At 40.2% G+C, this 66,213-nt stretch overlaps 1 protein-coding gene and 2 long non-coding RNA genes across 3 annotated transcripts; all 3 read right to left on the bottom strand.

The window, feature by feature from the left end:
* Positions 1–3,188: 3,188 nt before the first annotated feature.
* Positions 3,189–4,495, bottom strand: LOC142601073 (uncharacterized). Its single transcript, XR_012834654.1, has 2 exons — positions 4,199–4,495; positions 3,189–3,538 (listed from the first exon to the last, which is right to left on the bottom strand). It is a non-coding gene; the product is annotated as an uncharacterized LOC142601073 (long non-coding RNA).
* A 1,197-nt stretch (positions 4,496–5,692) lies between these two features.
* Positions 5,693–14,733, bottom strand: LOC142601074 (uncharacterized). Its single transcript, XR_012834655.1, has 3 exons — positions 14,204–14,733; positions 11,776–12,991; positions 5,693–9,480 (listed from the first exon to the last, which is right to left on the bottom strand). It is a non-coding gene; the product is annotated as an uncharacterized LOC142601074 (long non-coding RNA).
* A 21,324-nt stretch (positions 14,734–36,057) lies between these two features.
* Positions 36,058–65,585, bottom strand: PPP1CB (protein phosphatase 1 catalytic subunit beta). The gene is made up of 8 exons (XM_075749052.1): positions 65,227–65,585; positions 53,064–53,195; positions 49,274–49,504; positions 48,820–48,924; positions 43,734–43,805; positions 40,093–40,244; positions 38,417–38,551; positions 36,058–37,822 (listed from the first exon to the last, which is right to left on the bottom strand). Exons 1-8 carry the CDS (start codon positions 65,276–65,278, stop codon positions 37,718–37,720), a joined length of 984 nt encoding a protein of 327 aa, XP_075605167.1. The 5' UTR covers positions 65,279–65,585; the 3' UTR covers positions 36,058–37,717.
* Positions 65,586–66,213: the final 628 nt, after the last annotated feature.

Genomic DNA, 66,213 nt, shown 5'->3' with positions numbered 1-66,213 from the left:
ATTTCTGCAATTAAACTTGAGGAAAAACATATTTTGGTGGTTTTTAAATCATTCAACGTGCAATTTTTAAAGTTGCACTCAGTGGAATTGTTTTGAGAGAAATTTTATTAACTCAAAGCGTTACTGCTTTGCAGCACAAGGTGTATGGTGTAGTCAGTCAAAATGAAACTATTACCTCCTACCATGCAGACAAATGGAAGTTATAAATAAACAGTACTTTTAAATAAACTTGCAAAGAAGAATTGGTCAGTGGCCGACTAAGAAATACTTCAGTGTGCGGTATCAGCATCAAATGTTTGAGTTTTGTGGTGGGTTTTTTCTGTAAAATGCAACATTTTGTATTCTCATGGGAATTTATAATTGGCAACTTGAAGGTGCTCAATACTTCTGAACAAGACAAATTTAACACAGTGCACACAGTGAGCTGGATTTTAAAAAATCACACTGTTGAGCAAATACCCTCCTGAGGTTATATGTCTGTGGCTTGTTTATGCAGGAGATAACACCTTTGTAAGCGTGGTTCAGGATATGTGATACCAACAGGTGAAGAACAAATTCTTCTTTATACGTCCAATCTAATCCAACTGGAATGGTATCAGTATAAAATGAGTTGAAAAATTTACAGTTTCGGACCCTAAAATGCTATATTTACTATCTTTCAGAGGAAACACGTTAAGTAGAGTACTGTCAGCAGATGAGGCGCGGGGAAGAAGCAGGAATGGACAGGCAACGTGACTTCCTCAGGATCACATAACAGATTCGTTGAGGAATTCACAGCAGAGCCCCTGACCTGTGTTCCACGCATTGCTAACCACTTCTCAGGTCCAAACTGCTTGCAGTATGCCTTTCTGCAGAAATATTCCAACACTGCACTACCACAGGAGCAGCAGAGCACATGTTCATTGAACATTTGTTAAACAGATCTGGTTTAAGGATCTCAACACAAAAGTTGCTTGGAAGGGTGTGCTCTATCCAAGTGCATTCAGCACAACTTTATGGCTTAAATGCTAATAGAAAGATTGATTAAGAAAAGCACTTTCAAATGGAATCTATTTTATATGACCAGAGGGAACCTTCAAAACACAAAATTAAATAATTTATGTCAGTACCTTTTGGGTGAAGTCCGGCTGTGAATTCAGAGGTAGAAATGTGCAGGCAGCATGTCGTGTCCTGGAAAGAGGAGCAATCCCACTTCTACCTTTACCAGAGAACAGAGGATCCCAGCACTAACATGGAAAAAAGTAAGTTAAATGCATAAGGAATCCTTCAGATGGTGTGGGCAGATATTTCTGAACAGCCACAAAGAAGTTAGTGCTAAGTGTATTTATTAGTTAGCAGAATTACCTAGGTGTAACTAAAACTCTGATTCCTTGAAGCCAGTCAATCATTCTTAAAATATGGTACATATGTGAAACCATTACCTCTTCCAAAACAGACAAGTGCCTTGGCACAGCAGAGTAAGTAATACCTCAGGGTAAACAGTGGGATTTGGTCACAGGTTCGAAGGAGCGTCATAAGGAGAACCACCAACCCCATGCCCTTAAATTCCTTCAATGCTCTTCCTTTAATCCCTCATACTAATGTTATTTATACAGTGTTTATTAAGGCCTCAATTTAAAAGTGGTTTCTAATTTCAGGTGGCTCGCTTAAGTCACCCAACCGCTAGAGGTCTGCAAGGCGAACTCCAGCTGCAATAATGGAAGCAATGGGCAATACGTACCCAATCCCACCTCGTTCCTTATGATCGCAGTAATACATTCCAACTCTTCCAAACACCACTGCTCAGCGCACATGGCTACTCAAGCTGTGTTTCCTTAAAATGGTGGGAGTTGGGGAAGCATTGGCTATTTGGGGAACTTGCATGCAAAATATGTTTTTTAAGTAAGAAGATACCAGCAGATGGATTTCATGAAGGAAAAATATTGAGCAAAATGCCACATTCAGTCCAAATAGTTACAGCGAATAGGAAATATGAAAGTGAAACCCAACTTGTAACCACATCTTGGCAGCATGTGGTTGCAGGTAATAATTGTCTTCGCAGTCCAAATTCTCATGTAGTTCCCTGCCCATGAAACAGAAAGTTGAGAACATGATCCTCTTGACTGGCAGACAGAGCAGGTGGATGGCAGCTTTGAACTGCTTGGAAACTACAAGAGAGGCTCAGCCTTTGGAAGAGTAGGCGCTGGTCAGGCTCTTCCATGATGACCCTCCAAAGCACTTGATCCTCAGGATATTTCCTGCTAGTCTCTGCACAACAACAGGAGAAGAGGTAGTATGTCCTCCTCATCAACAAGAATGACAACAAAGCAACTCTTTTAAGGACAAGGAGAAGGTGATAGTAAACTTTTACCTGCAGCATTGTCTAAGAGTACTGCAAATGTTTCTTTCCCCCATGGCAAAGGTAGGTAGATGTGGAGATAGGTCCTCAGGACTTTCTACCCTCAGTCATATCCTGAATTTTCTAGAATGCATGGCTGTTGGCTTAGACCTAGACCCAGTTTAGAGTACCCGCTCATTTGGCACATGCAGGTGAGAAACTGGTCTGTTAGAGATTCACAGAGCTTAAGGCAAGAAAGGACCATTACAATCACCCGTTCTATTCTCCTATGTATTACCACCCTTTAAATTTCACTCAGTAACCCCATATAGAACCAAATAACCATCTATTTAACTAAATATCTGGCTAAAATGTGTCTTCTGAAAAAGTTATTCAGTCTTGTCTTAAAGAGGATATGAAGAGTCACTCCTTTGGAGGTTTTTCTTAGCAATATACCACCCATTCAAAGTATAAGCCAAATTTATGGTTTGAGTTTGCTTACCCTCAGGTTCCAGATGGCTGAGACATTCTTCACCAATCTCCACACATTCTCTGGAGCCATTCAATCATTTTTTGGTAACCAGTACAGTCTTACCATTAGGGTGCTTTACACTAAGCAAATCAGCTCTGAACCTTCTTCCTGTTAAAGCTAAGTAGGTGGAGCTCTAAGGCTTGCCTCAAACCTATTTGTGGTTTTCTGTACAATTTTTAATCAGTTTCTAGGAAACTAATGCATCTGTCATAAATGTTGGACACTGCATGTCAAAAAAAAAAAAGAAAAAAGCTATTGGGACAAAAAAGGGACATAGGAGGAAAGAGTGTGAGCCCTAAGCAGCAAGTCTACAAAACATTACAGAAGGCAGCGTTCAGGTCTAGTCTTCATCTGTTTTACCTTGTTTCCTTAAGTTCAAACCTTACCTTTAGGTCTCCTAGACACATAGAAACAAAAAAAAAAAAAAAAAAGGGAAATCATTGTATTTCCATAGCTGAAGAAAAATCCTAGACCCCCCCAGATTGTGCACAGAACTGCTTAGCCCCTGGGCAGGACGGTATTGAGGCAAAGGCTGTGACTGAAGGGGTGTGGAGCCGGGGCAGCGGTGCGGCTGGGGGCTCCCCTGTCGGACCATCCCAGGGGCGCTCGCGGCAGCACTCTGCACCCTGCTGCGAAGTGCAAGCCGGGACTGCTTCCACTCAGCCCTTCTGTAGGTCATCTGCTTTGACCTGGAACAGAGCACTGATATTTGGGCTCCAGGCCGCGGCTATTCAAGGACTGAGTTCATATTTGCTAAGCTGTTAATTACTGTGTAGGACTTAGTTTAATACCAATGACACAGCAGGAAGTATCCCAAAGTCTCTACTTTGCCATTTTCCACCAGTACCAAGGGGACTGTATACCACTTCTTACTTCACATTATTATGTCTTTAAAAATGATCAGATCACAGTTTCAAGAAGGAGCCATCCTAGGAATGGCATATATTTAAAAGAAAGGCAATTTCCAATTACTACAGTCTGTAAAAGCCAGAGATCAGATTCAATTACACTGCACTTTGCAATTTTCAATCTGTTGGTGCTCATTCCAGCAGAGGCTCGTTAAATGCTCTCTTGCTGCAGACCTTAAAAATGTGCTTACCTACTGAAAAAGAAGAGGTTCTCAGTCCAGAGCTTCACCATAACTTAAGCCATCAAAACCTAGGCCAGACCCCAGGCTCCGCTCAGAAACTCCACTTAGGCAAGGATGGCGCATGGCTGGGTTTCGGACCGATAGAGGAACTCATGGGCTACTGAGCAATGTTAACGTGAGCCCAATTTAAAATGTGGATTCACCAGCATACACAAATATGCTGTTCAGATTCTGACGGGCACACTGACCTATTACTTACATGCTTCTACATCCAGAATTTGAATGTCCTCCTTCAATTTTCCTTTTTTGAGAATCAGGCCCTTCTGGCTTCACAGTTTGATTACTATTGCTGCGACACATCAAATCTCCAGAGGTAACAATGCGCATGTGTTGAAGGTGCTTGCCCTCATGTTTCCTAATGAACATTCAGGCAGATTGTTAATGGGAATACTCATAACCAAGGCAGGTTGCAAAATCCAGACAACCACAAAGGCGGTGAGATTCCCAGGCAGGTGGTCTCTTCTCATAAGTACAATGCAAATTATCCCTTGGGTATGCTACTATTAAAAAAAAAAATAAAAAAAAATTAAACCCAACCAAGCAGCAATGCTAAAGCCAGATCAAAATTTGCTTCACACCAGATCAAAATTTGGCGCTCTCTAGGAAACTATGTAACAGTGGTTCTATATGATGAATCTATATGATTTGTTACAACAAAGCAGATTCAAAATATACCATTAAGGGTGATAGGAAAAATATTTGCAAAGATGGAAAACAGTTACATTTCTAAGCTCGACCCAGAACTGAGTTCAACCCAGTGACAGATTTACTCCTTCCCCCTTTTCTGCACATGCACTTGTATGCACCTTGTCAAACATGAAACTAAAGCAGAGGAGGAGAACACCAACAGGAATAACAGCACACATCTCCGTATTTAAAGATGAGACTAATTTTCCAACAAGAAAATTGCCAGAAGCAATGAACTGATCCTCTAACAAGGCAGATCAAAATGATCTAAAATTTGTTTAGGAGACTAGATACCAACAAGGGTAATTTCCATTAAATCTTGCCTATTAACAGTGGCATAGTGTGAAATTAGCACATGCCTGAGTGGGCCATTGACCTTACACTGTGGTTATTTAACCTACCGTGTAATGGTGCAGTGCACCATGAAAAAGCACAGTTCAAAGTGGGCAGCTGCCATTGCAGATTTAGCTTTCATCTTCAGATGCGTTTGTTTTGCATGTTCAATTTACATTTCTTTTAAATATTGTGACCTCCTTGCTCCCCTTCCTGCATTTCCTTTTTTAAGCTTGCCTTACCAGGTGTGAGTAAGTTTTCATTTTTGTTTTGGTTTTGGGTGTGGTGAAAGCCAAAGATCCTTATCTGCTATTGTTCCCACTAATGATGAACTGCATTACCAGTGATATGGGGCAAGGTGGTTTTGTATAATAAGGGCAAATCAGAGTAATTTCAGAGAAAAGCATGGAGTCAAGCTCAGATTGCATAAATTACTCCAAAGTCACAGGAGGAACCAGGTCATATAGCAGACGGCAATCTAAAACCTAGATTTGAACAGGTGTCAGTTGACCCTCCTGCCATGAAGAACGATTAGAAAAAGCACTGGGGCGGCGGGGCGGGGGGGACGACAGACGGACAGACACGAACGGGAACGAATCCTGAAGGAGCCGCAAGCGTGAGAGCCCCGGTTCTCTCCCAAGTCCGGGGCACACAGGGCCACGGGCGCTTACCGCTCCAGCCCTCAGGGGAGCGCAGCCGGAGCAGCACTTGGGCAGCATCCAAGAAGAAAGAGGTTTTTGTCCCTAAACGGTGGGGCTAAGGAGGTTCCAAGGAAGAGGTGAAGTTGACTTTGGCAGCCTTGAGGAAAATCCCAAGGCAGTTTTTGAGGCGAAGTGAGGGGAAAGCTAGGAGACGGGCAAACTTAGAAATGCGGCAGCTGCAATACCCATCAAAATGGAAGTCACATACAGATTAAATATGAAGACATAACTTCTGAGCTGCGAGTATCATTGGGAAAAGGAGCTAGGCAATTTGGTACAAAGGGAGCTTCAAAGCTGCGTGGTTTTAGCTAAACAAACGAAATGTTAACAGGAGGCACTGACATGAAGTTGGCTTTTATAAGGAAGAACTTTCCCTTCCTCCTCCCAGCAAGGCAGCAAGCCAAGCTGAAAGCCGATGATCAAAGGTCAGTCACCGCTCCTGAATCTCACTAGTTATCAGGATCTCCGCTGGAAACAAATGCTTTCACACTACGGTCGAGCACGTTTATAAGGGCTGCTGAAAGCTACATTTCAATTAATGCAGAGGTAATACACTTTGGGTTCTGGGCAACATCAGTATGTGAGATATTTCGAGTGGCAGTGAGTCAATACTCTATTACTAGCAGCTCGGCAGGCAAAGCGCCCGCCGGGAGCAGGGACGCAGCTATGCTGTCCCCTCCTGGGAGGGGCCAGGGTGGGGAACCATCCACTTCTGCTGCTTGCCCTGTGCTCGTTTTTTTGGGTAAGCTGAGAGCTGTGTTTCCAGGATTATCAGCTCAGCACCACCGTTAGAGCCCTACACTTACTGTAATGATATGTTTCAAAGCCTGCTTCAGAAAAAAACAAGCCTCTGCAGATGAAAAGGCTGCTAACGTGAATTTTGGAAGCCAGCTTTTGTCAGCGTTACTCAAGTGTCCCTCCTGTCGGTCTTAGAGGCCTGCCTACCTCCATTCCCCAGAAAGTTAGCATCTCGTCACTTCTGTTGGGAAGTACTATTTATATCACTGACACGGGATCACGCCACTGGGGTCACAGAGATAATTATTTATACTTAGGGAAGGAAACACACGGCATTTTCATTTTCCTGCAGAGAAGACCCTTTGGTTTCTCTCAGTTTGGGTCTTGCCTACAAACTGCATTCCACTTTTTTGGCCTTGAGCTGTTGGGGAGTAGCTTCTGGACTAGAGAATTAGGAAGAAACAGAAACAATATTTGAGTATTGATGTGGGGTTGTGTACTTTTCAGCAGAGTGTCCTCAGGCCATTGATGGCAGATAGTCCCCCATGCCTACCTGGAATTTTCTGCCTCTCAGAATTGATCCTTTCTTCACTGACTTTTCTTCGCTGCCTATAAAAGTTACTCAAGGAAAAATTTAGAAAAAATACTTAAAGATCTGTCTGAAAGACATCATACTGGTTAACAGAAAGGCAGGGATTTTTTTTTTTTTTTCCCCATGAGACTGTGCCTGGCAACTCCATCCTGCTATGTCACATGCATACACCACAGTGCTCATTAGAAAACAAGAACTTAACAAGGGAAATGGCAAAATCACGCATCTAATATGGGCGAGCTAAAATGAAGCTGAAGGGGAAATAAAAGATGATATATCCACAAACACTGATTGAGTTGTGTGCATTAATGACAAACAAAACTTTTCTTCATTGAGCTAAACAGTAGTAGATGGGACTGAACATTACCTGAACTTAATATGCAAATGGAGAAATAAAGCTGTGTTTTTTTTAATGAATGAAATTTGCTTGGGGGATGGTTGGCAAAAATCTAAGCAGAAATAAAGACCCACTTCAATCCACAAAATAGGACTTAAAGCCATAGACTTCTCTTTTCACCAGGGCTCATTTCATCCTTCAACAGGCAGAGAAAAGAATGGAAGAGTAGAAACCAATGCAATAGCTTCAGGAAAAAAAAAAAAAAATCTAACTCACAAGTTGGAAAATAGCAACTCAGCATGCTTTGTGGGTTTTCTTCCCCCTTTTAAATTATTGTAGCATTTATTCCTCCACAGTGTATTCAAGTTCCTTGTATGTTCATCACTTCAGAAAGGAATTTGAGTGGAGTGGGAGTTCATAGCCAAGTACATGATTTGGATTACCTACAGCTTTCGCCAAAAATGCAGATTTATCTCTCTATCAGCTGATTTTGGAGGTGTGCCAACTAAGTAGGTAACACACAAGAAAAGCAGTAGTCCCATTCTTTTCTTCTTAGCAATTACCTTTTCAATTAAAGTTGGGAGCAATTTTTTTTTAAGTCTTTGTCATATTGTTGAAACACGTTCAAACACAAAACTGCTTGTTGTGCAGCAAATAATCCTTATGTCATGCAGTGACTAAAAGCCTACAGTGACAGAGATCTCTGCATAGGACACTTCCACACTTGTATAGAGCTTCCTGACTTTACTGTGGTTCTGGAAAGATGTGGAGCTTGCTGCGCAGAGAGTCCACATCAGCAAAAACCATCAATAAAACTTTGCATGTTACCAATAAAACCCAGCAGATTTCTATGTACCTTCCTCGCCAAAGCTGTAACACTGTGGAAAAACTGAAGAGGACAAAGTTTGCTTTCCTGCTCTGTACCAGAGCAAGGAAAAACTGCCTTCTCACTTGCTGCTTCTCCTAGGTCCACCTATTCCAGCTGACCTTTGAGCAGGGCACGGCACAGAAAGCAGCACTGTAGTTCAGCTTCCTTGAATCACCTGGTTTCCATGTGAAGTTTAACCTCGTTATCAACAACTCTCACTGTCCCACTGGAAAAATGGCCCTTGAAATCCACAGGCTGTAACTTAATCAGTGCTGCAACTCCCACAGAGCACTTAGTACTGAAACAAGGATGACTGCGTTTCTTTGGAAGTTTGTCACATTTTATTCTGCAGATTGAAAAATTAAGCCATCATACATACCAAATTCACCCACTTCGATTATTTTGCATATAAGTCTTGATTTCACTAGTTGTTCTGTACGCTGTATTCATTTTGTGCACAAAGATGAAAACCCTAGCCAGATTCAGGTCCTGCTGAAAGCTCTGACTCATTCTCATACATCTCTTTGCTCTAGTGCCTGTCTTTCTTCCTAACCTTTATATTCTTTCTCTGTAAGAAAGACTAAGAAAAAAAAATCTTTTACCCCCATTTACTGATGCTAGTGAGAGTAATGGCTTTTGTTCACAGTCTTAATATAGCATCATCACCGTTCTCCTCCAAGTTTTCCATGAAACAGCCTACTTCATCTTATCAGTAGTCACCAAAATCAGTTGAAACGTTTCTATGGATTCTAACGGGCACTGAAATAACCCCTTACAAAACCCAGCTTGTGCAATTTTACTAAAATCTACTTTATACTAGGTGGGGTTTTTTTTTCAGGAAATATTTTAATACTTGGGTCTATTAAATAAGTTACAGAACAACCCGTAGGCCCACAGCTGCCAAAGTGAGAATAAATGGAAACATTCATTGAAATCATGCCTGCAGCTCACACAAGAGCTCTCTATCTTTCAGTCTTCTACAACCAGGATGGGAAAATACTTGTCAGGTTCAACAAAGTAGTGACCAGGACCAAAAATCTTTAAGCATATTCAGTTAACCCAGTGGGCAATCAGCTAGAAGGCAAAGAAGACAGTCCTCTTACCAGTCTACTCTGTGGCCTTTGCTGTCGTAGAGTCTAATACTCACTAACCTCTGACAGATGCACCAACAGTCTTCTCACAAGTTAATGTGATAGCTCACCTTTGTTGTTCTTCACCCATTAATCTGTTATAAGGACAATTGCAGCATTTCAGTGCCAACACGCAAGAAGTGCTGGGCTTACATAAAGAAGTTGGTATCAGGTGAAAGCTCATGGAAAAGTGGGTTTAATTATCTCTTTCTTTTTTTTTAATACCCATTGAATTTCATCCTGTAATCTCAGGCAACACTTCTCACTCGTGGTGTACCCATGAGATGAGAACACTAACATTCAGTGTCTGGCACAGCCCTTCCTGCAAGTCTTCTTCTGGTGCTGAACTTCCTTCTCCCGGTTTTGAAAACGCAGTTGTGATTTGCAATGCACAAAATGCTTCAGCAGAGGATCAGCATTTCAAAATGGCTCACATTTTTTTAAATGTTGTTTCCTCACCACATCATAAAAGTACTTTTGTTCCCACTTAGCTTATCGTAACTTCGGATATGTTACATGGTGGGATCGCTCACGTGGCAGTGAGCACAGAGCAAGGTGACTACATCTACTCAACTTAGTAAAACATGGCCTACTACTACACCACCGAATAGAGACAAGTTTTCCTCAAGCAGAGGATTATTTAGTTTAGCCATAGGTTCATTCATATCAGATTATCTCATCACAAGGTCATGACCCAGCTGAGGTGACAATGTTGATCTACAGCTTCCAGAACAAAAGTCCAAGCAAGAGAAAAAAAACCCAGTCAGTCTTCAATTTCAAACTTCAGTTTTCCTTCCTTCCTTCATCCTTTTTCCTCCGTCGTGGCAAGAAAACCAGCATCAGCTTCTTTGGGTGGAGCATTATGCAACCCCCGCCCATAGCAGACCCAGGAGCCATAATTTCTAAAGCATCAAGCTCTGCACCTCCCAACTTCCCGCTGTTCCTCCAGTGTCTCTTTCCAGAGCTTCTACCTACAAGCCCAGCCTAAGGCTTTCGGGCCCTTTTAAAAGAGCCATGCTTCATTAACAGCGCCCTCATTTAGATCTTCAGTCCTAATCCCTGTGATGTCCTGTATCTCCCAGCAAGCCCGTTTCCCTTCTCATGTGAGTTTGTGTCTGCCCCGCTTCATCTAGGGTAAATAAAAGAGAATTAAGGTTGAGTCCCATTCCTCTGAAGGGTCCAGCACACCATATGACAGGATGCTGAGCGTAGATCTGCACATAGGGTGGTTTGGCCCATCAGCATGGAAATGCTCATTTCACCCAAGTTTCTGGGACATTGGCTGCAGCTCAGCAAAGCAGATAGATATGTTTCAAGTTAAACATGAGAACAGCCCCCAGGAATCAAAGTAGTGACCTTGCCTACTCATCTACCTAAATGCTTAACTGCATCAGAGCTGATGTGACCTAACTTTGGCCCTGGACTTACATGCCAGAGGCTGGTTTTTTCCACTTGCTGCTCTAAAGAACACAGCAAGCCTCCTTTTTCAGATGTTGAACTCCAGCAGTTTTAGCTAATGTCAGGGGAAATCATGAGTCCTCTGGAAATCTCTGAAATTTAGGCACATAATGTGTAAAGGAAGATCGTACAAATAATGCAGCCAAATAAGTAAATTTTGGCAATAAACCAGTCATTTACTGAGGAAACAGCATACAGAGAAGAGGAATTAACTGGGAAGTACTCTTTTGTAAAATTATTTGCCCAATTTCTGTGTAAGCTATCAGCGAATCTTGGAAATTACCTTGGAGATTTCCAGTCACTGAAGCACTGTTGCCAGCTCTGTATTTCCATGCCACAGAGATAACAAAGACCCACTGAAAATCCGCCTCTGCTTCCATGCTGCTTTTAGGCACTTTTTCCACTGTTTTCTATGTGGTGACATTTTTAAACAATAAGAAGATTCTACCTGGCACGGCACGGCATGGCATGCTGTCCCTCTCCCTCCATTCCAGCAGTGCTGTGGGACCCGTGATTCACTATTGCTACACGCACGGCACGCAGGGGCTGCGGGCTGGCTCCAGAAAAAACCCTACACACACACACGAGTCCACTACTTCGAGACGTAAAACCAGCTCCACCAGCTCTGCGCTGCCACTGCAGCACACAGTTCTCCACGCGGGGAGAGTCATGAAGGCTTGAAGAGAGACCCTAGAAAGTTGCATTTCTGCCAGTCCTCCTGAGATTCACTGGAGCAAGATCATAAAGTTAGGTCACTATTTATTTCCGCATTAACCCCACTGAATAGGAGTGGGCCAGGTACAAGCACTAAAACAAGAATGAGCCCGGCCTTTAATCCAAACCCTGAGACTTGACACAAATGTGAAAAATGTAATAGTAAATATCTTTTTTTAAAAAGGTTCCATTTCCTTCAAATATATGGATGCACTTACCTCCAGGGTTGCAGCTGCCAGCCAAAATCTATCCATCTTCGGAGATGAATAGTTAGTGAGATTATGAGATCACATCCTCTGAAATTAATTCCCTGGTATTCAGCTTGTCCAGCTTCGATTCATGAATTCTGCACAAAATGTTTCAGGAAAACAGAGTGCATCTCAGCTAAAGATGACTTGTTAATAAACAAGATTATTTTACGAAGACAGAAATTAGAGAAGGTCAATAAACAAACTCTATTTTAATAACATATTTTGCATTTTTCCCCAAGAGAACCAGAGCAGCAAGTGAATTTGTGTTTGTATGAAAACTCCAGCTCCACATACTCTGCTGCTGTTAATCAGTGCTCTTAATTGCTCTGGGGCAAGCCTGTTTGCATCAGCTGAGGATGAGGCCTCCCCTGGATTTGATTCGCCATTGGATATCAAAGATAACTATGCTAAAATGAGCAATAGTAATACTGATACCAGCCAGAAATAAGGTGCAGGAGAACATGGCCCTCTCCAAGAAGTGCAGAGTGCATCTTAGCCAGATTTTGTGGTTTTAGAAGTAGGTCCTAATTAAATCATCCACCAGTAAATGGGTGAATAGTCATTTTTTTGGCTGAGCAATAAGCAGGAGAGCTTAACAGTCTGGTAAAACATTTTATCTCCTGCATGGCCATTTTCAGCCTATCTACGGTCTGCCTTTTGAGGTATCACCATATTAAAAATGTTCTTCCCTGAAGGTATTTCCACACTGCAGCAGATGTCACTGACTTGGCACTATTTGAAGGGTCTATTAAAAGTAATGCAATTAATTACTTGGGTTGTCATCGCAGCACTGCTTTTGAGATATTTAAAATGGTTTATTATTGATAGCCTAATCCTGGAACGTGCTGAGCACCTTCATGCTCAACCATGAACCCCAGGACAAGGGCCAGTGCAGGCTCCCCAGTCACTGGGCATCCTCGGGTCTCCTCCTGATGCCTCTGCTCTGCGTGGCACCCAGTGCGGGGTGCAGCGCCGCCGCTTCTAGGAGACTCAACCCACGGTGTTTGGAGTACTGAATCCTGGATTAGCCGATGATTTGGGAAAGCGATATTCACCACAGCCTGGGGAGGACCCGCACCAGAGCGGAGGAGCATGACAAGAAGGAAGCAGCAGAGAGGAGCTGCGAGGTACTGATGGTAAGACCACTCCCCGTTCCCTCGCTGAAGGGATGGGTTGTATGTACCTGTGGTGATAACAAGGGGAGGAAGAGAGGAGTTGAGAGTTAAGGGGTAAAATTGAGCATGGGAAAGGGGGAAGGAAAGGTCTTTTCTCTAAGTGTTTTTGTCTTTTTGCTTTCCAATACCCGAATCAGTAATTAAATACATATATAGCAACTAGCAATATATTAAGTTAATTTCCCTCAAGTCTAGCCTGTTTTGCCTGTGATGATAACTGGAAGTGATCTCCCTGTCTTCATCTCAACACATAAGCTTTCTTATTCCTATTCTTCCTATTCTCTCTCCCCTTCCTGCTGAGGGGAGGGAGCAGCTGGTGGGAGTTTGGCAGCCATGGCCATCCCACTGCACTTAGATACCAAACATCTCACATTGACAAATGCCGAATCACGTGCAGGGTGCTGGGAGCTACAGCACCTATGGAAACCTCAAGGAAAGGCAGTGGGTCCTGGTGCCCACTGAGCACTGAACTCAGCCAGAGCTAGACCACCACCTTTGCTAAACTGTCTGGCTGCATCTTATTTCTTCAGGAGGAAGCGTCTCTTGGGTTCTGCTAAATTTCTGCCAACACATTTGACTTCCATCGTGGGACAGAAAATGCAATATAGTAAAGCATCCTTGAAAAATTGCTGAGCTCTGCTCTGTGGCAGTAATGACAGCATCTATTGCCAATAAAATGAAAAGGAACAAATTCTGAGAGGTGAAAAATAAAAAAAATCTATAGGCATACAGAGGATAACAGAAGTAAGAGTAATCTACTGCCTGGGTCTCTAAAGCACAAATCTTTGGTTAATTTCAGTAGCTGATATTGCTGCTGTTTGTTTCATTTTAGACATACCACCAGCAAACAAAAAGGAAGCATCAGATAAAGGGTTGGATTATAGAAGATATTTTACACACAGATCCCTCTCAAAATTGATTCAAATGGTCTCAGATATGGGCCAGGTCATGCAAACTAAGATCCCCCTAAACACTGTAAACAGAGTAAGAATAAATATGAATTTGAAATACGAAAAGAGGGGAACATCTCCATGCATCTTTCTCAGCATCCTCAGTGATATGGAAGACAGAGCCATTGGCACATTAATGACAGCCATGTACAGTACTAAAGCAGAACTTTTCTCAAGTGCTACCGAGGGCCAAGAAATGTTACAAGGGAAGTAATGGAAGCGTGGTTAAAGTAGAAAGAAAATACAACATAAGCAGATTTAGGACCCCACCTGAAGTCTACTGCATTCAGGGTAGAAAACTCTTGACTCAGTGATGCTTTAGATCTTTCTTTAGTGAGAAGAATTCAAACTAGCATCTTCTCTGCAGGAAATAAAGCTGCAGATACTCCTCTAAGACCAGAGACAAATCTGAAAAGCGACAATAACAACTGTGAACTAAAAGTGAAAGCAGGGAACTAGCTAGGTTTGACTATGTCATGCAGTTTGGCAGCTATGCAAGCGAATACATTTTGGGCTGCAAACACATACATACATGATGTGGCGCTGTGCCAAGGGACCCGGGCTAGCTCTGAAAGAGGTAGTTGTGGTACCAAAACCTCTATGGCCGTGTTTGCTTGGCACCTCATTTGATCTCAGAGGAGTAGGGTGTTTTACCTCAGTAGCAGGCAGCGTCAGAGCAGCACGCGAGCGCAGCCAGCAGAACTGCATGCTGGCAAAACCCAGGCTGACTAATTTTGAGCTAAAATGCAGGTCTCAAATCCATGGAAGTTTTCCCAGCTGTTGAAAGAAGGGCTGTAGGGAAAAAAAAACCCCAGCACCCAGGAATCATCTCTACAGACTGTCATGGCTGGCTGCACTCACTTGAAGAGCTGAAGTGTTCCTGGTAGCTGCTAGAAGATCTGCCAGAGGCTGCCTGCTGGCTACAGTAGTGTTCCCAATGAGGTGAACTCTCTCCTTTGGGATCAAGTACAGCCTTTTCCTATTCCAAAGGAGAGACTGCGGATGAACAGGCTAACCTTACCTCCATTTGAACTCTGTAAAATTACATGAGAAGTTCACCATTTGAGTATCATTCTGTTCTGCACCGATTTCTTCCCACTCCCACCCCCCCCCCTTTCTGTGAGTGGAAGGAAATGGATTAACTAGAATTCACTTGACCCGTTGTTTAAGACTGAGTCTTACTTGTTATGCTCATACAAGGTGGCACAGAACAAAGCAGACATCTAACCTAGACAGGCAGGCTTTTATGTTATGTAAAGCATAAGCAGATTTCAGAGTAAAGCTACTATTAACCTCTGCCTAATTTCTTCTAAAAGGATTTTTTAAGAATTTGAAAGCAGGGCAAAGTGAAACCTGTATTTCAGAGTCAGGCCTGTTAAGCAAAGGCCAATGAGATCCTATATGACTCAAGCATACTGCAATGCTTCCGTTCATCTGTCTTTCCATTTAGGATGAATCTCTTACTGTCTGGTGGTTCCTCTTGCTCTATATACTGCACACCTTGAAACAATGAACCCTTGATCCCTGGCATACCTATGTATTTATGTAATAGTAATAATCGTAACTATTCTGAGATAGCAGAGGATGTTACTCCAGGGAAGATTAGCTCATGGTGCATTAAGAATTTACTACTGAGTTTAGGAAACATCTGTTGAATATAAAGAACCAATTGTACTGCTACTTTCTTCTTTCTTAATCATGTGCTAGAAGCTTCTTATTAAGGATATTCAAGTGACCTGTGTGACAAATTACTGCCTCAATGCTTTCCCTTATGGGCATTGCCACAATCATGCCGTCACAATCCAGCTAGTAACATTACAGTCGGATCTCTGTAGGGGCGTTTCGGCACCCTGCCAGAAGCAGACCAGAGAATGAACTAGACACACCTCTTAGCAGTTTACAATGACACAGCCAGATACAGAGCCCAAATTCCGCTGAATTTGTGCCCAATAGGAGGAACCGGGTAACCACTCCTGCTTTTCCCTTCCTATTTTGTCACCTACCACTCTGAAGAGGGCTGACTATGGATCTCGGACGCTGGAAACCAGAAGACCTAACGGGTAACGTAGCACTTCTCTCCTCCTATAAGGATAGGATTATTTCCTCTAGGTTACTGTATTCTAAGCATATATAATGAAGCTAACACCATTATATTATCTGGTCCTCAACAGCTGGGTGTTCTACTGTTGTCAAGATCTTTTCCCTATGTTTGGATCAATCCTGTCTTTTCTGAACCCTCTTTGAATCTTTCCTCAAATTTCCATATCAGTGACAGCTGATCAAACCACAAAACTTCCATAACATGGGGAAGTCCAATGATGATGGAGTCCCAAGACCTTACGCTAGGAGTTTTAACATTTCTAACAGTCCTCTGGTTCAGATTCAGCTACAGGTAGGCACGTTAAAGCAGCCATCCATTAAGTCTGACCAAGGTTAAAACGGGCACGCTGTGCAGCTTCAGTGTGAATATTTGTTTCTTTATTTTCTCTTAACTCCTGCAATCCTCCACCCAACTAAGATACTGACTGACCTCAGGCAGTACTGACTTCGAAATAGACTTTCCATCCTCTCTGGAAGATGTCAAAATGTTCAAATTTGCTTTATAATTAAAAATACAAAAAATGGCAAAATGAAATACTGAAATTGCCTTTCAAAGTGCTTTTTACCGACTCACATTGTATGCAACATCTAAAATTATAATTGGGATGAGATGCTTTTGGCTTGTCAAATTAAAAAAAGGTTCAAAACCTTTCCTTGAAATTTTAAACAGAATGTGTCTGCGTATGTGAAATGCTTCTATTTTACTTAATCAGCAATTTCCAACACCAAACCTGTTTGCTTGAAAATTTTCAACTGTTTTGCTTTAGTAATTTCGTTCTTGTCCTCTGAACTGCTGATCATTTTCAGCATTTTCTGTTAATAAGCAGCACATAAACATAAGCAAGGTACCACTGCAGCACGGCTTGATAGGAGAAGTGTTACCTCACTGGTACCACACAGCATATGCAGGGCTCTGAATTAGATGACAATAATGTGGTTTAGCTTTTCCCCCAGAGTTTCAGTGATTCTGGTCTCCCCTACAAAGACATGAACAGAGCCAGTACAACTCTTCACACCAAAAATCTACACTGACAAAATAGCAAGGTCAAATTTAAATGCAAAACTTCCCTTTAATCAGTTATGCTTTTTGTATTTGTAATCCTAGTACATTTTACATGACGAATCATTCAGTCCTCTGATGCCCACAGAAGAAAACAGCCTTTTGACACCCTTCTGCCCAAGAGGCTGGGCTGAGAACAGAGGTTCATTTCAAACTGCATTCTTCACATTTCATGGTGAAACTGTGATAATATACCACACAACGCCTATTTAAGGATTTCTTAAAACTGCGCAGGTCTGTTTTATGCCCTTTGCTGTTCCTTCAGGTATAAGTATTGAAATTCTGACTTAAATATATTTTCAATACACATTTTTCAGTCCATGTGGTTATATTTTAGGGGAACAAGCATTAACTACCTACCTATGTTACAATCATCTCACTGATTTTTTGCGTGGTCAATTTTGAGTGCTTTTTTTTTAATTTTTAAACATGTAGTTTTGTAAAAGCAATCTTTATAGCTATGCATAGTGAAACCAGTTTCTAAATGGAATTTTGCAGGGATATTTAGCTTTGAAAGCGTAGATGGCCTGGAGAGGTGTGCGTTCTCCACCTGGTACCTAGTAGACATTTCCTGTATCAGAGCATCCTGCACAGAACTTTCAGAGTATTCCCTGATCCCCTGGCACAAAGGGGTCATCTGAACATAGAGCTGCAGCAATGCCACACTAGGGTTGTGCAACGCTATAACGTGACAAGTTGCAGACACTACTAAAGCAAAAAACTTTAATAACTCATTTCCGTGACTCCCCTCCTGCTGCTTGTCCTACAAGACAGTTGTCTGCCCAAAATGGGACTTCACCTGGCATGGACTTAATCTGAGTAATAGGGAAACAAGAGCATCAGAGCAAGATAGAGAGGATATTTGGAAGTTGCAGGTCACCTCTTATTTCTTGCATTTTCCATCCTTGAGTAGCTGTGAACAACCATGCAGTGAGCTGCCTTTGCAGATGGGACTGGTCCGGCCTAAGAAGCAACCCGTTTTGTGAACTGCTCTGCTACGTGAGTCCTGACTTCAACCTATCTTTTGCAAGCATATAGGCAAACAAAGGAAGAAAACAAAGACAAAAAGAGAAACGAAACTATCTAGTAATGTCTCAGTTTAAAAAAATATGAGTGACTCCAAGAGCTAGGAACTTCTACAGCCAGCCACGTTCCTAGTATCCCTATGCACAGTCTGTGTAATTCATAGTATGTTTTATCTATCTTTCAGAGAGTCCATCTGTACGGATGCTATAGTTACCAGAGAAAAGTTAAAAATACATCCTAGGTGTAGCAATACATAAGGCAGATCCTCACCAGTAAACTAGGAAATGAGTAAATCCCCCACTCTCCTGAACAATTCTTCACAATGACAACTCCCTCCTTCCCACACGCGTACACTCTCACACGCCTGGAGAAGCCGGGGGCGGGGGAAAGCTGAGCTTTGCAATGTTGTCTGGAAGCTCATCAGACCCAGGCTACTTCCAATTAAAGGAGGGAGCAAGTTCAAAGCCTCTGCTGATCTTGGCTGCGAACTGGCACTACGCTCAGAGACGACTGCGCTTGCTGCCGAGACACGAGTCCGCTGAGCCAGAGAAGAGGGTGTACAAGCATGTCCCCCTTCGAGAAACAAAAACAGGATGGAAGCCCCAAACCTGCTGAGGTGGCTTGCAGTACTGGAACACTGACTTCAACTGGCAGGAGGCAATGGCAACCAAACCCAAGTGAGCTGCAGTGGCTCCCCAGCACTGGCAGAAGACACTGAGGGTGAGCAAAGACTAAAGGGAGGAGATGCACAGAGGGGAGGTAATCCTGGCACTGTTGACATCATCGTGCTGTATGGATCTGAAAGGTTCCCAGCTGAAGCTGCTTTGTGGCATTGACTTTTTCCTTCCCCAAATGCATGCACTTTTAAAGTCTCTGGTTTTTAGATCCTGGATATTGTACTGGGAAATTCTAAGAAACAGCCTTCCGGGAGAAGATTAAGATGCTTCAGCAACAAGCAGGAAAACATGCTTGAGGATGAGCTGTAGAGTTTGTCACATCATTTCCCTTCTACCAACTGTTAGAGGATTCTGAATAGAGACAAAAATTGCCCAGTTTCTGCCATCAGCTTGGGCCTGGATTCTTTGCAGAATACATCAAAACTAGAGAATCAGTTCACTGACTAAAAATGGATCTACAAAGATAGACCTTGCACTTGCTGTGACAAGTACAGCGACAACAGTTGTGGCAGCTCCCCTCTATAAGCTTTATCTGGCCCTTGAATATCATTATAGCAGGGAAGAGGAGTGGGGGGAAAACACGTACTTGCATGCTACTGATACAAAACAACTTTACGCAGAGGTAGGTTCCTACTGCCCTCTGCTGTAACATGTATATAAAATGTCTGAGAAAGAAGTACCAAGCAAGATAGCCTAATGTGTACACTTGGCATTACGTTCAGACTATATTTAAACTGTGGTAAGTGGAACAAGACAGGTAGAAACGATAGGCTTTGATTTCTTGCTGCTTCTTTTAATTCTTGAAGTGGATACACACTTCCTGCACACGCATAGAAAATAGACTACAGGCAGATCACTTCTTGTTATATTTTTGCTTATGAGGCTATGTATTTTGGATTATTGTGTGCCCATAGTTTGCAGTTCCAATGGATAGACCATCGCAGCCTGGACTGTACCATCTTTTGTTCTGAGTTCTACTTTAGGACTTAGCAGATGTTGACCCAGACTGTACCAAATTACTGGTAAGTCTCCCCAGCAACCTGCCCCAGTGAAGCTGCCTGGAGCCTCTTTCGCACTGCACAATCACTGCAGCACCAGAAACGTACCAGGCTTACCTAGCAGTATAGCAGTTAGGTTGTCCAGACAAAACATCCTACTAAGTAGTTTCCACACGTTTAAAAAGGAATACAAGGTCTAATTCATCATCTTAAAATAAGAGCAATATCACTTAGGTTCAGGATAAGGAAGGATGCTGGTCACTATGTAATAGTGATGTCTATTTGCAAGTTGATCCCCACATAGAGAATTCCTGTCAGCTTTTTTTCCAGTAGTTCTTTGTGTGCCTTTAAAGCTTTGTAACTTACGGAGATTTCTACAGAGCTACAGGCTTATATAGCAAAACTTGACTAACATTTTCTTCTGTGTTCTTTTTCCCTTTCCTACTCACACACCAACAAGACTAAATTTACTGAAGCTGGCTAAGATACATTTTTGTTTCTTCTCTTGCCTCTACTGTTCAGGCAAACAAAATCACTCCCTATAGAAGATATATTTAGGGTCAGTAAATAAGATGCAGCTATTCAGTTTGATCCTCCCCAAAATAAAACAGGCAGCACAATGATGGGAGCACTACTGTAATGTGGCAATTTTAGCTTGACAACATGCACGTGTGAAAGACTAAGTCACACATATAGAGGCTACACATAAATATAAGCAGAGGCTGAGATTCTCAATGCCATTTGGATATGAGTACTTCCCATTAGAAGGAAGAGGAATTGGACACTCAAATCACTCTAGCAGGTTTGAAATCCTTTTCTGTATACAGTTTGGGACATCAGGATTTACTCTTGCTTGTAATGTCATTCTTAAAGTCTTTTCAATACCTCTGCAAGCAGCTATATTTAAGGGGGAGTAGAATTCTATGGTCAATGCTGCAACACACGGACACTGGATGGGCAAGGTGACTGACCCATAGATAATCCACATCTGCACATATCTACACCCTCATACAAGGCTAACGAGATTCCTTGCATTTCTACCATCCTCCCTGAACTTTGGATCAAGTTTCCTGTATGAGCTGCTATACCTTCAAAGAAAGGAGGACGCAAATGGCTCTCAAATAGCTTGAGGCATTCACTTTTTTTTTTTTTTTTTTAAAGGCTGCATTCATTTTCATATAAAGGACAAACAGTAACTAATGAGGCATTTGAGTTATGGGAAATCCTGGGAACAAACTGCAGAACAGAGCCTGCAGGCAACTACACAAATGTTAGTGAGATCAATAATGTATAGAATGTATTGGAAAGGGCTGGGGACACTCATCTATAGGACACAAGCATCATAAGCGTTGGAGAACATCCAGTTTCTGTTTGATGTTGATTCTTAACTAGCAGCGCACAAGATGGAAGAGCCTATCATTCCTCTGTCACAGGATATACATGATCTTCAAACCAATAGCAAAACTTGGGGGATGAAATAGTAGGTCAAAAGCCACATTCTGCTTCCGAGTGCAACCACATAATTTTGCTGAGATCAAAGGACATTAGAAAAAAAGCCAGTTATTTATTTATTTTAAATAAGCAGAGATGGATGGAATGCTTTGCTAAACCCTAAGGGACCAGGAAGCTTCTCAAGAAAGGATCAGAGAGGTACAGGCTGAAGTTACTGACTGGAGAAAGCGTGCACAAACGGGATAAAGATGTAAAGGAAAGATTAGAGCACAAAGCCTCCTCTTTTGTAACATCTATTTTACCCACTAGAAAAGAATACATACACAGCAAGACATTTCAAATCTTAAATTATATACTATTCTTCTGGGCATACAAAATATTTCACAGAGGTTGATTACCCAAGTGGAAGGAAAGACTTGTCTTCTCCCTACCACAAGCTAGTCTGATTGATTAAACAAATTCATCTTAACAACTGATAGCTACTGCTGTCTGCAGACTCTGCAAAAGCAAAGTTCATAATGTGACAAAGGCTACAAATACTTCTTCACCAGCAATTATAAAGTCCCAAAATTGTGATGAGTGAAAGCCAGATGAAGCAGATCTGCACTCTACTGGAAGCATCATTGGGAGGAAGGAAGCAGTATCACATTATGTCATCTTCAGCATGAGACAGCTCAGCAACTTGAAGGTAGTCAGGTTTATCTCAAGGCTTTTTCCTCTTCCTTAGAGAAGAGTCTCACAAGAGAGTAGCCAGTTGCCTGCTTGAGTAAGAATACAATTTCTTAAGGCTGTGTTGGGGCTAGGGCCACATGGGCATAATCTTCCCAACCTTTAGATTGGATTTTAAGAAAAATTTCACCTAAGGGGTTGTCAGGCATTGGAACAGGAATGTGATTGAGTCACCATCCCTAAGAGGTACTTAAAACACACATAGATGTGGTGCTTAGGGACATAGTTTAGTGGTGGACTTGGCAGTACTAGGTTAGTGGTTGGACTTGATGATCTTAAAGGTCTTTTACAACCTAAACAGTTCTATGATTCCTTTTCCTCCACCACCACCTTCCACAGGTTCCAGCAACTAATACAGTCCCTGGGGATGTCAGCAGCTTATCTCAGATGCTTCCAAGCCACTTTATTGAAGGGTAAGGAGACAGAGATTACTCTTCCCATGTCAGCAGAGGGTTACAGAACACCATATGCACCATATCGAAGTGTAGTTCCTACTTCTACTAGCTCAACTCTACTAGGCCAGCTCTATTGCATGTCACCTGTCCAAAGCCACTTCCCCTTCAAAGGAGACACTTTATTCTCAGGAGGCAGCTGGCTGCTTTCTTGTAAGGCAGTTCTCTGTCTTCCTTAGTAAGTCTTGAGATGAACCTAGATGAAACTTCAGGTTGCTGAGGTTCCCAGGTCACCTTTTTTTCCATAAATATAGGATTAGGTTTTGGGGCAACTTTCTTAGAATTCATCTTGTACAGCCATTAGATTCAGAACAGGATGACTACAATGAGAGGAACTCCTGGCAAGGGCTTCCTTGAAGTTGCAACTTAAGAGCAATTTATGACTAAACAGGTTGCATAGGTCACATAATGCACCTTCCTTCTAGATGCATTTACTGGTCTTGCAGGACTCAGACACATCCATATGAGTAGACTAGAGAGGGCCGGATAATGGGACCAAGCACTATCATACAGCTGCTGTACTATTTATTTTTTAGCACAAACCTTGACATGCTCTTTCACCCATGTCAAAAAGCCATTTACAATGACTATATGTATCCTTTCCACACTGCACAGGAAAGATCTTGCAACGCACAAAAAGTTATACTAAGAGTGAGAGGGCAGAGGATTTCTGTTATCTGGACGTCCTATGTCTTGCTACAGACAATTCTTTTGTGAATGCTTCACAAAATATCTAAGACAACAGAAACAGACTGAGGTGAGTGCTTGATCTGAAGAAACTTACTACATACTAGGGATGTCTATTTTACAGGAACCAACTAGTAAGGTTAGTTTCTTAATTCATGGTTATGTAGTAAGTGTTAAGTGCTTCTCTTGGGTATGTCTTCTCACCGGAATCAATGGGAGGTGAATATATGCAAGAGGACAATCACCTTTTCACTAGTAAGGTTACACCTAACCTACTCCTGGTTTGCATCAGTGGAAACCTAGACAGAAAGGTTATAAGAGCAAAGAAGTAGCTGCAGCCCTGGGGTATGCAACAGTATCTGTGGCAGAGAACCAGCTCAGAAAGGAAAATGCTGTTGCCAGGGCAACAGAAGAGTGCAAAGGTTCTGGGCATCCTCTCCTGGATTCCCACAGAGAGTTGGGTTTTACTCTGGCACAGCCAGGAGGAGGACAGGAGGCACTGCCACCATGCGTCCTCCCATAGGGTGGAACTCTTCCTCTGGGAAAGAGGGCTCAGCTGGCACAGGCAGTGCGACACACATCGCAGCTGAGGTCAACCAGACCCCGTTTGTCTTTAGCAGAAGTTCCAGCTGCTTTCAGAAATCCCGATGATAAAGTACAAGCCAAAAGAAAGGAATCCAGATCCTATCTTTTAGTTTCATTCCAAATTAGCAACTGTAGCCCTTGAAATTGTTGCTTTTTTGCCATCATCCATGAGAAAAAAAGTTTTTTGTCATGCTTCTATTAATACATGACCTGACAGGCTTTTCGTTGGGATCCAACAAAAGACAGTATGCAGATATTAATCAGACAGGCTTCAAATGAGACTTTTATGTTCAATAAAAGGTTGATTCCATACAGTAGTAGATAAACCATGAGCCTAAATAGATGGCTTTTCTACAGTGTGAGAAGGAGCCTTTTGCCCTCCTGGTGTTTTTGGATACTACTTGTTAATGATCCATGCAGGATTCTGGCCAGAAAGCTGACTCACTAGGCTGGCCTGCCTCAAAATATGACCATCACTGCACTGAAAGCTTCACACTGGGAACGGTTAATATTGAAAATCAGCATTTTTCAGTGCCCAGGGCACCTTGTGCAGCATGCATTTCTATTTAGCTACTTCTTCATGGGTTTCTATGTCCCTTCAACAGTACACTTGCTGTGTGGCAGGGATCAAAAGAGTTCACAACTTATCTTTGCTGCCATTCCTTTTCATGGAAGTGAGACTGAGTCCTTATAACTGCAAGACTGCTGTGCCTGGGGCTTCTGAAAGGAGCTGGACATGTATGTTCCATCTGCTTAAAAAGTAATTACAGGGATCAGCATGAGCTCCTTGCTTTTTATGGAACATTTGCTCTTATTAGTGAAATAGCATTTCAAGAGAGTCAATAACTACAGAAATATATTGGTTGTGGATACAGATATATTCCGTAACTATGTGAAAGTTCTATGAATTTGAAATCAATGAACATTTAATATGCCTGACAAATTGCAATATTTTTTCCTCTGAAATATCTGTTGGTTTCAGTTAAAGTAGCATGTGATACAGGGAAATCTTCAAATGCAAGATACCACTTGCTTAAAAATAAATACGCTGATGCTTCATCAACAAATAGTTAAATCTCTTTGCCTATCATATATGGAATATTGACACAGGGGATATTAGGAACATGCTTGTATGTCCAAGAAGCAACAACAGATAATGCATGACTGCAGCTAATGTTCTAATCTACCACTTCTTAAAAAAGTCTTGCATTACCCCCCATCATAAATAGGGTGCAAACTGTTACAATAGAAGCATACGGCGGTAACATCTTCGAGTTCAACTCTTTGAAGAGGAAGTCAAGGAGGTTTAGAAATATGCTTGGTTCAGGGTACATAGACTGAACTATTTAGGTGTTTAGGCTTGTGGCTCAATCCTCTGTTCTCAATGCAGCATCACCAAAGTTCTTAAGAACATCGCCCTAGGAGGACAAGAGTGTTTGATATATGTATGACCTGGCACTGAAAACAGCCTTTTTTTTTTTCCTGTTTCCAGATATTCTTATACAAGTGACTATTTCTGAAGGACACTGAATTCTTGGGAAATACTAGTTGTTAATAAAATCTAGTAAAATGCCGACCATTTAAGTCTTTCTTGGTGAAGAATGGAGAAAGAGACCTGGTATAAATTCTATTAATATCTTTGCTACAGATTACAGAACTCAACTGAAGAATTCCTTTTAGGCAGCAACAGAAACTTCTATATGCTATTTTCCTAAATTATTACAGCTCAAATTGAAGTGAGTAAAGGCATATCTCTAACTCTTTGTATGAAAGGCCACTTTGTGTCTACTCTTTCGAAAAGCAGCATCACTCATTTCAAAGATGTATTTGTTCTTGGGGTTGTTCACACCCAGTTGTACTGTTTATAAAGCACTATTACCAATCATAACCACCTCCAGCTGAATATCTTTAAAATAGGTAGCCTGGATACCGGTAAAACACTTGCTAAAGCAGCACAGAACATGCAAACACCTCAGCGGGTGTTTGTAAAGTTACCTTTACTTTATGCTACTGCAATTAAACTGCTTCTTTTAACTTTGTTTAATGAGCTTATGTGTCTACTGGGATTCAGGGGTGATCAACTCTCAAACTGGTCACCCCAATTTTCTACTCCAAAGAAAGGAGTCAGAAGATATATTTGAAAATGTTTATATGCACATGTACACACACACCCACCTATGAAGAAGGGATGTCATCAGAAGCCACAAATTAGTAAACATGGAACAGAGGTAATAGAAAATAAAAGCAGATTTTCAGGCCGGAGAAAGTGGGATACGTAAAAATAATAGAAAAACCCCACCACAAGTAGGTAAGGAACTACACAAGCAGCTTATTTCCCACCAGGCCTACAATGCTTAGTACTCCCAGAATGGAAATAATAAAGCTGGTTGAAGTCATATGCAGACAATTTTCTTGAAAAAATATATCTCAGTCTTACTGAAACAAAAGGTAAGCATCAACTGCAGCACACCACTTTTGGTTTTCCTATAGGGAAATTTATAAAAAAAAATTGACTTTCAAATGTTATTTCAGAGTGGAATATTGAGTGGTTTCCAGTAAAAGCTAGCAGTAGGCTCAGATGCCTGTTTCAAAGCATTTGTACCATTCCAATGCTCTCCGCTGTGAAGTTCTTGTTTCCTCTTCTAAGTTGTACAGGGCAAAGTGTGCTATCTCCTACATGGACAGATGTACAATGACTTAATATCACAGGTTAATGCCATGTAAATTCAAGTATAGATGCTGCTTTTCTAAGAAATGGGGACATATGCAAAACAAATGCAAAACTGGGTTGTACAGAATTACAGTCAATTGAAGTTTGTTGACAGGAACAGCAAAAAGCATCTTGTGAAGTTTCAGAAGTCCAACTCCTACCTCATGGACAACATGTTGACATGGGATCTTCCACAGCTGCTAGCAGGCACAGGATACTAACAAATGGCTCCAACGAGAAGAATGCAGACAGATGCTTTCATCCCCAGTCTTCGTAGAAATCATCTATCAAAGCCACATACAAGATCACTGCAGCATACCAATCATCCCAGTGTAGCACAGGTCATCCTCCGCTATGTGCTAGTAATAAAGCTGAACGAGGATTATGATTTTTTTTTTTCTTGTCTTACAATGGTACTGCTTCTTCCTCTGGTGAACTGATGCTAAGAATTTCAGGCATCAGTTCAAAGTACGAACAGAAGATGTTAATGTCTAGCAGCAATCAGTATAGGAAGATGAGCAGCCAACAACCTAGGGCAATTAGACCACCACACATAAACCCTGCAGTAGGTCAGTGCTACTGTCAATACAACACTGTTGTGAAGGAGGGATTGCAGTGTTTTCTTCAGCTACTGCTTAGAAGCGTTATTTGTGGGTCAGCAAAAACACAAAAACAAAGCAGTGTCTCTGATATGGGTAGAGAAAATGTTTTTTCTTATTGCTTGTTCTTTTGAAAGGTTAAAATGAAAGATGAAATAAAAAAAAGAAGAAATCTGGATAAAGCAAAGACTGAGGAAGAACCAAAGTTTTGGAAGAGTTCCAAGCAAAAAATAGAACCCTTTATTAGGAAATGGTGGCCAGCACTGCCAGTATTTTACACAGGGCAGCTAATTACTGTCTTTAAGTACGAATGTAACCCTGACTGCAGGCCTGAGTCCAGAACTCTCACATTTTCCCTCTAGTCCTCACAAGCACTCTGTCAGAAAGTCCTTTGATATTTGTTTTCTACCATCATCCATCATACTTATCTACCTTAAAAGATCAAGGAAGATTTATTACTTGGATATTTGTGGATTATAGACTACTTTAACATGAAAGGGGAATAGGAATGCATTATATTTGCAGCATAGAGCAAGCATTTCTTGCTCAGAAAGCATTAAGATTATGAACTTCAGCCACCCAAGTTTTCTTCGGTTTGAAGACTAGGACACTAAAACCAGTGACCTATAAAAATCCTACATGCATAAACTGGTAACCCCACAAGTAGAGTTTGAGTAATTGTGTACAAAAACTACCACATCCAATCACCTTAAACCCTATCTGACCATAACTGCCTGCAAATAATTAGTTCTTGATTTAAATAAAAGTTACATAAAAATACTGCACTTCACCTACCTAACAAAGTCTACTTGTACAGACATGGGTGGCTAAGCAAGCACAGAAAAAATGTTCACAGTGAACTTGTCTCCTTTAAGTGCCACGTTGAGGCGCAAATGCTTATTTGTGGTACGCTGATGCCACCTCCTGGCCATTTTGAGAACTCAAGCACAAACAACTACCTAGTACTGAATTTAATTTTTTTAAAAAGGAGAGATAGCAGTTCATCTGAATGCAAAAATACTTAGCGCCATTAAAATGTCTCTGTTACCAGCTAAAAACAGAATGGGCAGCACTGTACAGAAACAAACTCATGCCTTACAAGTATGTGACAGTCAAGCTCTTGGTTCACAGAGGTGCTCAACAAGGTATGCTCAATCCCATCTCCGCAAGCTGGCCACAAGCTTCACAACAACTGCATTTCCTCCCAGCCTGCTTCATAGCCTCAGGTCAACATCACAGAGCCCTGAGGGCATAAGCTACTATTTGTTCTCAACTACCAGATACTATTGTAAGAGCTGAACATGTATTTTATAACCAAAACAGATACATGCTACTCAACCCATGTGGATGTGTGAGCCAATAATTCAGAAGGCTGAAGGCATCCATTTATTCTGAGCCTAGTCCTTGCTGAAGAACCCTTTCCAGTTATCACACCCTTCCAGCTTTACACATGGCTCAAGTCTGTACCCTAGAAAACCACAGGTCAGGAAGTCAGGTAATCTGAGGTGGAAATCCAAAAATGAGAGAGGCTGGAACACCTGACTTGAACTGGAATGGCTCAGCAAAAGTGTCCAAATTGTATTCCCTGGCAAGTGGCCCATAATGCCTATGTGGATGAAGACAGGCAGGCACCTGGGGGAGCCAGCGGGGCCCAGAACTTCAGGAACAAGGAAAGAGATAGGAATAAGTGGGCCAGTACAAGCTTCTCCTTGGGGTTCAACATAGCCCACTAGGGACCAACAGCCCAACCTTAACAGTGCGGCCTAATGGAAGGGGCAAGTATCACACTCAGTTTTGAGGAAGGCTAGAGGACCAGTAAGCACTCTGTATAGAGTCTGCTTCCATACCACATACCGCCTCCACTGGTGTAGGTGAGCATGAGGTAATCTGATGACCAAAAGGTGTATAAAAGCTGCTAGAAGAATCAAGCTGACCTTCACCTTCCTGTCTTCCTGCAGTTGACCCATGACTCACTACCAAAGAGCATGCCATGGGAACTCTGGAGGGAAGTCAAATGCCTCTTGAAGGTATTGGTCTTCCCAGCACCTTTCCAGAGCCTCCTACCCCTGAGCTTTAACAAATCAGGTATGCAGGCTGTGCAAGAACTGCTGCCAGGCCTGCTATTAGTTCTAGGTAACTCTGACCATGGCTGTCTCCCAAGTTCCTCCTCCTCAATTCCCCTTCACTTTTGCCTTAGATCACTGTTGTGAACAGCACAGCCTCCCCTTAGTAACCAGCCACCTGAAATTCTTGTGACACAAGCTTGTCTACCTCCCACTGGACTGCTATATATTTGGAACAAAATCATGTCAGCAAGGAGGCCAATACATCCTTTTTCTCCCACCACTCTGGGGACACTTGACCCACAACCAATCCATGACTGCAAGTTGCCTACTGAAATAGCAGCTCTGTACCTGACCTCCAAGTCTTTGATCCTGAAGTGACTACACAGTGCTATGAGTCATTTCTAGGGCAAACTTCATGCTGCTGCTCCCCAGGCCTGACTAAGGGAGGGCAGCCATGAAACCTTTCAGGCTTGCTGGAATGTGGAGGGGAAAAAGTATTACTGCAATGTCAGCCTTGCCTTTCATTCCAAGTAAACCGATACCTCAACCAATATTTCCCATCGCTACTGTTCAGAGTTGTGTGTAGTGTCATTAGCTCATACCCTACAACATTTATAGAGGGGAAGAGGCTGTATTGCCTCTTGAAGAAGGCTACAGAAGCATGTTATCCTCGTGTGCAGTTTGCTTAATTCCTTGGACAGACCTCACATGGCAGGAAATCAGCACTTTGAGACAAAATTGTTTCACAGTAATTTTTCTCTACAGCTCACAGCTGTATGGAATTGTTTTTAAACACCTAAACAAGCCCTCCTGCTCAGACTAGCAACTCACTGCCTCTCCACACACTTGGACCCATGCCCTAGTTCCACCTGAAGCCTCGCATGCCCGTCCTCCCTCTCCACTCTAACACCACATATAGGAAAGCAGTACATTCACCTCAGTTGAATCTGTTTCTACAAGCACAGGAGGCTATACGCTTCCAAAGAGATCTCTTCAGTATTGTTATAGTAAGGACACATGCTATGACACCTCAAAATCTGGTCATTGCCTTGGTCTTCAAGAGGACGTCTTCCACCTTCTTGAACTGTACGCATACCCCAGTTGCTGGTCTTCTGGGTAGTCAGTGATGACTGAGGTATACAGCTTCCTCCTACTGCTGCTACGTCATCCAGCCACTAAAGATTTCAGCACTCATGACACACTGAAAATGAGTATTTCCTTACAGTCTAAGGTGCCACCATATCGGAACACTTGGCAAGCCAAAGGGATCTTGCCAGCATTGGGTAGAAAAGCAGTCAGAAGAGAGACAATAAAAAAAAAATCAGAGCGAAAGTAAAACAGAAAGAATGGAAAGGATATTGAGGAAAATGTTGGGTAGATTGTGGAACAGTACAGTAACAGAATTCAGTGTGACTCTTGACAATGTCAGAAGTGCAGATGCCAGTCTGACTTTACACAGCATGGAAAGCACTTCAGTGTCACATAAGCCCTCCACATTTTGATTCCATTCTATCTATTAGTGCACCCATGGGTCACTCACCCTTACTGGGGGACTTCACAGTGGTATGGCCCACTCAGTAGTTTGGATTGTTGACACCACAGGCGTACACTAGGAAATTTCTTTTGCATAAAACTAAACCAAAAGATCTAATTTGCATACAACAGCATGAGCTGTGCAATCCAAACCAGTACATGAGGACAACCAGCAGTATTCACTTCAAAAACATGTAATTGCTCCAAACTAACACACTAGTGTAGGTAATAGCTTTTTCAAAGAACAACTCATTGCAGACAACTAGTGGAACTTGGCTAAATATCAAGTGATTCCCTCAAATCAGGTCTAAACTCTACAAATCTCTCTTCAACAGTATATACTTGTGATACCAAGCCCATGGGTAGAGCAGAGGAAGAACTGTTTAATTAAAAGCAACACAAATTACATAATATTTCGGTATTCAGATATAATACCAGCCCTATTCTGATAGCATCTCCCAATTAGCTCTCCACACTTAAGCCAGAACCAATTCTTTTTTTTTCTTTCTATGTAGTTATATTGGTTTGTATCAGATCCAAGCATACTTTTTCTTACATATGTTCCACCAGTCCTCCTCCAATCACTGGAAATTTATACAAAGAATCCCACCTTACTTGGTTAGACTTGGAAACAGAAGATTCCAGAGTAGGGAAGAAACCTGGAAATCTTTGCCTAAGACAAAGGCTAACTTTTCTATGCTTTTCATGGCAGCTCCAATTTTTTTTTCTTTCAGAATTCTCAGATAATTTTAAAAGACTCATGAAGTCTACCAAATTTAAGGGAAATAAATTTGTATGTCTGAGATAAGCCTAGTTTCACTGAATCTGAATTCACAGATTCAAAGATCTGAGTTATTATGAAGCCATGCACTATGGATGTATTTCAGTACTAATCAAGGGATAAGGTTCCACATCAGACAAATGCAGGATAAACACGCAATAAAATGCCAGTTCTGTAGGAATAGCTTTTCATCCACTGGCCTTTGACCACTAGATGGCATCTGCATGCTAGACCAATTCTAGCATGAAGAAAGTGTCAACTGGATTGGGTTTTTTTCATTAAATAACCATATTAAATTCTTATATAGCATTAGTATAAACAAGATAGACCAAGGAAAAGAATATGTCTTCTTACTCTGGGTGGTAAAAGCAAAACGAAAGCCTCCAAAAACTAGCATGTCAGCTGTTTATTGTACCTTTAGGTAAGAGTCTTGAGTAGGAAAGAATTAAACAGGTGTTTGTTCTCCATCACTGCTACAACAGAATGGGGCCCTAAGTCTTACAGCTCATGCTCTTAATCCAGCCTCCGGGAAACTAGATGCAGTTAAAGTGCAATTAAGATGTCCATTAAAATGTAATTCTCTTAACACGTTCCCAGTGCCAGCATTTCACAGAAATGATACATGTTCTATCTTCATGGAAGGTGCAAGAAGCCACTCAGGAATAGCAACCTGAAATATAAACATAAAACATTCACTGCTAGGAAGTAGCCAGAGGGAACAATGTGAAATACTTGTAACTATTTTCATATTATGTTTGTTGGGACTTCAAAGCAATGGAGACAAACATTACATTGGAATGTATTTACTTGCCAAGGATGTCCTCTGCATTCACGGATGTGCGCTCCTCTGCTTCATGTCATGAGCTGCAACAGTTTGTCTTGCAAGATACCAGGTCTTTTTCTGGTGAAGTCTTTTCAATAATCAGCTGGATCTAGTTAGCACCTTTCTGATATGGCTGCTACTAAGACTAAGCCTGCAGTAGGTTAAACAGGAAGCCTGGGTTGCAGATTGTGTTAACTAAGGCAGCAGAACCCAGGAAAGGGGCTGTGCTAGGCCACATGCAGTGCATACACTCTGTTTGAAGCTCCACCTGTTCAGACTGTTTCAGGCAGCAGTAAGAGTCTTCTTTGGAAAAGATTACCTGTAGCCAGGTATTGGCAAGGGCTTGTGGCAAACAGTTGTATTGAATTATGGTTTTAAATTCTCATTTCTTGGGACATACAGGTGCAGAGATTGAGTTCAAACAGGATACTGGGAAACAGAATGAAATGTTGTCCTTATTACCAATTAACATGGTGATATCATTATTTATTTTAACAAGGCATACTAAGATATATAAGTAACCAGACAGCCTTGCTGGTTTCCTAACAACTCAATATGAGTTACAAAGAAGATGCTCAAGCACTACCAGTTCCAGAAATCCACAGAAGACAGGAACCTGGCAGACCTATAACAACACAAAGTACCCAAACTTGTGTCTTGTCTTCGTAACTTACAGTCCCAACACTGACTTACTGTCACATGGTTTTCCAGTGTTCAGTCCAACAAGGCCTGAGGTTCCTTCAGCTTTGATCATCTGATACGTGGCAGTGAGAAGAATGCTTGGTTATAAGCTCATGCATGCAGCTATCTAGTTAGATGCTGTCATCAAAACCTTTGACCAACCTTTGGAACAAAGCAAGCAAAATCAATGTATGATCCAGGAGAAAAAAAGTATACACCTGCACTGATAGCAAGTTTGAAAGCTGCTACTGCTAGTTAGAAGAAGCAAACAGATGACAGCAGAGAAAAAAAATACCCAGGGCTACGCCTAAATATCCCAAGCCTAGTATTGATTCATTGAGTTCTTTTATTGACAAGATGACTACGTGCATGAACTTCATCACAACTGTTTTGTATTAAAAAAAACCACACTGCTCTTTAAAGCTTATTATTAGCCCACATGGACTCAGAGACAGATACTTGACTGTGCTGTAGTCATCTCTAGTGTTGGGAGACATCCTCTCACCCTTTGCTTTTTCATTTGAAGCCAAATATTCACATTTATCCTCATATACATTATAAAGCAGACGGATGCCAATCATGAATCAAGTTACAACTCAACAAGTTCAAAAGCAATACAATATTGACAGTATCACTTTGCCTCTGCTCTTTGCTAGGCTGTAATGTTACCCATCAGGTTTGTATAAAGTGTCTTCATCTCTAACAAACCTGACAGCAAAAAGTTCCAGAAACACCAACCACGGATACAACATTGACAATTTGCCTGGAAGAAATTCAACCTAGCCTTTAACTGGTGTTTTTACAACTATTATCTACATAAGCCTCTACAAAACAGGTATCCTATTCTGTTAACCTTTGAGCTTCACACCAAAGGCCAAGCATGGGTTATTTGTGTTTGTCACCTACATATTCTGAAAATTCCAGCTATCCAAAATGGAGTTACTCAGGTCACCTTCAGTTCAACCGTATTCGATAACAGTAGTGTCTTTTATATTTCCATTACTACACTACAATGTGTTTGCCAACCCCAAACTAACCACATACAGCCCCAGTAATTTAATCTGACAGCTTCCACTGTATAACAGCAATATCTTCTTGGATTTATCAAAAGATAAGCCACAGGCAGGAACATTTCTGCATAAAAAAAGATACTTTGCTGCTCATCAACTCCTATCATCTTTTAGCAGAAACACAGCAGAGAGGATCTCTATCGTCAAACAACCTTAGAACAGGGATGCAGGCTATTAGCAATAAAAGCAACCTCCTTCCAGAGATATGAAGAATTTCCATCGGAGTGTCCCAGGCAAGTAAGTACACAGCAACGCACTGCACCAGGATACTACAAGTCATGTCATATGTACCTATTAACTCCTCTTTCAAGGGAGAATACAGTACAAACGCAAACCATCCTCATAACAGGATCACGAAGCTTGGTGACACCTAGCAGCAGTATGCCTGCAGTTAATCACGCTAAGTTAGAAGCAAAAAGACCAACTCAGACTTCAGCAGCCACAAGTATTTCTATGTGTCCAGATACAGCAAACAATACAATCCACTAGTGTAAGACCCATTACAGTGGTTTCAGTGAGTCTATTTTCACATCATTTTTTGGAAGTAGATCAGATCAGTACAAACAACTCCACCAAAACAGAAATAGTGTTCAAGGTATTACAGCAGCACAGTAACCACAACTATATGAAACACTATTTGTTTTCCTCCTTTAAAGCAGCAAAAATTATGACTATTCCATGCATAGAAAACACTGACCACTATGGAGCATACAGAAAAAAAGTAATGCAAAACAAGAATCTCATATCAATCAACACAAAAGAGACTAAAGAAGCATTCCTCACAGCAATATTTTAACCTAGATTAAAGCAGGTATTTCTCTAGTGTCTGGAAGTCACAAAATGTCTGTCAATCAAAAAGGAACAAGACAAGAGGTTATGTGCCATGCTGTACTCTGCTATGAAATCAGGAATGGATAATACCATCAGATAAAAGAAGCTGGGGGAGAACATGCAAAAATATCCCTCAAATGGTGTAACGTTTTATATGCCTCTTAACAGGAGGATTCTCAAATGAGCTGTTACTTCCCAGCACACTAATACTGTACTATTTAGCAGCATTTTAGGCTTGTACGGACGAGATGCTTACATAGAAGAAAAAAAAAAACTTATTAGCGATTAGACCACTAGTGATTTCCACAGAAGAAAAAGTTAGTTTTATCTGAATATAATTAGATTCAGGTTCTTTTTTTCTACCTCTTCTAGAATGGACAATAGCAAAAATACTAAAAAAATATTAACATTGACTTCCTTTTACTATGGAATATCAATCATACGTGTAGGGGTAAGGTTACTAAATCATGTACTTTTTTCTACGTTTTTCCCGGGGAGGGATGTTAGCTGACGTTCGAATTCCCCAGAAGTCAAAACAGCACTCAAATCCTTTGGAAGTGATTGCTGCTATATAAAAATAGCAGTTCTTCAGAATACCACCACCACATCTGGCTTGCTAGTGCCATAAAATAAACTAAGAATTTCCTCTTTCTTTAGGACACATAAGAAGGCCTGAAGACTTTATTTTCCTTTTGACATAGCATCTGTAGTACAAGCGAGCATGTTAGGTACTCACATAACATACAGCTTTATACCTGGACATTTCATGATACAGAAGACATTATTCCAGAAACTAAAGAAAAAAATGGAAAAGCATTAATCCAGATGTTTGGTAACATGATGCTTCTTATAATAGAGGCTGGCATTTGGTAAAACCCAGCATTTTCAAAACTTGTATGACTAAACCTCAAGTAAGCAATGACTCAGAGCAGGAAGTTACCCTGTCAAAGCTTACAGAACAGATTTCATCAACTACCTTGTCACAAGCTGAAGTTACTCTCACTTACACAGCTTTCACCACTGACTTTCAAGAACAAGCATCTTTGAATAGTATCAGAAGAAATCTACATTTTCTTCTATGTATTGAAACTCTGGTGCTTGCTTCAAGGTGGGGTAAATTAAACCATTGTTCAAAACCACAGACCAATCCAATATAAATCAATAACATATGTATGCTGTAAGTTTGTTGTTTTCTTAAAAACAACAAAGTCCACACTTCTTAAGTAACAGTAAGGTATGTCAAAATAAACAGTCAGACTTCAAATGAATTAGACAACTTTTACTAAATGAAAAAACCTACATTTAAAATATGCATTTAAAACAAAATGGAATTAGAAAAGAGACTTAAATCCATTTTAAAGAACTTGCTCACTGTGTCAGAAATCAATATATCTCTTGCATTATATAATGTGCCAGTTCATAAAACGTAAGTTACCAGAATCCTCAATTTAACATCTTCAAAGACAATACTGAAGTCAAGAGTTTTACATCTACTGATGCACATTTAGAATGGTATAAATCTGAAGCCTTCCCCCAAAGAATCTTACAAATTTGACAATATTCAATAAAAGCTTTTGTAGTTATATCCAATAAGTATTGCATCCTAAAGCATCACAAATCTGTGCCTTTCATTTATCCTACTATAAATTTTGTATTTTCTCTGTATCTTGCCATTTGCCAATGTTAACACTTTTAAGAAAGGAGAAAACTGAAAAGAAATACTGCATAACTCTTGATCATGTACAGAAATTATTGCTACTATAGTACACTACAAAGCAGAAGTCTATACAATAGTATATGAAATTTGATCATGAAAATCCAAAGGATATAATCTTTAGTGACTTAAGCCTTATAATCATGTCGGACATTCCTATAGCATTTTCAGCTCACCACTCATCAGCTAGCCATTTTTCCATTGATGAACATCCATTTAAACACACCCTTTTGTGAAAAAGAATGTCAGCTTTCAAAGGCTTAGCAAATAAGGATCTTCATGTTCTGTGGAACTATGCAAGATGAATTCTGATGCAGGTAGGGAGTTACCTGGAAGCTAAGCATGCCAAAGGTGTTTCATGCTAATAAAACTAAAGCCAAGGTACCACATAATCAAGTTACCAACTAATAGGCAATACCATTTTTGTCCTAAGTTAAACGAAGTGCCATAGCACAGTGTAACATCAATAATTTAAAATAGTGTAGTGCACAAATTCGTTGTGTGGCAGTTTAAGTTAAAAAGTCAAGACAGGTTTTTCTGTCTCAATTTATGTTGGCTGTCAAGCTGTCCAGTCTGGGCATTTTGGACTTAGTAGTTTGCCTTTTAATCGCTACCGTACTATAAACTTGGCATGATAATGGGGCACACATTTGGGTGGCATTATTATGAACAACGGGGCTAGGGGAAGGATAAGAGATCAATGGCTGTTCTAAAAAAGCCCCTTCCTTATTTCAATTTCAAAGAGAGGAAATAAGGGGAAATAAGACTAGATACCATATTCGCATCATTCTAGCTACAAAATAACCAAAGTAAAAGCAATCAAGCAACAATAAGACCACATTACACAAATGGAACATCATGCTCTCATCTGGTTTAACTATTACATCAAGTTTAAACTGGGATGTTGGTCAACTTTAAAAACCGTGGTAAATGTGAATATGTAGTTGCAATAGTTTTTCCTAGTATTTTTTTTTTTACTCTATGCTGGATATTAGAACTTGGAGCTATACTTGTTACAATACAGTGTCGCACATCTTTCTACTAGAAAAAAATTAATAAAGATCCTTTACCCGTCTCTTTAAGTTAAACGTGTGACATCATAAAGGGTGTCAAAATGGCTGGATGGTTTTACAGTGCACACTTATTATATACTGTAATATGGAGTTTTGTCCTTGACAGATCTGATGGTATTTCTACATTATTCCTTTCTTCACCTCTTCTTCGGTGGATTAGCTGTGCGAGGTGGAGTGACTGGACGTCCAGAGTTCAGTCCACCATACTGGTACTTGGCTTTCTTTTCAGATGGTTTCAATATCTTGGAGAAAATAAAGAAGTTCTTTTGAGTCAGAGACAACTAAGAAGATTTAAAATACTGTTAAGCCAACATGAAATCCCATTCAGCAGGAACAAGAGGGGTGAGGGGGAAATGACATCACAATCCTACAAATTTCTTAATCCTACATACAACGATAATACTACTTCTAAATCCTTCTAGCTCTAGCACCACATTGGGGTGGGAATGGGAAAGAAAAGGGGCTAAAAACATGTCCATGAAGGAGTAAGGATTAAAATCTGATCACAGTAACTACACTAAAAAGGTCCCAATAGTCCATTAGTTTGCATAATTAGGTACTCTGATCACTAGGTATGACTAAAAAGAATCGCCCAATTAAACTTTGAAATGAGCATCTGAATAGAGGGAATAACTTAATAGGCAGGAGTTTGGAAAATACCAAATCCCATACAGTTCTCTGGAGAACAGTTGGTTTGCAGTTCTAATTGTCCAAACACCAGCCTGCTGTGCAGTGCTTTCTGTAGCTCAAGTATATTACCCTAGACTAACCATAAACATGCCAGTAACTCAGTCCATAGACCCCAAAGTAATAATTAATGTATAAATATATCATACCTGAAAGGAACACATCAGAGTTTCGTCCACACTCATCATGCCCCCTGCATTGTCAAACTCTCCACAATAATTTGGAGCTGAGAATAGGGTGACCAACTGCCGTTTAGCAAAGAATTCATATCCATCTTCAACCACCTGTCAACACCAGAGAAATCAACAGAGCTAATAAAAACCAGGATAAATTTGAAGAAAAAAGCCAGTCTTGAGGCAAAGAGGATTTATACTAAAGAGACGACAAGAACTCATCAAAAAGGTATTTTATGTCTTTGCTTTCAGACAGGACAGGTTCAGTCGTTTTGTCTTACCTGGACAATGAATGCCAAATCAGGTAGCTTAACCTGTCTGACACTTCCAATGTTAAATATGCATCAGCTTGACTATTCAATATTTTCATACCTGAAGTCTGATTATGCACTGCCAGTTTAAGGATTCCCAACATTTTATGGTTTATACACAGAATTTGGATGTTTTAGCTATTAGTTCAGAGCACGTAAGGCCTGGATACCATCCACATAGCAACTGTAACTTAAGTTTCACTTACACTGGTGCTGACTGTACAAACCTCAAGTGTAGGCTTTTTTAGAGTTTTGATGCTCTAAAAAGCAAAGTGGTTCTGCCATATTTTCTCCAAGAGCATAACGCACCTTTAAATAGTGCAAGTAGTATGCTGCACCAGCTAAGGATGTTCCCTCTTCCCCAAAATGGAAGCGTCACATTATAACGTAGTGAAACCAGTGCACCAACTGCTCACTTTGGTGCAATCACCATGGTCTTCCGAAAGATAGCATGACTACATGAATACAAGAAATTGGTAGTGATCTTGATCAGCAGTTAAGAAATCTTAATATCCATTCCACACGCTGACTAATCTTCTCTAACATTTCAGCAGTAAAATTACAAGGAGAAATATTTAAGTATTCTGATAGTATAATCAAGCCTAACTGTTACACAGAATAAAAACCCTGGTTTTGTTTCACAGCAGGAGAGAGCTTTTAAAATTGACTAAATAATAAAACGGAAATGTTATACAGGAAATTGAAACCTGATGTCCACCTACCTAGGCACTTGCTTAAAGTAACTTAATAACTGCAAAAAAAGTATACTTAAATTGAAGATGCCAAAAATAACCTTGATTTCTGCACATTTCATAAAGTCAAACAATCTATGCCAATGCACTCTAGATAGCTGAACCAAAATGAAGGCAATAGTGAAAACTTATGTACAGACTTGTTTGTAGAAACATTCAAAATGCATTTAATACTTCCATGAAGTGAAGCAGAGACAGTTTAAGCCTCAGCTACCAGAGAGCTGACTACTACTAAAACTTCAGTGTAAATCTCAAATTCAAATCACTTTGCCACTTTAAATCTGGACACTTTACCTCTGATGTTCACATACAACAGTCTAACAGTTAACAGACAATACAAAAGACAGACCAATGGGGAAATCCAGTGTTAGTATTTTACTTCACTGACATTAGACACTCAGTTCAGTATGAGTCAATAGAAAGACACAGCCTTACAGTCCCTTTATTAGGAAAATTGGTTGGTTTTTTCCCCCCTAAAAGTAAAACAATACAAAGTAAGTTTCAAATATATCCCACTGATAAGCAGCATCAAAGAGGCAGAAAGTCTAGAAGGAGAGGTTTTAAGAAGCAACAGCAGCATAATTCATACCTGGTGAGCTCGACAGATTAAATCCAGATCATGACGATTCAGAAATTTACTGACCACATCAGCACCAAAAGTGAAAGAGACTCCACGATCATTTTCACCCCAACCTTGTACATCTTTGTCTGGGTCAGACCACAGCAGGTCACACAGCAAGCCTTTGAAAGATAATACAAGTGAGAATGCTAGTCTTAGGAGGTATCATTCTATAATGTAAACCTGTTTTATTGTAATTACCAGAGCAGCTCTCCTCTCCTAAAGCTAATACGCCTTAGCAACAAATTCAGCAATACTTAAACTGCAACTCAAAATACATGGTCTGTATAAGTCTGGAGACTTTTGCCCCCTCACCACTGATAATGCCTTTAGATGAAACAAGTCAGAGCCAAGCAGTTCTCCGAAATATTTAATTGTAATATTCAGCGTGTTTACAGTGAGCATTTGAGGAGTTTAAAAATACTGCAGTGGGTGCATTTTAAAAGGCAACCATCAATTTCACAGCTCACCAAGAAAGCTTAGTTTGAAAGCTGCAGTAAATTTTAAAATCCTATGCAAGGCCAGTCATAAATACAGTAAATAAACTTGTACCACAAGCTTCTGAACATGGAACTGCTTTGATTCTTACCTTTCACACCACACGTGAAGAATCTTACATGCATAAATCAATTTAACATTGCAAAATTCTGATAGATTGTTTCAGGTAGCACTTTCAGTTTGCTTGGACAACTGCTGACTTTTTGAAAAGCCTCATGCCAACCAGTCTGGAATCTAAATTAGAACAAAAAACCTCACTGGCCTTTTAGTGCTGATCAAGATCTTTTTTCTGCAGCCAACAAAAGGCCAACTAACTGGAGTTAAGTCTGAGTACTACAATTTCCCTAGATTAACTACAATGCCTTTATACATAGAACTTTCAAAGTGTTTTCACATGAGAAAGAACCAGGCCAATTCAACCACAACACAACCAAACCAAAAAGCATTAAAAACATATTTCATAGTTTTCCATGAAATTGTACTTTCTTTACCTGTGATGACTAACCCACAGGCATTTAAATACTTAAGAGTATTGTTTCACAATCTGAAAGAGATGCCAGCAGGCTCCTTTATCTGGCACTCAGAAGTTTGATTTACAATTACATCTGGTTATTTGCTAAACAAAACATTGAAGACACTGCTTCTTAAATAACAGATCCTTCAAGTTGTAATCAAACAAAACTAATGTCTGAAACCTACTGTGTAACTAGACCATTTTGTATTTACATACAGCTATCAAATGTTTTTTGGTGCCAGTCACAGTTCCTCTCCAGCAGAGGCTAAGATTTTATTTGCTTTTAGAACACAGAGCAAGTACAACTGCATTTTAGAGATAATATGTCTCTAGAAATAAACTACTGAATGCAGACAGCATATGACAAAAAACTTACTTTACTGAAATTTAGTTCTATATTCAATAAAATGTTTTTCAAAACAGAATAGTTGCACTGCAATCCCTAATGTTTTCTTATCATGAATTTCCAACAAGTGACAGAAGCTGCTTGGCTGAGCTGCTTAGGAAGCACTTCCTCTTCTCTTCTCTCCCCCAAATCAAATAATCTTTAGGGTTATACACAGCAATAGGAAAATCTGTCCAATAGTCTTTAGCAATGGTGTAACAGAACCCTGCAATGAATTCATCTAAACTAAACTATGCTGCCCAAGTAGGTTTATATTTAATCATGCAACATCTACTGTTGCAATAGCTTAGGCTGACCAGATGCATACCATAACATGGCTGATACAAGGCATTCAAGATTACACAATAGAGGGAATTAGCCTCCTAATAAGCAAATGCTTGGCAATGCTCACCAAAACACATCATTTATGCCTTCACCTCACAAAATGCAAATACTTCAACAGTTACCATAGACAAGTGTCTTAAATTGGAATACAGAGTCACATTTGAGCTAACAGCTTCCAAACCCCATAAAAATGCCACCAAAATAAGAGGTCTTTAAATTGCAGTTGAGGTTGAAAAGGCTTTTTTTCCATCAGGCTAGAAGAATGATCATAATGATCTAATCTTCTCAGCACAAGCCACATGAACATCTACCAGAATTTCTATAGCAACAAAAACATTCACCAAGTGACATCCCTCCACAAAGGGATAGCTTTTGAGGACTTGTATCTTTCACAGAAGTCAGACCACTTCAGTTTATTTTTCATTTTTCCACAAGATTTACTTCCATTCTGTAATACTTGTTCCCTTAAGTAGGTCCAAAAGGCCAAGACCTTCCATGTCACTGAACCATACATGCTCATGCCTCTGATCAGACATTTCATTTTACCTCTGCTGGTAAGCATCCAGGTATTGCTTCTGAAAGCAAAATTAAGACTGCAAACCACTCCATAGATCAAAACCCTTTTTTTGTTTTGTTTTTTTTTTTTAAATCTCTACACTTATTTTTAGGAGGGATTAAGAATACATATGATTTCAGTGGAGTGCCCATGGAAACCAGAACTACATTCTGCAGGGGCATTCCTGAAGTGGGGGTGGTTCAAGCAGTAGTATTAGCCTGTTGAATAGAACTATATTTTCTGAGAGCTCTGATAAATGTACAGATTGACTCATTTGTACTGACATTTATTTGGTTATGCATTGAGTGAATTATAAGCAGCATAAAAGGAAGAACAATGTAGTAATTTATACTACAGAAACACTCATTTACCAGTCTAGTAATACTTCTCAGTGTCAAGCATGTACATACCAGCTTGCACAGAAATGTTGTTGTTTAAGGTACAGTAGATATATTAATTAGTCCCTGAATTACTCGTATGCATCAGGACTGAGGAACATTACAGGAAGTAGAATTCTTCTATTCCAAGGTTTAACTGCAATAGTAATTTCTGTTTCAAAAAAAGGTTTAGATGCGATATCTCCCCTGAAAGTTAATTTCCGACCACTGTTGAAACCAACACTTAAAAAAATATCCCATTGTACTGCTTGACAGTCTTTTTAATCCACTAGTAACAACATTTGGAATAAATGGGACATTGAGGAAGATGATTAATTAAACCATTCGGAAGAATATTGTACAGAAAGCACTGGCAATTTGCATCCAACACCTATATATGAAGTATTAAAGTATTAGAAGAAAATTGCAGGACTAGCACATTGATATAAGCAATTGAAATCCCAAATTGCAGTCAAGTAGGAGTTACACTTCACAAATTTAAAGAGGAAGGAGACATAGCCCCGAGCAGAGAGAAGCACATATACTTTAAATAATACTCAGTAAGCTTTAAACAGTTATGTTCGTTGATAGACTGAAAGGTTTGGGTGTGCCTAACCAAGGCAAGAAAAAGAACTAGCTGTTTAGTTTCATTTGATCTTTCATTAGATTTCTAAGTTTGTTTTAAGGCAAACATGGATAACATATCCAAACTCAGGTAATGTATCCTACTCTTTGGACAAGCAATAACAATGTGGGAAATAACCTCTAACATGTCATATAAACTAGTGACCATAAGGAACAAGACTCACGCCCTGCACAGACATCAAGGAATGCTGTACTGTGAAGAGACATTAAGTCACTGCATTGCGTGTACAGAAACTGATTAAACCTGTTTCATCATTAAGACCTATTGACAGTAAATTCCACGTCACTCACCTGTGTCAGGAACATCTGTAGGTCTCATAATTCTTCGGATCTGCTCCATTGACTGGAGATCTGGAGACAGTCCTGTAAGCAGAAGAAAACAAGTGACTTATCTACATATTTTACCTGTGAAAAGGGTTCCAGAGAACACACAATTAGAGGTTCAAAGTCATACAGCATCCACTGTTTCCACTGTAATATAAACAAAAGATAATTTGCTGTAAGATAATTAAGGTCCTGGACAGAAAGTAACACAAGTGAAATTAATAAGGGGTTTGAATTGTTTTCCTAGCATCCTTTTAGCCACACAGCACAGAACTCTACAGTTAAGTATGTTGTCTTAAACAGCTTACTAGAGAGACCCAGTGAAGGATAACATTGCCATTATCTAACACAAACAGGATGCAGATGACCTTCTTTACAACCACCTGATTTTATAAAAGCTAAAGGAAAATCCCCTACCCAGCTTTAAAAGACCACAAGCCAAAGCAGCCTGCAGGTATGACTGGAATCTTAAGTCACATCACCGTAAGTGTTTTACCACACATCAGCTGAGTAGCAGTCACTGGATGCTGTAAACAAATACTAGACTATGCAACTGTAATACATAAGAAGCACAGAGGTGGTCATCTACTATAGCTCAGCTGCTTAGTCATTTATAACATCATAGTACTTTGATTACTCAAAACCTCATTTATCATAAAGATACAGCTCTTTTTGTACAGTTTTGCCATATTAACATGTAATTAGAGGCAAAGCACAGGATTCCAAAGCCACCCTTTGAACAGTTTAAGTACACAGTACAGAGCTTTTCTACCTGAGGCATACAGGCATGAAAGAGAACCTACTAGATGCTCTAGCATCTTAACATGTCCTTAAATAAGAGTCCTAAAGTGACTTAAACGACTTAGGCCAAGATCACCTAATTAGGAAAGTTGCAAATTTGGAAATAGAGCATGAAGACCTAATTTGTGATGAAACATATTTCATATCAGCAAGCTGTTATCCATTTGACTCAGTGCAGAAGTTTGAATGTGATAAAAGAAAACCTGTCATTGGAAAGGAGTCACCGCTTAAAAAAATTTCAGCTGACAGGGTTTGCACAGTGGCAATATACATGTTAGAGGAACAACTACTCCAATGCATTTGATATAAAGACTTGAGGAACTTTTCTTCGAGTATTAAGATTTTAGATTATTTTTGTTGAAGCAGGCTTATGGTGAAAGCCTTCTATCCTCATCAGCTTGTTAAAGCTATCTTCATGGTATTACCTTGAGGTTGTGAAGGATGGCAGAAATCTTACATTAAATAGTGTACCAAAGGAGTTTTAGTCAATTCTACTTACACAACAATCTAGGGATACCAATATAAAATTCAAGTAGATAATCAGCTTTTAAACTTTGACCAACCTACCACTTCCTCAGAACTGATCTATTTGCATCCAGATTACATTAGCACAAAGGCATGTGGATTCTACTCCGATTCTACTCTGCACCACACCCTCCAAGATAGTAATGGACAATCTCAGTGAAATAAGCTTGACCAGTTTGTGACCTTCTATGAGGTTACAGCTCTCAGCATTTCAGGTTGCACCCAAACTTGAAGCTCTTTAAAAGAAAATGTTATTTTAAACCATATCACAACCCCATAGCTGTTAATTTTTGTGCCTGCACAAAACTTAACAAAACTGCCTGCATGTTTGTAGACCTCTTTGTAACCACCCAAGAGGTGGTCTTTTCCCAAATATCTTCTTAACTCCCCCTGCACAAAAAGAAATAGCTAATGTCTCAAAATTCAGATCTACAGACAAAAGTTGTACACGATCAGCACTACAAGAAGGGAACAAAAATGCAAACACAGGCTACTCAAGCTCACTGTCAAGCTGCTGCCACTACAGTGATTGCTGCAACCTAGTATACTAAAAGAAAACTGAAAAGTACACAATTGAATTAAGTTGCCTTGTCACATAACAGCAGCTAAACACAGAAAATGTATCTTTCAGTATACTTCTTGAAGCATAAGAGCATCTCTTCCCTAAGGAAAACAGGGAAATGATGTGTCATTACTCCTGGCAGACTCAACAAATCCAGGCTCCAGATTTGAACCACTCCCTGATCAGGGAGAACTGATGAAGTTATGGTTACTTATTTTTATAGTGTAATCATCCAGGAAGCTCATCAGGTCTCTCTGGACACCACGTAAGACTATCAAGTAGGCTTCACCTTAAACATACATTTGTCATTAATGCCACAAGAAAAACAGAATTCCAGAGTTTGAAGATATTACATAAATGCAGTATTCTACTAAACTAACATGACTCCCACCTCAGAGCTTAAATCCAATGTGGTAAGACCATCAACATGACACTACAACATGGACTTAGTTTATAGAAGCTTGAAAATAATCACATAAGGTCTCTAAAGATTAGAGCTAGACAGTGGTGTCATAGATAAGAGGACAATACTGTTCAGAATAGAAAGCAGAGCAAAAGAAGTCAGGAATGGTTATGGAATAAGCTTTAATCAAGCAAGATAAAGAGCAAAGTCAGAAGTTGAGGGCAGTCCTAAGAAAAGGCAAAAATATGACTTGTATGAGCAATGAATGTAGAAAGACAGGGAAAAGCGAGGGAGGCCTTGGGAAGGACACAATGAAAGATCCTTTCAGCAGCATGAACATTTGGAGACAGGAATGGCAAGAGAGGTTTGATTTACACTGTGAGATCCAGAACTCCAAACAGCAGATGCCCAGAAAAGTCTAAGTAAAATGACTCAGCATTTTAAGCTATTGTAGATAGCCTACTGGGGTAAGTTAGGTGCCTTTTGTTTTACTATGTTATGCGGTTTTGCAAAGTTTTATTATATATCCCAGAGGACAATATTTTTAAAATAAACTATGCAAAAATGCGCAATATAGTAAAAAAGGCACCTACCTTATATCTACATGCTAGCTTCAACCTCCAGCAGAGTTGAATGGTTTGAGTTGCTGCCTCAGTGTTTATTAGAGTAGTAACATCATGAAAAGGCGTTGGCAGTCCATGACTTCATGGGATCTGGAATGCAGTTTGGATAGGATTGGAGAAGAGCGGAAAAAGGGAAAAACTTACATATGTGCTGAATGTCCACTTTCATTTATTAGGAGCACACAGCACATTTAGTAATCTTTTCACTTTATTTCACAGCCGCAGATCAATTGCGAGTGATAGTAATTTCAGTTAGACGAAGCCTGTACAAGTTTAAGGGACAGTTAGCATTCAGTAAAGAAGTAAATATTGCGTTTCATAAGAGGATCCTTAAAGCATACTATGCACAAAATAGAAGTTTTCCTACTTGATTAAACAAGAGGTTAATCCCCCAATACATTTATTATAAAGCTTTAAATTTTCCCTTGAAAAATAGCTTTTTACTCATAACTCAGGTCTCAAGTGCATATACACACAAAACTGAGTTTTGTCTAGAACATAGCATTCTACTCTACCTATTAAGCTTCCTTGATTACCTTCTACCACCCACCTAAACTGAACTGTTTGCCTGAAACACCACAGTATTTTGTCACCATTCATTCTTTACTGTTTTGCAAATAAAACAAAATTCAAAAAGTATAATGATGGTAAGAGTATAACTCCTTTGCCAGCTTTTTTGGAAACAAAATTTATTACATTTAGGGTTTAGCTACTGATAATTGGCTCCCTCAGCACAGAAGTAATTTTGTATCTCACATTCTTAAAATTATGAGATCTAGCTCATAAGATAGGTACCAGTTCTTAAAAAAGAAAAAGACACCACGCCACACTGACTGAGAATGAGATGAAAAGATGACCTGTGAGAAAACAAGTACTTTCTCTAATATGTCAATGCTACCTGGAGACTGGCACAGACTCAGCTATCACTGCATTAATTCTGTATTTACGGAGACATGACAATACCTCAGAGCATATTATGCATAAGACTTTAACAGCTTATACTAGCAGGCACTGAAGGCAGAAGCTTTCAATACAAGATGCAAGAAGAGGCAGAATGATTTTTAGCACACAATCCATACAGGCAGAGCTATTGCAAAGATACCTGTAATTAATAAAGGCAGGATGGCAGCCATCAATGCAACCTCACAAAGTCTGGAAGAGTCTGCTCAGGAATTTTGGGTGCCCATTATTTCTAATTCCAAATGGAGCTGTCAAACTAGAAGTTTCTCAACTAATCTCTAATTATGTCACCGAAAATGCAGGTGTGACACCTACAAACGATCTCTGGATTACTCAGCACTAGGCATCAAGTTGCTTAGTAACGGAGGTAGTTGCAAAGACAGCTGCAAAAAAGCAGGATGGCTCTTACTACAAGTAATTTGAAATTGTTGTCAATTGTTTGAGTTCTTGCAACTCTGCAAGGTCCCGAAAACCTGTACGCATCATTGCCTGGAAAAACATGGGGAGTCCCCTTCTGCAGAGAAGGGTACCTGAATAAGTTTCAATATTTGAAAGTCAGACCAACACCAAAACTTTTCTCTACAAGAATAGGGCAACTCTGGGACAGATGCCCACAGAACGCATATTTTCCAATAGCAGAGGTTTTACGCAGTCAGCACAAGCCATGGCTGACTTGCTCTAATGTTAACAATCATCTTGCTTCAAGCAGCAGGCTTGACTGTGACCTCAGAGATCCATTCCACCAACATCTAATGAAAACAGCTAAAGAACCCAAGACTATAGAGCTGGGGTTACTTTTAAAAGTTATTCTTTCACTTCACTGCTAGAGATGCCAGTATTAGCTAAGGCTGCATTGACAGATAGTAACAGCAACAAGTCATGTGGCAAATTCGGCAAGAACTCTAAGATTCAATATCCTTCAGAGAGGGACACTCTGATGGGAATACTTATGAACACACTTGCCCCTCAGGTGCAGAAGCCATGTGTATCAGGTAAGGATGACAGCTGCCTGCTGCCAGGTGTACAGAAAAGCATAAGGCATAACAGTGACCTTTACAGGCAATATAAGGTTAAATGTCTCCATCTAAATACCAGGTATGCACATCCACACTCCATTTGGTACAGCATTAACCCCAAGATCAGTTTGGACACAGCCTTTAAAAGCAGTCATCAGCTTACCTCCATGACAGCAGAAGATCTTCTCATCCACAATGGCTGCAATAGGCAGACAGTTAAAACAATCTGTGAAGGTCTTCCACAGCTTAATGTTAAATCTCCGCTTGCCTACAAGAACAGCACATGACATTAGAAAGAGAAGGCTGTTTTTTTAAAGCAAACCTGCAATACATATCACAATCTGACCAAAAATGCTAGCAAACTGTCTTCACAGGGCTTTATTTCTGTCAGGGTACTTCGATTTCAATCTCCTGCAACAGCATTTCAAGGACAGCAGAACAGCAAATAATAATTCTCTAAATGACTTTAACCTTGGTTTGAAATGTACTTTTAGAAAGTTTCAAAGCAGGTTCACAGAATATCAAAATCCTTGCAGCACAAGAGTTGCTACTAGAAGTGTCTCCAAAACACAGTATTAGTCTATAACAGTCTTTCAGAAGAAACAGGTTTTGCTTACATTCATCATAGAATCCATAGATCCGATTGATGCTAGCACACTCGTGATTTCCTCTTAAGAGAAAGAAGTTTTCTGGGTACTTGATTTTATATGCCAGTAGTAGGCAAATTGTTTCCAGAGACTGTTTGCCTCTGTCTACGTAATCTCCAAGGAAAAGATAATTAGCTTCTGGTGGGAATCCTCCATATTCGAATAATCGAAGCAAGTCTGTATACTGACCATGAATATCACCTGAATAAGAAAATGTTTACTGATGATTAGTGCAAGAACATAAAGAGTACACAAATCAAGAATTTAAGACAGCTAATCCCTTTTTATTAATTGATCTTAAAAAAAGCACTAACATTTCCTTTAAAAACAGACTGACAATAGGTACCAGAAAGGTGATAACCATGTTAATATTACCAGCTGAAGTATTCACTAAATGTAAATAACCCATAGTATTTGCAGAGCTGCTATGTCAGTTATGAAAATCTGAAAACCAAAAGCTACAGAAGTCTTCAAAATTAAGCTTAAGATTTCTAACAAAGCTCTAATTTATTCAAATTAAAACAAGGTCAGAAAGACAACCTCTACTTGAACAGTTACATGGCCAGGAAGACAATGTATTAAGAAAAAGTTAAGTCACATGATTCACTGCAGAAATAGACCAGTAAAAATCTACTAAACAGACTGGAGGAAAACTGAAAATTGTGCTGGCAGACAGCACTTACTTCAAAGGTCAACTTCTCCTATAACACTGCTGTACTAAAATTCCCATCCCCCAGCATTTAGGGTAACTCCTCCTTCGATGCAATTATTCATATAAAACCAGTACAGACTCAAAGACTGATATCCCTTACAGGATATTCAACCCCACAGGTACATCGTAGGAAAAATAACTGTCATGTTACTCATCACATTGCCAGCTTTAAAATTAAGCAGGCTTTCCATGAAAACAGTTCTGTGTGGCAATTACAACACCACAGCGTATGATATCAGACTAGCCAAAGCTAACTATCAGTGAGTTGCCCATGAGGTCAAAAAAGGTAACAAAGCTGTTCTACAGTAACTTTGTAGAGTACACGCGATGTATTCCAGCTGACTGTAGAATTCATTACTAAAGTGACTGAATGCAAAAAATCTACGCAAGAAGCATTCAGTACACGCTGTATGCTGTTTAAATTTAGTACCTCCTGGCCCCTTACACTAAGCATTCCATAAATGCATTTGCACTTTTGCTGCTTGTTCAGTGGCAAAATCCCAACTGTTAAGCACAGCTATTTTCTAGTAGAGCACTAGCTACTGTGGCCTTAAAAAACAAAAAATCCAACACACACATCTCTACAACTCTTTCCATAATCTTAAAAGAAAAAAGGTTCCCAAACTTGTATGCTCTCCAGTTCAAGTCTTAAAGCATACAGTGGTAAGAAAAGTACATAGCTATATTGCTTTTTACTCTTTCCAGTGGAAATGCATTCCTTCCTCCTTTAGGTAGCATTATTCTGTAACTATTTCTCACTCAGGTAATCACTTCTCAATTTTCTTCTAATAACAGGGAACATTATCCACTACCCAATTCCAGAAAGTCTGAAGATTCACTGGTTAAAATCATTTTCACATGTGTTACAACAAGAACAATTCCTATTCTACTTGATATTTAGAAATCTCCAGGTCACAATTGGAAGAAAACACAGAAAACTCCTCAACAAATGAATGCTTCCATAAGAATATCTTTCATCTTACATTAAAACATAGCCATTCAAGATGTAAAAGCTTATTTTGAACTGACCTGATTACAAGCAATGACAATCCTATAATGGTTCTAGTGGAGGGTGTCCCTGCCTGCAGCAGGGAGGCTGGAACTAGATGATCTTTGAGGTCCCTTCCAACCCAAACCATTCTATGAAGTCATTGCTATGCTGAGTCTAGTACTCCAGAACGACGCTATCAATACTCTCCAGACTTCACCACCACCAGAATTAACTACCAAGCAAGCATACTACAGAAGGATTATTATAAATGTGTTCCTTGCCTAGAACTAGTTTGTTACACACATGAACCAGAGGGACCAAAGCACTTAAAGGGTAAAGGAACATTTACAGAAACAATTTTGTAAAGGGACCAAAGCATTTACTATTCCATTCAAGGCACTTCGCATTTTAAAATACAGCTTCATATGGGCACAAGTTGAAGTCTACCAGATAAAGCCTTACAGTAAAAACCTCATCTATTTTAAAATGAATGTTTCCATAAGAATACCTTTCATCTTACATTAAAACATAGCCATTCAAGATGTAAAAGCTTATTTTGAACTGACTTGATTACAAGCGAAGACAATCCTATAATGGTTCCTCAGGCATTGCCTGAACACACTGAAACAGTAGTTCAAAGGAGTACAGCTGCATATTTTGCTTTTGGTGAAAGCGATCATCTTTCTTTCACTTTTATCTAAATGCATCTTTGACAATTGCTCTGATATTGAATTTAGATGCACCTGACACTTCCTGGTGCTATCACTGTGTTTGGAATCCAATTTAAAAATAACAAATGCCTTATTTCATAGTGCATTCGCTACCCTATTATTGTGCATCTAACAGTCCTTTCAACCACCTCAATTTAAGTAAATGAGAAACTAACTTTGAAGGAGGCTAATTATACTTTGCAGACCTTGACTTATGTATAATCTAAATATTTGAGTTTTCATTTTTTCTTTATCTAAGAATACAATGAGACTACTACAGTCTTTAAAGCGTAGCATAAACACAGTGTGGTAAAGCTGGATTTTACCTTCACCTTTATGTCATTAGGCAAGCTGGTCCAGTTTTTCTCCCCACTCTACCAAGCAATTAGTCATTTAAAAATTACTTTGCCATTAGTGCACTTTCTTTAAATTGGTAATATCCTATCTTAATGTAAGAAACATTGCTACACTAGGTCTGCCAGGAAGAAGCTGATTTATCTTTGAGCATGTTAGTAACAACAAATTCAAAGACTGCTTCAATTTTAATATTATGACGCTTAAAGAAGTCTAAGTCAAGAAATTTTATGCTAAGGCTGCTTCTGCTGTTAATAACTTGAAGGATGATTACAAGCCAGTATTTACAATACTTTTGCAACAGTTTTTAACAAGCTTGCATACCTATTAACAACAGTGCACTTTGTCAAGGTCTAGCATCTTATAAAGGTTTATAGAGGTAAAGAACACAGACATTTTAGTTTTATTCATATTTGACAGCAGTAATGATGTCTGTCAAAACGTGCTCTAAAGCTCAAGGAATTTATTACATGGTAACTAAGCCTAATTTAAGTCTGCATTCAGTTTTATTTTTTCAGTTGAGGGACTAACCATGCTTTCTTCAACACTATTTTTGAAGAGTTCCATTTCACAACACGTAAAGATATTTGGTTTGCTTATACTTTGAAGAGAGCAACTACAATATTAAACATTTGCTACTTTCAAAGAAGGTAACTGCTTTTTGAAATAGCAAAACAGTAGCAGCTCTGCACAAGCAGTCTCCAGGGAAGTAGAGGGGACAGGTTGCAAATTTTGCACCAGACGAGGGCACAAGCAGCTCTTACTGCCAACAGAACTTGCTCCTAAGTAGTACTAGGAGCACCAACAATCTACCAACTGTTAGATGCCTTTTCTCAATCTAACCTGAGTAGAAAGTTACTTCTAAGATTGTGAAGACCTCACTCTAATCTGCATCACCCAAGTCAAGGTCTATCTCAGTACCCTTCCAATCCACCTAGCGCACAACTAGATTAAAACACCTATATGAAATACATATATATGAAGTATACATACCACAAATTTTCAGAGGTGCCTCTAGTTCCAGGAGAATAGGCTGGCTAAGAAATATTTCCCGTGACTTTATGCATAAGCCCCGAACTTCTGCTTCGGTCATCTGAACAATCTTCCCAGGACGACATCCTCGTACTGAAATGATATGTTTAAAAATTGAACGTAACTATCACTCAGATACACAGGAATAGGTAATTGCAGATGAGCTGTATTTGAAATCTATATTTGACAAAAAGCCAGCAGAACACTCCAACATATCTACTAAATGTCTTGGAATTATATATTCCAACAGATTCTAAAATTAATCTCTGATACTGTGGTAACCTGTGCTTAAAGGTCTGTATGCATTCCTGTTAAATCAGGTTCTCAGAAGAGAACAATTTAAGCCTTGCCTTTGTCCACATTTGGATAAATAGCAATTTCAAAGTGTTTCAAACAATCCCATTATGCTAGAGTACTGACAATAGACAAAAAATATGGAAAATGGAAATCCTGAAAACACTTTCACATTAGTACAAAATAAACTTGTTTAGGACTGTTGAGTTCAACAGGCCTAGCTAAATACAAAGAAAAAACCCACAGGCATGTTTATACTTTCAGCAGCTGCAATTGCCATATTAGGAACATCACACTAAAAACTATGAAAATTTGATGAAACCTTCATTCATATATAACAGCTCTTGAGTTATTGGAACCTTTACGTGCAAAGACATTCTAATTAGAATGAAATTGAATTCCTAAACCAATAAGTCAGGTATTCAGACCTATATTTAGCACTGAGTTTTCAAAAGCATTCACATGTCATTGCGTTCCAGCCAATATCCTCTGGGACATTTATCTGCAGCTGCTTCTTTCCACAGATATCTATATGATTCCTCTATCAGAGGTTTTAATGTGTCTTTAATGAGGCAGCAAAATAGAACAAATGTGCCTGCACCTTGGCTGATCCAGTTCAGTCTTGCATCTCAGCATAAGCCAAACTTCAGAGTTCAAACTAATAAGCCAGAATGTATCAGTGTCTACAACAGGCAAACATCCTGTTCTGCCATCTGCTGTAGATGGAAGCAACATTCAGCACTAAACCACAGTAGTTATCTACAGAAGAAGGTGGTACGAAACTTTAGCAGTTCAAATCCAAATGGTTTCAAACTCAAACATAATAAGACACTACTTCATAAAAATTTTAGCTGCAATTTCAGGAAGTCTAGTAAGACAGATTTGCAAACAGAATAGCAAAAACTAGTTCTTCACACATAAAATAAGTTCCTGGCTTGCCTGCTTCCCCTCTCCAAAAACAAAGATTAAGTTTGCAACTTTTTTTTTTTAAATTCATATAACCTCCCCCTTTTCCTTTTATTTCCGCCTAGCTCCTAGAAAACATACTTTACAGAGGAAGTCAGCATTATTACCTACATTGTGCAATGGGGAAAAAATGGATATGACTGGAAATAGTTCATCCTAGGTCACCTAGTACTAACAGTCCAAAGTGTTAAGCTCAGAAAGCTCTTCTCTGGTTATCACTGCATCCTTCTCCCAGTGTAACTGCACATCTGATCATTACAACACTGTGCTATGAATTTTTATTTTTAATAAACACCAAACACACTTGTTAAACTGAGGTTAGGAAGCAGCCACAGGAACATGTGAAAAGGCAGAAATGAAGAATGGTTTTCTCAAGCAGGGAAGAGAAGATGTGAAACTAGATCCTGAGACAGATGGTTTGAGTGCCAAAATAGCAGGAGGGCCAGTCTGTCTGCAGTGAGGATACACTGGAAATACTTCACTCATTAGAATCCCACAAGAACAAGGCTGTGCCATACAGGACTTCTTTCAGTGAAACTCCGAATGAGTACCAGGTGATACTTACCATATGGTAAGTCACATTCTTTTTGCTAATTAAGATTTCAACTATACTTGAGAAAGCAAACAGCTTTTTAGTAACACTTTTTTTTGTTATTCTTCATGCATTAAGATGTTGGCTTACATATTAGAATACAAAGACAGACATTAGACACAATAAAGGTGACTAGAAAACAATAAATGCCTACAGGTTTCCATTTCATCACATCTCAAACATCTATTAAGTTATACACTTATAGATACGTCTTCAGTCCCACGGGGATTATTAACAAAAAGAAAATACATTTCAGGCTCAACAGCTCTGCGCTGACTTGACTATCCAATTTGTGAGGGATCAAAATGCTCCAAAAATCTCCATCTTTTCAAATGCTTACATTCCGGTAGCTTATAATGATCTCTTTCATAGACTAGAAACTCCCTTTGACAGGCACACAAAGTGTCACTATACATATAAAGCTCCCACCTGAAAGAGCAGAGTCTTAGTATCACAATGGCTATCATTTTATTAAAACAACTGCTATATTTTAAACCCATGGCTTATTACAACATCAAGGTCATGCCAAAGCAGCATGGAACACAACTAGGTCTTCAGTCCTATTTTTCCTCTACAAACTGCATTTTTTCAACCTGTTTTGATAAGCAATGTAATTCTCCTCTGTATTTAATACTTAAGTACTGTCGTAATGTTTTGCAACACCAGAATTAAATCATTTCATCTAGATTAAAACCAAGTGATCTAATTGCACACTTTTTATATCCACTCTATTTTCAGAGCTCAAACTCAGGAAAGCCCACCATACACAACATTAATGTTACCAGAAGTAGTACCAGACCAAGCACAGAGTCCAAAATTGAGACAGCAGTTCAAGGAGGGCACTCATAATACTTAAAATAACTTTGATCCAATCAATATTTCTTAGAACACCAGTCTTTAGCTCCCTCTGGAACTCACATGGAGACTTAAACTTGGAACAATTGCTTTATAGAATTGAGGCCTTAAATGCTGATGGATTTTTGCACTAGAAGACACAGTGGACATGCAGCTCCTGAGTTCAAAATTAACTGCCATAGTCACTGCATCCAGTGTCTTGATGTTAGTTCGTTACTTTTTACAGTACAGCCTTAAACATTGCAAGCCCTGAACAGACAAACCAACAAACTGGGCAGTAACTTATTACCACACTTCAGATTCTCCAGATAAGAGACATTTCTACAACTATAGCAAATATGTCACTCTAGGAGGAGGAGACAACATACACCCAATGATTGCTGTTACTTCCAGCCCTTGGGAAGGGTATAAACCTGAGTCATTGCACCTTTGCAAAGGCACCCTCCCCCCTCCATCGGAACGGTCAGCAGCTCCACATAGCAAACACGTAAGCTCAGTTACATTTGACAAACAAAGCCTCATGAGGGTTTCATGAGGAATAATCATCAATAATATAGTTAGGAGACATTTTCTCTCACAATGCCCTGATCATCAATAAGGGTACTGGATGTTGAAAAATGACAAGCTACTGTGACCCTAGAAGCCTCAACCCTTTACTGGATTCAAAGGCTCTGAAAGGTTCACCAAGTAGTCATCCAAAACAGCTGTGCCACAGCTATGGTACAAGTAACACAAGCAAGACTAAGCACATCTTACACCAGCTTACACTACAACCACAATTTTGTTGAACTATCCTTGACTCAGCTGAGCACTGTACGGAGCGTAAACAAGAGCATCTCTCAACACATTTAGTTTTTCAAAAGCCAAATCCCCAAGAACAGATTTAAGAGGAGGGTATGAGAATGAGATCAAGAGCGCAAGTGATGTTTTTCAGACTCATTTACAAAATACTAAAGCTAACTGTTCTTAAAACATGCAAGTCATAGCTGCATGCATTCTAAAATCTGTAGCTCACAAAAAGCCTTTAACAGCATTGGGAAAACCATCATTTTTAATAGTTGTCATTTACCCAGAGCAGAAACAGCATCCCAACATTAGACATAAATTAATTCTCTTTAATCTAAGACACAGATGCAGTAAACAAGCTTTGATTTACATAAAAGTCTTTGGTAGGGACAGCATCTCCTGTTGTAACACAGTCCCACGTGCATAGTGCTATGCCAGAACAAGCCTTTGCTGCAAGGAGCTTAAAGCAGACTGACATAGTAGGGAATAAAGAGAATTAAAAGCAACTATATCCATTGTACTGCCAGGCTATTATTTTAGCACAATAGATCTTATAGTAATCCAAAAGCTGTTCTAATCAATATTAAAATGGTCTCTGCATCTACACAACCTTTCATAAGCAACCTCAGCAAGTCTACTAATAGCAATTAGCAATCAGAAACATGAGTTGCACAGTGGCAGGACAGAAAAACTTCAGCAAACGTAATTATTATTTTTTTAATCCCTCCAAACTCAAGCCAGAAAGCAGCAAATTATGTAAGGCAATACTGAAGAGGAAGAAAATAAATAACACTAAGGAAAGTGGGTGAAGAATTGGCTCTTGGAAGTTCTATGAGCACGACTTTTTGGCATACTCTTTCATGAACTGGAGAAAATACATTTAACCTATTCTGTCACACTGCTTCTAGCATGCCTCTCAGTAGCTAAGCTGCTCATTTTGTGGCATCACTAATAGAAGCTTCTTCAATTACTTTATCAGCTGTGGTATGCACAGCTGTCCTAAGCATCTATACCACGTTCTCCAAGACCACTTGTGTCCTGTTTACTGGACAAAACATTCATGGTTTTAGCATAACATGAACAGCCAGACTTCTAAGTCTCATAAAAAATTGGGCCAGCATTATTGCTAAACAGCAGCTTCCTTATTTCCCTACGCTCTGCTTTTTTTGCAGACATAAGTATTTGTGTGGCCAGACAGTAAACTGCATCAGTGAACTGATCTTTTCTTTCTAGTACAAAGACACAACAAAACAAAAATGTTATCTAGACAGTTTCCCAAGCTGAAGAATACATCCACTGTGAACTTGAGCTAGGCCTAGTGAAGGAATAAGCAGCTGGTTCTGTTTCTTTTCACAGTAGCTCCAGCCAAGCCTACTTCTGAAATTACGGCTTTAGAGATCTATTTTTCTGGACTATGTCTAAAAAAACCCCAAAACTACAAAAAAGACTGCAAGCATGCAATTTTACAAATTGCACCCATGCAATTCGCACAAGCTTACGTTCCCCCTGACATTCAGTGGAATGTTTAACATTAGTGATTAACTACAACATTTAACTATTTATTTCTTGTGCTTCAAAGTATTTTGGAGTATTTGATGAATCCTGAACAGCCTCTCAACAGCAGGAGCAGAATGGATTTGGAAGCCAAAGATGGCATTACCAATGACTTGGAAAAAACCCAACAGTTCTTACACTGATTTTGCTCTCAGCACTTTTAAAATCCAAGTTGTGTATTTTCATGGTTTTAAGTCAGAGATCCTCCACTGGATTTTAAAAGTATCTTTCATTTTGGAAAGCAAAACTTCTACTCCCTCAAAATATTTTCTGTTATTTAAATTGTTTAGCTGTCATCCAGAAGCAGCCACTCCCTAGCTTACAGCAAAACATTGAGAGTTAAGCCAGCAACAAAACTTTTCAAAGTTTCAGAATTGTAACAGAACTAAGCTTAGAACAGCTTTCATTCATGTGTTACACTGGTGGACCTCAATAATACAAATGAATATACAGCTCCTCTGCATGGTGTACACAGCAAAGCTCTGTACCTTTCCTAGGGTACATCATCCAAACTCCCCAACAAAAATAGAAGAATCAGCCTTCTAGGGAGTTTTTTCTTGAAGAACTGTGCTTTTATATCCAAGTACTCTTAAAATCTTAAGAAGTCTGCCTTCACTGGATGCTCTTGATATTAACTATTTTGCTGAAGAACACAGTCATTGCTTGTGAACTCATTTTAGTAGAACTTAGTTAACATCAAACACAAAGTCACTGCAGAGTAAGAGACTGCCCAAGCCTTTAATTTCTAACCAGGAAAATAACCAAACAATGAAGTGTTGTTCTACCCAAACTTGAATTTATTCTTAAAATACGTACTATCCAGCAGAATTAAGCCTCATGGAGAAGGAGCTTTGTTAGAAACTAGTATCTAAAGTTGCTTCAGGGGATACCCAAATAAGCCCATGAAAACAGGCAAGTGTCCCTACACCAACCTCCACCCATTCTATTTGCTTTTCTTGGACTACCTACTTCCTTACACAGAGGTTCCATAAACTAACTTCTGGTGTCTGTCAATTCTGTATCACGCACAGTTGCAAGAATTGCTGAATTCAAAGCTGAAAGACAATATTGCATTAGTTACTCTATTCTGTGAGCAAAATGTGTAACCCTAATGCTTGTTATTGGTCTGTATTTACTCTTTGCTTAACTACACCTGAACCTCGAACTCATGCAACTAGCAAAGTATAAGGTAGAAGCCTCTCACTATACTGTATTATACAAAGCAGTGGCAATTCCTATTCTAGTCCACTTGGAAGGCTAACCTAGCGTAAAAGTCTCAGGACCCAAAGAATTTCAGGTTCTTTCTCAAAGTTTGATTCCCCCCCCCCAAGCAGTGCTAATGAAATTCCTAAAATTTGAGGAAGGCAGATGCAAATTACAAAGTTACTTCATAACTCTTGAGAATCACCAAAGAGAGAAGTTACTTAAGTTGTAATACAAAAAGCTAGGGTTTAATATGACTTTTGCATCTCCAATTTCTCAGGTATTTAACTAATACAGCTACGTGGGATATACACACAAAAGCTTTGTATTAAGCTTGGTATTAAAAAGCCACAAAACACACTGAAGATTGTGCTTTGAAACTAAGATGATGACCTAGCGTATGTACTAGACAAATCATATGACAGTAAGAGAAGGCAGTAAACAGGTTCATGTCGATGTTCAGATTATGAACATACCACATCAGAGATCGTAGTTAAGAGTGGATTCCCCTATACGCACACCCCCTTCACTGAGTACAGCATCTGACCTTACTCAGTAACTGCCAAACCTAGTATGCATGACTTCACAGTGCTAAACCATGTATTGTGTTTGGTTTTTCTCTTTTTTAAAAAGTTACATACCTACATTTGTAACAGTCACTAATGAGCATTTAATTGCAACTATCAAGTATTACAAATACTCTTATCTACATTAAACAAAACCAGTGATTTTTTTTTTTTCCTTTTATACTACGATCCAGCTGTACTCTGAGCAACACACTGAATGAGTCAAGTACAACTGTGCTGCAGAGTATCTAAATGAAACAGTTACTGAATCATGTAGGCTTCAAGTGGCAAAATAGCCAGCCAGAATTAAGGAACACCAGCACACGTTACCTGACACCAGGCTCTTGGCCTTCAGTGCAATTTTTCAAGCCAATTATCACATTTGTCATGCACTTATAAAGCTAAAGATGAACTGGCTGATACCTGCACTGCCGTACAAACCCAGAAACAAACATCATTCTCCTTTCTATCCCTTCTCCCTGTTAAATACAACACCTATCCTCCTCAAAACATATGAAAACTGCCTATTTTCTTTCTCTCCACAGACTATTTCAAAAATACAAGTTTGCAAGAAACTCCTTATTAAGTTTTCCTTGCTTATTTATCTAACAGCAGATTATCCAGTGATTTCACACCAAACCAGGTAATAACTCCTGTTTAATCAAGGTTCACCTCCATGGTTTGTTTATATTGTTCTGCAATAGATCATTTTTCTTCTCTGCAACTGCCTCTCTTTTTCAGTATCAGTTACAGAGCCTGTGGAACTGCAAGCACTACTACTGTATCATACCATGCCATCAGGCTGGCTGGATAGGTTAATTAGTGAAGACTCTAACCAAACAAGAAAGACATTATTGACCATAATAATTAGCCTAGTAGCTCTATAGCATTTTAAACTAATAAGGAAAATCTCAGTTATGTCATAGACATTTAAAATCCAACTTCTATTTGAAAAATTGAATAATATTCAAATTTCTGTTTTTATCACAACCTGCAAGACCTCTGAAATCAGAAGAAACTGGAGGTTGCAGGTTTCTTAGACATTGTATGACACAGTAAGAACACTGAAACCGGCTTTTAATAAGGCAATCAAAAAAAAAATCACACTTTCAGCTGAACGTTGAAGCAATAACCATTCTTCACATCTACTGGAAGTTTGATAACTCTCTTCTTGGATAAGTATTTTCCAGCTTTCTTGGTAGATCAGTACTATCAGATGTAGTAGCTCTCCCAGCCTCACCAAAACTAATTTTGTTTCAAAGCAGATCCACATTAAGTTCCCTCAACTAAATTGAAGCTGTTAATTTGAAATAGGTTAGCCAGATTCAGACAAAGTAAATTTGTTTTTAGAGCTATACAAATAAACTCTCTTCACAGAAATCCAGCTTGTATTTAAGGCTACTACATGCCTGGGCTTCCCCAAGTACATCCCCTCCTCTTCCATACAGTAAACTCCTTAGTGTTTACCAAGGCAGATACCTATATATTTGAAAGTGCATAAAGTCCCATCCAGCTGGGCTGCCTTATATCCATAAATTTTAAGAGACATATACAGCACAGAAAGTCCAACACCCGGACAGAAATACAGCAGTCTTACTTAACAGCATCCACAGCACTCTTAAGAAGTAAGGTCATGCCTATTCCAGCATCCTTGCTTTGATACAGAGGCAACTTTTCCACACATCACCACAGCTTAAATTAGCTTAGAGCCTAGTTTAAATTTAAAGTTGGATAGCTCAGCATTTTTGCAAATTTCAGGGCATTTCCCACAGAGGGATACATGGTGTGCCCAGGTGGGGCAAAATACAACATATTCCACATGTGCTGTACTCATGACAGTCTCGTGTGTGTGTGCATACTCCCGAGCTGTCCACAGCTAGAATGGACTGGGAAAATCTATCCACCAGATGGCATAGCTGGGAAGCTAGAAGAAAAAAAAACAACACACCAACAAAAAACCAGACTAAAGCAAAAATGAGGCAATCATTAGTGATTTATCAAAAGAAATCTTACAATAAAGCTAAAAGTGTCTCCAAGATCAGGCAAGCACACATCTAAGAGCACTAGCATCTCCCTCATTCTTCTAGTAAAGAAAGAGAAATGGGAATTTAAGTCTGGAAGGAGAAGAAATAAGAGAAAGCATTGCTACATTGAGACTTCATGCATACAGCATACATTTTAGTTCTACTTTTCTCCAAATAGAATTTATTTGTAAGGTATCACTAACTAGTAACTAAGTATTAGACACATTGCAAGAGAACAATGTCAATTGTCAAATTGACAATTCAAATTCAAAAATTTGAATTGTCAATTCAAAACAAGCTCTTACCATTCCTAAATTTACCACTTAACCAATGAATAAACAGAGTAAGAACTTGGTATATGCAAAAGAACATGGAAATTAAAAACTAATGTCCTAGAAGACTATCACCATGCATTACACTATAGTTCAGCTGAGTCTGTCTGAAAGCTATCCCCAATTTAACTCAAGAGTTAATGAATCTGGCTTTCAGCACTCAGAGCTCTCTAAAATAAGTACACTTTCAAGATAAGCACGCATGCACACATGTTGAGGGTTGAGAAGATGTTCTTGAATCCTCCCAAGCAGCCTGGTTATAGGCCACCTCATACCGATATCTGAGAAAAAAAGAAAAAACCCAACACGTGGAGGGCAAGATGATCTAAGTAGGTAAATCCAATCAAAAGGCAAGTTAATGTATCATATAACCCAAAAGATACATAGCCTTGAGCAACAAGGGTAAAAACCGTTAGAGTAACCTGATTAGAGTAAGAGCAAGAACTCATGACAGTTAATATCACAGCTTAGAAACAGGTGTCACCAACCAGCAACTCAATGACAGTAGGGAACTTTCCCGTTGCTGTGGCTTTTGATATGTATTTGCCACCCCTTAAAATTTATGTGCAGCAGCCACGGGGAGACAATTGTAGACTGCTATTCAAACTTCATCCATTTCGCTTGAAGTCACTGAAAGGATTAAATATGTATCTCATGACATTTCAGAAAAATGTCTTTATTATTATTTTTAATGCACTTTTTACAGCTCAAACCCCACATTTCCTGATCCTTTAAGTCACAGTTGAAGCGTAAGTAATGGTGCAAAAAAACTTGCTTTAAACTAATTAATTGCTCCAGAGGTAAGAGTCAATAGAAATTTTTCTGCACAAGCAGCACAGGGAGGGATTCATACTCACTTTACCAGAACAGGTCAGCTAAGCAACAACATGAGCTCCAGAATGTGAGCTGCCAATTGTACAAAAAAAACAAAGCTTCACTGTGAAACACTACTATTCAAACCACAGCTTAAAATATTATAGGCTAGCAGTACAAAAAATAAAAGATGTTAAATGGAAGCAAAAATAATTCATACACAATGCATTCTTTTAACAGTTGAGGTTTTAAGTAAAATCTATTCCTTTTCAGATACAAGATGCTGTACAAGGTACTCCTACTACTGCTAGTAGGTGACAAGCAGAGAAAATCCACCCTGTTTCCCTGAAGAATCTTCCTAATCTCTGCTCAGAGGGAGAAACAAACTGACAGAGACGAAAAATTATAAGCAAAGCTTGGTTCAGAAGTTGCACATACATATCTCTAAAGTACTACGCAATACAAAACACAGATTAGGTTGCTCAGACACGAGGCACCCAATCATAATCCAAAAAGCTAGAAAGTTGCAACACAAGTATTTATGCTGTATGTAAAAGGTATGGAACACATATTTTAAAGTCTGTAAAAAAAATGATAAATAGATTAAGAACAGTCCAACAAGTTGCATACCAAAACACTGCAGAATCCCCTCCTCTTAAAGCAATCTATATTAAAGTAACTACACTGATGAGCAAAGAGGAAAAGTACCTTTCAAACATATTTTTAAAGTGGCTCTCAAAAAAAACCCACCACCACACATATACATGTATTTTGATGTCCCAAAAAAACCTGCACTGCAAAGTCAATGTTTACTAGGTTACTATTTGGTTTGTTTTAAAAATCTATCTACTAATCTGGGTTTCAACATCCAGAAAAAGGGAGTTTTACCTGTATTAGTGATCAAAGATAAACTTTGACTAATGATACCTGCAGGTTTCTTCATACTATACTACACTGCATACCTTAAATGACAAACATAAGCACAACTGCGCAAAGCCTTTATATATTTTTAAATATTTTATTGGTCATAATTAAGTTTCATATCTAGAAAGAACAAATAGCAACTACTAAAAAAAAAAATCCTCAAAGCCCTAAACTCTTCTTTGTAGTAACTCAGCTGAACAAAACTTTCAGACTTACAAAACTTGTTTCACTTCCAGAACTGTACATACTCCAGAAATTCCTTTCTGTATGCCTTCTACAAATGATCCAACTATCCAAGGAATACAGCAACCAAGTAACCCATGCACACGCTCATCTCCAACACACCAGGTATTTGTTGAATGCAGAATGAAAGATTAATGGGACAAGAGGCCTAAGAAGACTGAATGTTTCAAGACATAACTTAAATAAAACCAAAATGCTAGGTACAATTCATCAGCTTCTCCAAAAGCAGGGAATAGGTCAATTTCCTCCTTACTTTAAAGGAAAGGCTCACTATTCAATACACACAAAACCCTTCATAGCTTTTATTAGCCACCCATGAGAGCCACTTTTGCAGACTGCCCCGTAGGCAGGCAGAGGAATGTCAGCCCACTAAATCCCTGTGCTTCCACTGACACTCCCGTACACACAACTCCATATCTAACGCAGCTTATACACATAATAGACTGCGACTAACCAAACCGGAGGAAGGGAGAAGGCCGCCCATAGCTCAGCCAGTGAGGCTTCCCCAGCTCGCCCCTAAGCCAGGCAGCTGCAGCGGGAGGAAAGGGAGGAAGGAAAGCGGGGCTTGTTTGGTTTTGTGGTTTGGTTTGTGTTTTTTGTTTTTTTTTAAATAGGAAAGCAGATACTTCACCTAGACAAGGAGGACGGACCTCCGTACACACCAGCACCGACAGGACGCTTAAAAGCACCCCTCCTCCCTCCAAAGGGCTCGGCAGGGCCGGGCTCAGGGCACCGGCGAGGCGGGCCAAACCCTATCCCAGCCGCCACCCCGGCCCGGCGGTGTGAGGGAGGCACTGCCACCGCTCCCCCGGCCGCAGCGCGGGACGAGCCCGCCCCACCCGCTCCCCCCTCACCCCGCCGGCAGCCCCGGCTTCCGCGGGGACGGCGGGGGGGAGGCGACGGCGCCCTCTCACCCTCCGCCGTGCCCGCGTGAGGCGGCAGGCAGGCGGGGCTGCCCAGCACCTCGCTCACCTTCCAGCAGCCGGGTGATGAGGCTATCCACGTTCAGCTCCCCATCCGCCATTTTGTGGCCACCAGACTCGGTCCCGGGCAGGGAGGAGGGCGCTTCACGGAGGAGGAGCAGGGAGCGGCGGCCGCAGCTACAGTGGCTCCCCCCCACCCCCCTCCGACAGTCCCCTGCGGCCGCTCGGCTTCTCCCGCGCTAGCAGCCAAAAGCGCCGCACCCGCTCCCTCACCGCTAAATGGGGGGAAACCTCCACCCCTCCTCCCTGCGCCTCCTCCCCGCCTCAGAAGCCGCCAAGGCGCATGCGCTCCCTCACCCCTCCCGCCTCACCCGCCGCCGCGGCTCTACCGCTCCGCGCTCCAGGCACGGCGCAGGCGCCGAAGGTGCTGGCGGGCTCCGGGGCGCATGCGCAGAGCCTCAGCGTCTCTCCCTCATCCCCCGCGGGTCTCCAGGTTACCGCCCGAGCGCGCCGTGCTGCGGATGGTGCTTGGCGGGCTGGGCGGTCACCCTGTCACCTGCCGCCTCACGGGAGGGAACTGCCCGGCCCTGGCGCCCCAGCCGGGCTTTCCTGGAGTGCTTTCTGCCCGGCCTAGGCCTCGGAGCCCGGGGGGCGCGCAAGTCAGGCCACCGCCGGGCTTCCTCTGGGTCCGACTCTGGGTTAGCCCCTTCAGGTCTCCGCAGAGCGGAGGATGAGGAGGCCTTTCCTGTCATGACGCCTGCAGCTGCCAACAACCCTGAGGGGCTGGGCAGCTCCGCCGGCTGTCTCTGTAACTCGGGGAGCAGCTCTGAGGACTTCATCGTGGATGCGGGGATACTTGGCACTTCTCATGGTGCCCCACCTCCTTATAACGTGTTACTGCAGGAGAGTGGTGGCTTTACCTTAAGAGGTTGTGTTGGCAGCCATCAATTATGGACAAAAGGCAAGAAAATGAGTCCTAGTAGGCTGCACGTAACCTGTGTGTCACCCCTTCTGCTGAAACTGCGCCTGTGAAAGC

The sequence above is a fragment of the Balearica regulorum genome, chromosome 3 (genome assembly GCF_011004875.1).
Source record: "Balearica regulorum gibbericeps isolate bBalReg1 chromosome 3, bBalReg1.pri, whole genome shotgun sequence".
Classification (NCBI taxonomy): Eukaryota; Metazoa; Chordata; class Aves; order Gruiformes; family Gruidae; genus Balearica; species Balearica regulorum.
Note: the sequence above shows the minus strand (reverse complement) of the source record. Positions and strands in the feature narration are given on the sequence as shown.

Coding starts and splice junctions, on each gene's coding strand:
- PPP1CB (XM_075749052.1), bottom strand. CDS start 65,278: ATGGCGGATGGGGAGCTGAACGTGGATAGCCTCATCACCCGGCTGCTG. Junction 49,505..53,063: donor GGCACCTCTGAAAATTTGTG/GTATGTATACTT, acceptor TTTCTTATTCAG/GTGATATTCATGGTCAGTAT. Junction 38,552..40,092: donor TAATCTGTCGAGCTCACCAG/GTATGAATTATG, acceptor TGGTGTTGACAG/GTGGTTGAAGATGGATATGA.